Source organism: Clavelina lepadiformis, chromosome 4, assembly GCF_947623445.1.
Source record: "Clavelina lepadiformis chromosome 4, kaClaLepa1.1, whole genome shotgun sequence".
In the NCBI taxonomy this organism is placed as follows: Eukaryota; Metazoa; Chordata; class Ascidiacea; order Aplousobranchia; family Clavelinidae; genus Clavelina; species Clavelina lepadiformis.
In genome coordinates, this window is record NC_135243.1 from 22,903,228 (window position 1) to 22,957,726 (window position 54,499).

At 34.3% G+C, this 54,499-nt stretch overlaps 3 protein-coding genes across 6 annotated transcripts; 2 read left to right on the plus strand and 1 right to left on the minus strand.

Moving 5' to 3' along the window:
• Positions 1-896: 896 nt before the first annotated feature.
• Positions 897-32,033, minus strand: LOC143451850 (uncharacterized). 4 transcript variants are annotated; one of them, XM_076952600.1, is made up of 22 exons: positions 27,814-29,220; positions 26,317-26,787; positions 25,075-25,316; positions 24,741-24,929; positions 20,729-20,833; positions 19,071-19,172; positions 18,822-18,938; positions 18,277-18,329; positions 13,790-13,883; positions 13,469-13,584; positions 12,989-13,061; positions 10,595-10,677; positions 10,354-10,465; positions 9,793-9,851; positions 9,583-9,658; positions 6,592-6,650; positions 6,006-6,105; positions 5,597-5,775; positions 5,271-5,430; positions 4,311-4,489; positions 4,042-4,198; positions 897-2,011 (listed from the first exon to the last, which is right to left on the minus strand). In XM_076952600.1, the coding sequence occupies exons 1-22, from the start codon at positions 27,996-27,998 to the stop codon at positions 1,995-1,997; spliced, it is 2,928 nt and encodes a 975-aa protein (XP_076808715.1). In that variant the 5' UTR covers positions 27,999-29,220; the 3' UTR covers positions 897-1,994. The 4 variants fall into 4 exon arrangements, with proteins under 4 accessions (XP_076808715.1, XP_076808714.1, XP_076808713.1 ...); XM_076952599.1 differs by lacking the exon at positions 897-2,011 and having other exon boundaries at positions 2,063-4,198; positions 6,598-6,650; positions 27,814-32,020; XM_076952598.1 differs by lacking the exon at positions 897-2,011 and having other exon boundaries at positions 2,063-4,198; positions 27,814-32,020.
• A 3,001-nt stretch (positions 32,034-35,034) lies between these two features.
• LOC143451513 (calcium-activated chloride channel regulator 3A-1-like) lies at positions 35,035-42,865 on the plus strand. The gene is made up of 19 exons (XM_076952131.1): positions 35,035-35,057; positions 35,268-35,433; positions 36,265-36,402; positions 36,588-36,738; positions 36,945-37,059; positions 37,236-37,413; positions 37,642-37,890; positions 38,575-38,796; positions 38,900-39,013; positions 39,490-39,669; positions 39,857-40,120; positions 40,342-40,509; positions 40,618-40,720; positions 40,898-40,977; positions 41,060-41,150; positions 41,295-41,412; positions 41,505-41,647; positions 41,742-41,925; positions 42,388-42,865. Exons 1-19 carry the CDS (start codon positions 35,050-35,052, stop codon positions 42,560-42,562), a joined length of 2,847 nt encoding a protein of 948 aa, XP_076808246.1. The 5' UTR covers positions 35,035-35,049; the 3' UTR covers positions 42,563-42,865.
• Positions 42,866-44,519: 1,654 nt separating this feature from the next.
• Positions 44,520-53,360, plus strand: LOC143451515 (calcium-activated chloride channel regulator 3A-1-like). Its single transcript, XM_076952133.1, has 18 exons — positions 44,520-44,907; positions 46,208-46,345; positions 46,559-46,709; positions 47,013-47,127; positions 47,269-47,449; positions 47,718-47,966; positions 48,156-48,377; positions 48,569-48,682; positions 49,740-49,919; positions 50,037-50,300; positions 50,754-50,921; positions 51,083-51,185; positions 51,276-51,355; positions 51,457-51,547; positions 51,721-51,835; positions 52,173-52,315; positions 52,443-52,626; positions 52,875-53,360. The coding sequence occupies exons 1-18, from the start codon at positions 44,743-44,745 to the stop codon at positions 53,050-53,052; spliced, it is 2,841 nt and encodes a 946-aa protein (XP_076808248.1). The 5' UTR covers positions 44,520-44,742; the 3' UTR covers positions 53,053-53,360.
• The last annotated feature ends 1,139 nt before the right edge of the window (positions 53,361-54,499 follow it).

Consider the following 54,499-nt stretch of genomic DNA (forward strand, 5'->3'; position numbering starts at 1 on the left):
GAAGAGGTTTGCAAAAAATTGCCAAGAATCTGTGGTGTCTTGTACAAAATTCGACAATTTACCATTAATAAAGTTTTAATGGTGATGTACTATAGTCTAGTTTGTAATGCTTTACAATATGGTATATTGGCTTTAAGATCTGCATCAAATTGTGTTTTAAAACCATTAAATATAATTCACAATAAAATAGTAAGACTAATTGCCAATAGTAACAAATATACCAAGCTAACTACAATTTATAGCGCGAACGATATTCTAAATACATTTTAAATCTATCAATTACAGACAGGAAAATTCAAGCATAATTATTACTCAAATCTTCTTTCCCAAACGCTTAATGACTATTTCAGCGAAATCCAAACAGTACACTAATACATCATCACAAGACAACTTATTCTTGCCACGAACCAAAACAGTAAAAGAGAGTTAACATTTCGAGGATCTAATTTTTGAAATAAACTAGCAGAAAATATAAAAAAATTATGTTTCATAAATGTTTCTCTTGAAATTGAGAAGTGAATTTGTGCATGGGAAGTGCTGTCCGGGTAATTTTGAATAAAGCAATAAATGAATGATTATTGATTTCTTTTGCATCAAACTATAGTTAATTTTGGATTTGGTTATTTTTTTTTAAGTTACTTAGTGCTGTAGTGTGTCTCTGTTTTGTTTTATAGTATTATTTTAATTAATTGGGTTTCAGTTTTCTATTCGTTTCAGTTGTTTTTTGCAACTGTCTGCAGTCTGGTGCAGCTGACCTAGACAACCGTGAGGTCTTTTTGCTGCCCCACACCAATCGGTTATGTTGAAATTATATTATGATCCTTTTTCAGTTTTACTTTAATTGGTGAAAATATATTCTATCTCTCTCTCTCTGAAATAGTATCAGGCTAGCCTAATTCACAAGCAAAACTTCAGGGAGTTTCATTTAAATTTCAACAAAAACTCACTTGGAAGAAATACTGCATAACAAATGCCAACTAAATCACAAAACATGTTGCAGCGTACAGTGGCAATTCAAGTGTATACAGGTGTAACATAGAATGTAGGCAGTTTGGGTAAAACATGATTGAAGAAGGAAAAGACGAATAACAATGTAAACACAACACATGATAGTGTTATTAAAGTATTCAAAATAATCATGATAAAAAATTAGATTTTGATCTTATTTGATAATCACATATATTTTGCAAGCTAAATTATTAAAGCCAACTGCAATAAACTATATAAAATGATACTTGCTAGTGATAAAAAATATAACTGTTTCTTTCACACGATTCATCAACACGATTCAATTACTTGAGTTACAAAGTCATCAGCAAAAGCTACTATTATATTGAAATACTTTCATACACCATAAATATCTTAAGATTAAAATACTGCACTTTAAACATGATTTTCCATTATATCATACAAAGCACGTTACTGTTTAAGATAAGTTTAAGTTGTGTTTAAGATTTTGATACAGCTGACATATTGCAAAAAACTTTACTTCAACAGGCATATAATTAATCAGCAATCAGCTATAGTGGCTACTTTTCTCACTAATTGGCAATCCAGTATCGGAAGATTACACGGTAAAAGTTATAAAAATCGGTTTTGCAGGCTATTAACAATCCATTCTTACAACAAAGAAAATATAAACGTGATATGCCGCCAAAACACATTACAATTTACAAATAACATTTATTAATAATTGTGATATGCATGATAAGTGAATCATTTGCCCTGATAATCACAGGAAAAAACTGTCCTTTGCGTGTAATTAACCTCCAAATGATCCTCATAAGCCAATTAATGAGCGATTTACCAACTTCTTTATTTCATCAAAGTCTAATAATTACAATGTACAGAAAAAAACTAGTTTGAATTAATATCATGCTATGACAATTTTCAGCAAACATAGAGCAAAAAACAAAAGGCATGCTCAAGATGACTTCGGTGTTCCATGATGCCATAGTTATTAGTGACGTTATTTCCATCTCAGTTTGGCCCCTTCATGATGTCCTTGGATCTAGTGCAGTAAAATATGTAATCGCATCAAATTAGAATGTAGCTTTTCAAATAATTATATATCACCACAAAATCATATCATCTAATTCTAATGAATAATAAAGATTGCATTGATATACCTAAGATCATATACATTATAATAACTGTCAGTTGCTAGACATTGTGTAACACACTTGCTACTTTCTCTTCCTATAACCCTGCTGAGATGTGGAGTGACCAGTGGAAAAAATGATACATACTAGTTATTATAAAACAATAAGTTAATGTCAAGCAAATCTTTAGTAATTTATTCTGTTTCCATTGCTTACTTGACTGAAATATATGCCTGGCATAAATATTTCACCAACAGGGGTTAATGTATATGCTGATAAAATTTAAAAAAAACATATGTACATAAATTCTTATGGGTTAAAATTCACAAGCAAGGCAAAGCGGCAAACCAACTGACTGTTGAATTGCTTCAACTTTAGCATCATCGACTGTGAAATTATAATTTAACACAACGTTTTTAGCTACACACAACATTCCACCAAGATCTGTAGAATTGTGTGAGCTGATTTCAGGAAATAAATAATATGATGAACAGTCAGGAGAAAACATTACCAAAACTGTCCATTGAGTTGGAGTACAAGCAATATGAAACTTATTTCTTTGATGAACATATTAACGCAATGGCAAATTTAATGTGGTGTGATGATATTCCGTTAATGATACTGCGTCCCCACAGGTTGAAACAATATCAGTTGAAGCATTCTGCATTTAAAAAATTCCAGCATAATACAGCTAAAGCCTACATACTAATATATACAACATACCATGTAATTAATACTATGGCTGTGTTAAGAGGAATATTAATTGTGGTCATGCAAAGGAGATTGGGGGTTGACACAAATGAATTCTCTATTTGTATCAGCAACAAATTTTATTACTAATTAATTGCCCATGTTGATTTATAACTTGATGCAAACGCTAAACAATATGCTTTGTTTTAAAAATAAAAATAATAAACAGTTAAAATAAACATCAATATAGAACCTAAATTTGTTTCATGAATGGCCTTTATTGTAAGAAATGTAGTTCCCTAGCCAAGCCACTAAACTAAATCATCATCTTTCATCAAATTTAGTAAGTTCATAAGCTATAATGTGTTTGAGGTTGCCAATGTTGGTATGTGTGTATGTATGTTCAAGTCTTCCATTCATGTGATATTTGGCAAATCTATTCGAATGAGTCCAACTCTTAATAACAACAAACATTAGCATAAAGACTAATATTAGTACTCCAGTACTATTTTATCTGTGATCCCTAAAGCATTGAAGATCTGATATAGGGAAATATTGTATAACAAAACAACTACAAGAAAACTCTATTTACAGTATTTCATTAATAAATTTCTGTTATTGCTTGTAATAACTTTATGTCTACATAAAATTATTCATACATAATTAGATATATTTGGAAATCAGACTGATACATAGATAAAATGCAAGAACCAAACTTAGCATATGTTACCGTATCATTAATTAGGAAATACAGAAATAATTTGAAAAAATATAAGTAATATGATGGAAAAGTACTATAGTCTGAAAATGGTGCAAAACATAAACGTACATATGATTGGGCAACACATATGACAAATAATAATTTTAGCAGAAAAACACTGCCTCTACACGTGAAGGATTTTCACAAACACAAGTACCCAATCATACAAAAAGGTTAGAAGAAGTAACGCTAAGCAAGTAAGTGTAAGAACTTGTTACTCCTCAAAAGGTTAGTATAATTTTATACCTAAACAATCAAAATACTGGGAACTACAAACATGGTAAAATGTGAAATATTAGATCCACTTAAATTTTAAGGAAAATATTTGGTATTTTAAACTCAAAAACCCAGTAGTTTAGGTAGTTTGTAATTGTTAAATCATTTTGAGGAAAAAACGTTAAGTTAAACAAGCCAATGGGGCAGAAGCTTATGCTATTTTTTAAAGCTAGGAATGTGCCTATCCCATACCAGTAACATTAACATACTTACTTTGTTTGTATTCTGCCCAAAAACCTTTGCTTGCGACTTTGAGATTAGAGTTTGTGTAGTCAGAAATATAGACTAGTTTCAGAGATTGCCCAGTAGACTTCACATTTTGATGATCTTTGCCATCGAGAGTCTTTAAAAGTATTTCTCCATCATAGACCTGTTAACATTTTATTGTTTGTTGCTCTCTAAGGTAAAACACACCATCTACTACATATCATACTTTACACTACTACTTCACTTATGCCACATTGGCCTGTGATTGTCTTTACCTCAATACTTGCACAGCATGGCTCAGTATCAACTTCCATTGTTAGTTCAACTATGTGATGAAGCTGTGCATGAAATGTGTATGTGCACTGAAAGTTATACTTTTTGTTGTTGGGATAGTTGGGTGAGGTCAAGACACTGGTTGTCCGGTTAGTTATTTCATAATGTCCACCACATGAAACTGTAATTTAAAGATTATTAGCTTTACTAATCATTTAACAGCTTTTTTATTTAACAATTGATTTCATTTTCTGATTTACTAAACCATTTAGCCAATCATGCAAAAATTAGAAAAATACTCAGAGTGCATACCTCTCAAACTTTTTATTTTATCTTTTCTGTATGCTGTATGGTAATGAACATAAGGGACATATAATAAGAACAATGCAAAATGTTAAGTTTGATGAATAGGAGAAATGCTGGAAAATATTCTAAAATTTTGCTTATTGTAATTAGATTACAATAACATGAATGGACTGGTAGAATACTAGGACTATTCCCACAACAAAATAGGTTTTAATTGTTGCATTTGACCAAAACTACCTAGCGTAATCAAAAAATGTACAACAAACAACATGTAACATTTATGTCATCTTGTTGCTCTCGCACCAAATATTATGTAGAAATGGCCTGGGATAATTTTTTTTAGTACAGTGTAGTCCCTAGTGATAGTTTATCAATCAAGCATTTAACCACTTAGCCTCATTATATCTGAGCAATCTTTAAACTTTGCCCAAAATTAGATGACAGGTTTTTGTGTGCAGAAAAAAAGCTGTTGTAAGAACATAACCTACTTGGCAAAAGTGCAACAACAACTATCATTATTATTACTATTACGCAGACACCAAATGTAATATACTAAAACTATAGTAGTGTGTATGACAAGTGGCAAGTGCATATTAAGCTATTCATATGCTCTATCTGTATGGACGCTCTGATAGATGGAGTATTGTTTTGCTTACATTGTCTGTATCTTGCCCAAAATCCTTTGCTTGCAACTCTGTGATCAACGTTTGCATAGTCTATAATGTAAAGAAGCTTCAGAAATTGTTCATTGGACAGCACATCTGTATGTGGAATCTTGCCAGTAAGGTTCATAACGAATTTTTCCCCATCGTAGATCTATAAAACAGTTTTAATAGCTTATTCATGGTTGTAAACTCTTCACGTCAATGTATACAAAACAGGTTTTGGTCATTCTTTTCAATTTACATCCACAGTAATGCAATATTTCACATTGTCCGCTTAGCAACATGTTCTGATCAGTATAAGTTTCTTTGCTACTAACATCAAGTCTTGCGCAACATGGTTCAACATCAACTTCGAATATCAGTTCAACTGTATATCCTGGCTGTGCGTGGAATATGTACGTGCATTCCAAGTTATAATCGGTGTTGTTAGTAAAGCCAGGGGAGGCCACCAAGCTGGTTTTATTATTAGTTATGTTATAGGTTCCACTGCAAACAGCTGCAAAACAAAAGTTTTGAGTTTGTGTGTAAACAATGTATAACATTTCATAAACAATGTTTTACTCTGTACCATGTTTATATAATTCAAAGGCATAATAGTACACAATAGCATAGTCATAGCATTGTCTGTTCGGGGGCAGTTGCTACATATACCAACAGATGTAGGTCTTTTATAACAAGCTTATAGAAATAAAACTGGCATTACTCATCACATTAAAAATGCCTTACCATTACCCATTACCACGTAGATCAATAACGGTACGCCGACAACTATAAAAAAGATGATGGCGACAGCACACATGACGAGAGGAGTGAGACAAAAGCACCCCTTAAAATTGTAAATATAAAAAATAGTCATTATAATGTGATATTAATAACTAACTAATATGTGTAATCAGAATCTCATTAAATCAAAAAAAAATCGTTTGTTCTAGTTATTCAATAAGAACGTATATTATTCATTGGAGAACGTGCTTTTTCTTGTTAGTAACACTTTTTACAAGGTAAAAGAATTATTGGGGCTTCTGATGGGTTAGAATGTAACTAAACAATAAAATTAATTTTTTGCAACAAACTGAAAAACTAACAAAGCTTTCTAAACCTGCATAAAAGCAATAGCAATGTTTATTGTAACTTGTGAGAATAGTATGTTACTATTGCTTTACACTTTTTGATCTAAATATTTAGATTCATGTAGTGAGTAACAACAACAGCAAAACATTTAATTAAGTTTGAAAATTGATAATGCAAATACATAAACATTCTCAGTTTAACGTTACTGAAAAACATGTCAAAAATGTAAATAGAGACTAATCGTTACTTTTAAAAATCCACAGGTTTGAATGATGTTTTTGACTCCCATTTTTATTCGCCCTATACATAAAGTAGTCATGTATAAGTGAAAAACATTTTTACATACACAACAAAGTAATTGCTAATGTCACCATTAGAATGAACTTAAAATGAAAACTTAAAAATTCTATCAAATAAGTGTTTTAACATATCCATTGTATAGTTAACTTAATACGCTGTTGGTCTTATTTCATTGGATGTGAAAGTATTCAAGCAGAAAAATTGCCAAAATGGAATTGTTACAAATGAATATCGATAATGAGTGTGTGGTATTATGATCGTCACAATTACTATCATAAACGAAACATCAACAAGCAGACAAAATTACTATGAGATGCTATATTTGTCAATTACTGAATGTTTCTGAACTGACATTACTTAACACCCCATTACATCAAAATTGTCTTCAATACGGCTTTTAAAATGTATTGAACAGTAAACAAACTGCCCATACCATGCACAAACAGACATACACATGGTTCCACGACAATTAACCGTGGGAAATTGACCGCGAACAAACTCACCGGGGACAACTGACCGGGGGACAACTGACCGTGACGTAAATTTACCTAGAACCAACTGACCTTAAATCATATTATCACTTAAATCATATAATTTGAATAAACAACAATGCTAATTTGCGTAAAAAATAAAAATAAAATGCGTAGCGGTTGATTTGTGTCGCCGGCCAATTTGTTGCCGGTCAGTTGACCACGACCAATTGTCGCCGGTGAATTTGTTCACGGTCAATTGACGTGATCCCCATACACATACTGACTGAAAATATTCATGATATTGAGCATTGTATTGCACAGTACGCAATCTTGGCCTTTGATGGAATGCTATTCAAAACCACCAATGGAAGCCATTACTTGGATAACATGATTGTACTAGAGGCAATTATAAAGTGAATCGGTTGAATTTCCATTATTCAGCAAAGACTACAGCTCGAGACTTGATTTTCGAAAATAGGGTGAAGTTTATTAAGAAACTAGTTTGGCATAAACGATAGCCTTAGAGCGATTTAAAAAGTTACGTAGAACAAATACAAGAAGAAAACAGTAGAAAACGTTTTTCAATGTACTACAGAACCAACGATACCAAGGTTTATAACGCCTCACTAATAAAATGCTTTCTACTGTTTTGTCTCTTGTATTAGTTCTATGTACAACTTAAAGTTTATGTTTTATGATAAACATGCTTATTTCTTATGTTTGTTTGTGTGTATCAAAAAGGTTTTGGTAGTATTTAAAATCATAATGGTTTAATAATTAAATTTCCTGATTTTGCAAAGTTTTTGTTTCCCAATTGGTGAAAAATATTTGGACACAATGTTTTATTCAAAGCCTATTTTATTACACAACAATTTGAGTTTCCATTTAGCTTACTGATGGAAAACACTAAACTTGCAAATCTAGATCAGATGACTGGAGGGGGGGGGGGGTTGGTTACCAAAAAATACCGTACTATAGGACCCGCTGGGTCCAAACTGGAACTGTGATAAAATTGTCAGCATAAATTCACCAACAGTAAATGCCAATGGTGGAGCCAGGATTTGAAGGTTGGGAAGACAATTATGTCATCGCTAGCTAATTATGGGCAATTCCAATTTTTACGCCAAAGAAGTTAAAACAAAACATACTTTCAATTTTTGGAAGCCTTTTATTCTTCATACGTGGTATTATTATGAAGCATTTTTACATGGCATCTTTAAACAAGTTTATCTCGCTTCACTAACATGCTTATCCCTCATTTAGAAAATTAAAAAAGGGAAATCGAGTTTACGTGTCTGTCTGGTCACGCCAACTCGACACACCAACGCCAAAAGTGTTATCATCAATTTCGTTTTAATAAGTTTTGATACAGGCTAGAATAGAAAATTTAAAATTTTTTGAGAAAACTTTTACTTGTAATTTTCTAAAATAATTAAAATTTTTAAATTTTCTATTCTAGGCTATGTCAAAACTTATAAAAACCAAATCGATGACAACACCTTTAAAACCAATCAATTTAAAATCAGAATTAAATGAAATGAAATGAGTTGTTTTGCCAACCTAGGCCATATATATTCGCTATTTTTGCACTAAAAATCTTAACAAAAAAGATTAATTTAAGATTTCCAGCCTTTACCATTTACGCAGTATGCATTGTTTGAGCAGGAGATATCAAAATATACTACCCGCACTTGGTGGTCTATGAGATTTGAATAACATGAGTTGCATATTTTTTGAAAGGTGTTTTTCTACTGTTTTATGATGTCATACAGTTATGTTATGTCGTTTTTTGACGAATAATAAGAAGTGTTTCATAAGAAGAGGATTGCAGTTTTAAACTTTTATATGTTAATCCAGTTAAAATACAAGTTACCATGAACCCTTTATCTATTTACGATAAACTACTTAAACACTATATTACAACCAACTTAGAAAAAGTAAGCCGTGCACAATGAGAAGAATCATGCTTCAAACGTGGCGTGTGATGATATGTTGCACCAAAGTGGAAATACTGTATAAGCAAGAATTACCGTGAAGACATTGGTTCCTTTGTCCCCCCAGGTTCAGGTTCAGCCACTGCTGTAAGTTAGTTTAACGCTTAACTATCGCAAAATACTCTTGTCATGCACTAAAGCATGTAAAAACTATACTTAGTTCTTAACTCTTATGAGAAGTTATAATCATACTTACATAAAACACCAGAACCATGCGCATGAATTTCACATTTAAATCTCATAATTGCCATCACGTATGTCATAATTAGCACCAAATTTGATTTTTGTGCGACACATTTTTGGCATTAATTGCTTAACCACTGTATGTTAATAAAATTCTTTCTCCGGTATACTTTATAAAAACTTTTCTTTGATTCAACTTGCTTTAGCAATTGCCTCTCACTTTAAGTTAGGAAAAACTTCTACACGATTCAGTAAGTAAGTAAGTAGTAAGTAAGCACTTACCTATTGAGACCCATTTCAAAAGCAGATAAATACTAAATGCAATACCAGTCACTGAAGCAATAACCAAAAGAACTCCCTACAAAAAAATTATTTATAAAATTAATGGTAAGTGCATAAAAATCAATGATGTAACAGAAACAAAACAAACTAAATTAATATATTGGAATGAATCTTGCGGCTAAATTAAACTTAACAACTAAAATGGCTGACCACTATTGTTAAAGTTGTGTTGTCATTGATGGTGTTTGTATTTGAGGATATCCCTCGTTCTAAGGTTAAAAAAAAACATTGTCATGAATACTATAATAAGAAAACAAAATATCTTGTATACTTTCGATGTAAACACTTTGCAAACATGTGTTTTTCTTCTAATTAACTACATATTTAAAAACCATTAAAGTCAGAAAACCAATTTTAAAGATTTATCAAATTGTTTTCATATATATGAACTATAAGTTAACTGTTACCATAAACATCATAATCTACTTAGCATACCGTTTGGTTACATTGTCACCTTTTTCAAGCAAAACTCATCAACATTACAAAGATAAAGAATAGAAGCTTACTATAGTAGATATATGTATTACATATATTAAATTATTATATATGCTACCCATGGACAATGGTATAGTACTTTTGCCACTTATGCTGCTTTTCAAAAAATTCTTGTACTTAATGCAACAACTAACTTTAACCCATATTTTTTCAAACAAAAATTATGCAAAACAAATTTCAGCAATAAAGTATTTACTGATCAGTTTATTTACTTACCAACAGAAATGGCAATAAAAAAGACTCCACTCAGAGATATAATCAAACATGCCACAAGCATAAGATACATAAGAAAACTTTGTTTCTGAGAAAGTCCTGCCACAAAAACTCTCTGCAAGACATTGACAGTTGCTAACACTTTCTAACTAAACAAGCATTTTACTAGCAATGAAGAAAAACATTTATTATTTTACTCCAACACTATCCAGATATAAGTGAAACAGTGCAAGTAGTGACTAACCAATCGTTGAGGTCTACACTTCTGCAAAAAATTGATGATTCCGGCCTGACCAGAACGTTTCTTTTGTAAATAAGGTGTTAAAGCTACAAAGTAAAATATTATAATTGAAAGAAAATTGAACTTTATTCTAAATGTTTTAATCATAAATAATTCCATGTGCATTGCAAGTTTAACATTTAAAACAGACAAAAAATTGACTGGAAACTAAACATGTACGTGTTGTAACTTTTAATCCTTCAAATTTGTAACAATCTAAAACGTTAACTCTATAAAGAACAAAACATATGAGGCGTGTATGAAAAGTAATGAGCCAAACAAAGAAAATGTACAGACAAAACATTTTATCGAATTTTTTTTCACATTCTACAACCTCTTATGAATATTTTTACTATTTAACTCTTTAAAATTTAAAACTCTTTAAAATATTTAACTCTTCAAAGCTAAAAAGCCTTTTTGTTGTTGTTTTGCAGAATGTTTAATTTAAAGAGTGTTGATATTTTCTTAACAATGCAAATAAATTGAGTGTCGCGCTGTAATCAAATATCTTCATTTGAAAGAGAAAACGGCCCAAATCCGCGAAGATTTAAAGGATACTTTAGCAGATGATGTCCCTTCATATGCTACAGTAAAATGCTGGGTGGCTGAATTTAAGCGAGGCAGACAAAGTGTTAAAGATGAGCAGAGGCCAGGGAGACCATCAACTGTCATCACCGATGAAAACATTGACTTCGTTTTTGATATGGTAATGGAAGATCGCCGATTGTCATGTCGTCAAGTAGCAGACAGGGTCTTCTGAAGGGTCTGAGAGAAAATATCCGTCAAAAAAGGCGAGGAATATTACCAAGGGTGTCCTCTTCCACCATGAAAATGCTCCTGCTCACACCTTGACGGTTGCCATGGCAACAATTTATGATTGTGGGTTTAATATTATTCCCCATCCACCTTATTCACCCGATCTTGTTTCTTCGACTTTCACCTATTTCCAAACCTGAAGAAAGCCCTGGCTGGCCAACGTTTTGCTAGTGATAAGGAAGTCATGAGAGCAGTGAAAGAGTTTCTGAACTCCCAAATTGGGGAGTTCTTTTCAAGTGGGATAAAAGCACTCCAGCAAGAGCAAGCATCGCACAGCACACAGCTGGAGCAAGTGTATATCTCTATTCGGAGATTATGTTGAAAAATAAAAGCGCCCAAAGTTGTTTGTGTTGTATACTTTCTTGGAGGCTCATTAGTTTTCATACACTGTTCGTAGGTCGGCCGCCAAACTCTATGTTGCACAGCACTAAAACTAATAACAAAACCTAAATAAATACTAATAACAATGCCAACTCTTATCCTGAAACAAGACCACATGTGTGCCTCTGACACCTTCAGATGCAAAATACACATGGCCAAAAAAACTTTGACATGAATGGTAAAACTGTGTTTGCTTTAGTTAAAGTGGAAAAAATTTGAAGAATAAGTAGGCATTTTATCTGTCCACTTGATATGGACATCACTTGTCTAGGCAAGACAGAACAACATTTTGATTCCAGAGTTGCAAAACATACACGTGAATTCAAAATATTAGCTAGCAAATCTCATATACAAACACAGAAGGGATTTTGGATATAAACTGATGACAATGATATTAAAATAGATTACTTCAAAATCTTTTGAGAATGTAGGAATGACTAACGAATGTAAAATACAAAAAGCAGTATTAATCAAACTGCTTAGCCCACCAGCAAACAAAGATACATTTACTAGCAACGCAACGTAACACCTTTTAAAGATTTATTATTTATAACAATCAAAATAAAGTAATACATATTGTTAAATAAGCCAGTCACCAATTATTTTAAAACAATGAATATGACAGGATTCTATTTTCTGGTTGTACCTTTGTTTAAAATCCTTTTATTTATTTAATTTATTTTATTTTAATGACAAAAATTTCACAAAAAGTGCGGATAAATCTTCATTACTAAATAACACTGTGTGAAGGCAATGCTGCCTAAAATTTGACTGTGACTAAACCACGTGTCAAACTTTAACCAAATTTAACGACCCGTAATGACCTACGTCTGTGCATGCTACGTTCACCTTGAGTATTTACAATTAGTTTTTATAGTTTAAATTAATTGTCTATATATAGATGACAAAAACCTATGCCGACTAAAATATTAAGAAATCCTTTAGATGAAATACCAGGTGTGAGAACAGGAAATATATTTTTAAACTTGTATTTGACATTACAATAATAGACACATTTTACAAATTTAGAATTTAACCTTCTGTTCTGTTTATGTTTCATGCTATGCTTGCTAGTTTAAGCATGAAAGATGGGAATTATGAAAATAAATATAAAGTACAGCAAACAAGTAATATTAAGTTAAGTAATAAAACAATTCTTACATTCTGAGAAGAGATGTCGTCCGATCTTCAGATAAGCGCAATTAAAAAAAGAGAATATAGTCAAAAAAAATCCCTGTAAAAATTAAAAATACAAGCGTTCACAAGCCTATATTTCCACCAATGATACTTTCCTTATAAGCAAACAATTTTTGATATTCTTATCATTAGCAAACGTTTGATGAGGGTTTTAAAGAGCTTCAAAAACTTAGCAAAATTATTTTATTACATTATTATTTTTTTTCTGTAAGTTACAAGTTGCCAGTGATGACAAAATAAAGATGTGCGAAAATAAACCTTGCACTGACTGTGCAGGACCAAAGCTATTACTATTAGCTTAACCTTTTGTTTTTAACTTTCTCAATAACTGAAACTAACTAATAACATTGTAAATAACTAATAACATTGTAAATTGAATTGAAAAAGAATAATACCATATCATCATGAAAAGGTTAAACAGAACATTAAGACCTAGTGACCAACCACAACTCCTAACAGAATCCTACTGTCAAAGGTAAGTATAACTGAGGGTACGATGCTAGAGCTTTCATTTGTGTAATGTTCAGTTGAATTTTTTCCACCAGAAGAAATTTTTTCATCTGTAAAACAAAATAATGTAACCAAAAATAAGTTGCTAAGGAAAAAGGCATGGATAGAAAAAATATTTGGTACAATCTCAACGCACAAAGTCAACTTTTTCTTGCAAAAAAAAACAATATATGCAAAAATCAACAACTTACTAAGTCTCATATCGAAACCTAACGGGTGATTGCAGAATAATGCAGTTATAGAAGCAGGATTTACCTGGTGGAATTTTTAAAATTAAGACTCCATAATAGCCAGTAACCAGGTATAACAGAACAAAACATATACAAATAAGTTCTTCAAGAAAATCCACCTAATAAAAAATAGACATTACTACACACAGCATTGTCTTAAAAATTCAAACAATGCCTGATAATGACAAAAGCAGCGCCAATAATTTAAGCTTTAGAAAGGTTTCCAGTTAGATATTTGCATGCTGTTATTAAACCAAGTAAAAAGGTTTCTATTGCCTAAAAAAAAATTTATGTTATTCCTTGATAAGTAATTGCACTGATAGTAGCATGCACTTTGGGCATGAAAAATAACTGTTTTGAAGACTCAACTGTGACCAAAATTAATAATACATGTCAAAAAAGTTAGAAAATTGGTCAATGACTGCACCTAAAACAAACATTGATGTGTAACAAATATGAAAAATTGACGTATAAATATGTAACATTTGTAGCAATCCGGACTAGCAGATGTTTGCTATTGATTTGGCAAATCCGTTTCTAAATTCTTGTGGTAGAGTCAGAGGTTTTTCAATTAAAGGTATAAAAGGGTATAAAGGGTGTTTGAATTAAAAATGTAAAATACGTGGAAAGAAATTTGTTTCTAGCGGTTTCATATCGAATAGCGGGGATTACAGTTTTTTGGAGTTCGGAAAAACAAGGTATGACTTTCTGTTATAATCGGTGTATTTGTATCAGTCGATCGATCGTCAATCGATAAAAACCAGGTAGACTGTCCACCATTATCATTAGGTACTGTTTCACTATAAGCTATGTTTGATGTGTTTGCATCATAGACACCTTAAATAGAAGGACTAGTAACTCGCACTCTCGGGTTACGGAACTTGGGTCCCAATCATAGATACTAGTGTGCCGCCACAGATTCTCAGGTGTGCCGCGAATCTTTTGAATTTTGGAAAAGAACTGTATAAATATTTAAAATAAGGCATGCAGACAAGCATATGTGACTTTAAAGCTTTCTAACTGCTTCAATAGCTGATAAATAAGCACATGTGACGATGAAACCAATTATAGGCTATGGCAATGCCGATAGAGTAGGGTAATTTTTTAAAGTAACTTTTCTTTTTTTCTATTGCATAATCGGAACAAAGTTTTTTCAGGGGTCTCTGTTAATAACACACAATGCCTAAGAAATGTAATGTATATGGTTGTCGAGGCAATTACAGGGAGGAACCGTACTCCAAAGTGGTATCATTTCCAACTGATGAAGTAGAACGAAACCGCTGGATTAATGCCATGCCAAATGAGCGTTCTAGTTTGCTACAGCTTAAGCAGATCTATGCTTGTGCTAATCATTTTGACTGTGAATGGATTTCAGTTAAAGGTGGAAAAAGACCAAGCCAACCACCGTCCATTTTCCCTGGAGTTTTAAAGTCATGCTTAAAGCAGGTCTCCTCAGCACCCAGAACTAGGCCTAGAACTGCTTCAGCAGAGGCGAGAGCTGAAAAGGAACGATTCCGTACTGAAGGCCTGGATAAGATAGCTGACTTTTCTTCTTTTTGTAATGACATCAAGCAGCATTTCCCAAAGGATCATCTTTTTTTTTGTGATAGTGATGACATTTACATTTCTAAAACTGATGCAAAAGGACGTTCTGTTATTCAATTTCTTCATTTTCAACGCGTGCAATCGTCATTTGGATTTTTGCATCTTAAATGTGTTGAGAAAAATGGAAAGGACATACCTAAAACATATTTTTCCAAAGCTGGTTGTCTGCAAAAGAATAGCCTTCTCAGTAAATGGTCACAGTTAGACAAAATTCTGTCATGCATTACTGAGTATGAGTTCAAACAAAGTTCAAAATGAGTTCAAAGTAGGAGTGGAACTGTTGAAAAAACTACTCTCCTGTAGTTTCCATGATGAAAACTTAGAGCAACTTTTCCAAAAGCTTCAACCTCAGCAGTGTCTCGTCAACATTCTTTTTGATGAAGTGAAGCTCACAGAAACACTTAGGTACTCAGGTGGTCGTGTTGTTGGTTATGCGCAAAATGGTTCTGGTGATACCGAAGTTCTTGCAACACATGCTTTGGTGATTGAAGTTGTCTGCCATTTTGGTGGCCCTAGATATATACTACGCATTTACCCTGTTGCAAAACTTAATTCAGATCAACTCAAGCAAATTCTATTGGAAGCTCTAGTAGCGGTAAAAAATGCTGGTGGTAGTATAATTTCTTGTGTAGGTGATAATTGCAATACAAATGTTGCAGTTTATGGTAAATTACATGGCCCTGGTAAAGTCTTCATTGATGCTATAAATTCTTATGCTTTCCTTGTTTTTGACTACGTTCATTCTTTTAAAAATATAAGAAATAACTGGATAACGGTGCATGATAAGGAACTTTCTTTCACAAAAGATGGAAAGACATAAATTGCACGATGGAAGGACATAGAAGCACTGTACAATGAAGACCGGAAAAACAGCATTCGTCTTACCAAGATCACATACACAGCTGTGTACCCAAAATCTTTGCAGAGACAAAGCGTGCCTTTTGTATGCCAGATCTTCAATGACAAGACAGTTGCTGCTCTTTCAACTCTAAAGGATAAACTTGGCATTAACGAGGGCACCATCATTTTTGTCAAACTCATCACTGATTGGTTTCACATGATGAATGTGAAAGATCGATATTCCGGTATTAACATGCGTGATGAGTGTCGTCAACCATGGACCAAGAACTGCACTAGTTTCAAGAAACTTAATGAAACTTGTGACATTATATCCTCTTGTGCATGGTCAGGTGGTCGAGGTCGGACGCAGAAGCTTACTAATCAAACTGCAGAAGCATTTGTAGTGTCTACAAGAGCCAACATCGAAGCCGCAGAGTTGCTACTGACTCAGCACAACTTCATCTACGTTCTACCTGGTGTGTTTGCTGATGAGGCCCTTGAAAAGTTCTTTGGTCAAGCCAGACAACGCAGTGGAGGTAATTTCTATATTGACATTGTAGATATCAAGGCAGCTGCAAAAACCAAAAATCTCCATGCACTTTTAAAATATGAGTCAACTCCGTGCGAGTCTCATGATGTGCCTTGCACCTCTAACATTTGCATTGATGATGATCAATTTGACATCACCATTGCTGACACTGAAGACCTAGTGCAATCTAATGACAGTGTCAAGCATAAATGTATTTTTCTAGCTGGATATTTGGAACACAAATATCCAGCTAATATCTTGCGTATCGAAACTGAAAATGATGACGACCATCGGATTAATTCGGAGTTTCTCACAAACTTAAATAGAGGTGGACTAACTGTACCTCTACTCTCAACAGTACATTTTGTACACTCAGCCTATAAACTGTTTGGTAAGTGCAACTTGCATTGCTGCCGAGCTCATCTCAGCCATGCTTTGCGTCGTATCGATAGTCCAATGGTTGTAATTCAAGGAGCATGTCTTACTTTATCAAACATTCTTTTGAAAGCATTTGTGCTTGACAACAGTGACAAAGAAAGACAACTCGGCTGTTTGAGAAGAAAAGAAAAACTCTCTACTAAAAACTGAACAAGTATCTTTAGTATGCCAACAAGTATTTTGATTACTCATTTCTACAAATTTCATTGTTGTTTGTTGTTGTTTTTCATTGTTGTTTCACAAATTTCATTGTTTGTGTTGAAATATTCAGGTTAAACTGTCCATGAATACATTTTAATTCAGTCACAGGGGAACATACTGTGTGTTTCAGTTGTTTAAGTGAGAAAATATGCAATATTTTGAGTGATTTTGGACTATTTTTTCGTGATTTGACCTTTAGATGACCTGCAGATGACCTTGTAGAAGGTTAAAAGTATGAAAAAGTAATTCCTCACCCTTCAAAACCCCCCAAGAGACACCAGAATGAAGGTTTTACCATGTATTTGACACAAATTATGATGGGACCCAAGTTCCAACTTGGGACCCAAGTTCCAGATACCGAGCATAGAAGTTACCAGTCCTTCTATTTAAGGTGTCTATGGTTTGCATCAACTAAACGACTAAACAATTTTTCTATCTATATCAAGGCGTATGAAACATTCATTAATAACCCAACTTTTCCGGAGTACATAACACTTAAGTTTGTAGACTTAGTGTTGGTAAAGCATGACCAATTTATTTACATTTAATTAGCAACAGTATTTGGAAATTGAAAATATTTGCAATTTTGATGATTGCTTAACGTGTTGATAAGAAAATACAAGCAACCTATGATAGAAAAAACAACTGCAAAAACTTGCAATTTATTATTTGTTTTTTAATGTATAATAGCGACTAAACAATGGGGGCAAGATGAGCCAGAGTACAAGTCTGCGGCATATTTCCAACACTTGTATCCCGTCAAGTATTCTCTAATATTCTGCATCACGCATAGTGCTATCCTGAATGTTTTGCTATCAAAGTATAAAACCAATTGTACAGATAAATAACAATAATTTTCCACCATCATTACACATTAACAGTATGAAAAAATGAGTAACCTTTGCCTTGTTATCTTCTTCAGGTTCTTCTCCATTGATGGAAGTTGGTGGAACTGTATAAGAAACAGGATATAGTTTGGCACTCTTAAGGTTAATTTTATATTTTTCAACACGAGCTTTCGCAAGCGTAAGCTTGCTTTTTCAGGCGTACTGTGAAATGGTAAAATGTAAAATGGTAGGTATTAAACTACTTAATGCTTCATTATATGGATTTAAATTGAGGTTTTTGGACTAAAACATTTGACTTTTGAGGTAAAAATGATATGTTAGATGTCAATCAGATTAGATAAAGATATCAATAACGTTTATGGCAAAAAAAAGGGGTGAAACTTGAAATGGTTTAAAAGGACATGAGCATGTGATTGAAAACAACTTTAATGGTTTAAATAATATTTTTCACCAACTGAGCCATAAGCTTATTAATAAAGCTAAAGATTGAAGGTATAAGCCAAAACCTGGTTAACTGACGCACAGTAAAACTTTAGAAGTATATTCCATTATTTGCTTTCCTTTACACAAAACATAAAACATTGAAATAAAACTACCAATTAAAATCTTGTTCGATTTCTCCTCTTCGGAATTTCCCTTAATTTCTTGGCATACATCAGCAGCAATTACAGTTTCAGCAGTGGCTGGCTCAACCACAAGTGATACTGCTTCCTCTGTGTATTTCATGGTAATCAATGCACAATAAAAGTTACAAAATTATGTCATGTGCATTAAATTAATCATAAGATATTCAAAAAGAGGTACGTTTAAACTAATTGCAAAGCAAAGAAAAAATAATTAGATACCTGTTATATTCATCAGCTGGCTATCAGTAACAAACAGAGGATAAAATTTTTTGTCATCTTTGACTGTGGTATTGCTTTGTATTTTATTGCCAATTCTTAAAGCTGTAACAAAAAATATTGTAACCAACGCTAAATAGTAACAAATTCTTTCGTTTTTAAATGAAAAAACACTCAAATGAATATTCCCAAGTGTTGACTACCAAAATATTACTTTTTGTACACTTGTGAAACAAAAAATTGCAAAATTCAGCCATTTCAAGAAAAGCAAACAAACCAAGCATACAAACATTAGACCAACAACTGCATGAAAGCTATATATATTACTTTAGTCTGGTTACAACACAGATCATTAAGATTTTGTTGCTTGTATAACCTAAAACTTAATTTGAAATACTGATGTTAACCACAGACATTTTTTTTAAAAAGATGTTAAATGCTACGTGCAACTAAAAAAATTGTAGATATGAAAAGTTTTGATGCTCTAGGCTGATGGTATGTTATTGAATACCGGTAGTTTTCGATATAAATAAAGTCTCCAGTTGAATTAATTTCTTCTGTACCTGTTAATAAACACAGTTAAGGCAGAACAATACGCTGAACTGACTTTTTAAAATCTAATCTTGTTTCTTTGCCAACTACTGCTGAAAATAAATAAACAATCGCTTTTGATGGCAGGTGCTTCGCATTAACGCTGATACCATTTTGCGCAGCTTGCAGGTTCAACAAGGAATAAATGCACCTTTACACAAGTATACAACCTATGTCAATCAATTGCAGTCAGCAAGCCCAGATTCGCAGGTTAATTAAATTATGCCGGCACATATAATGTTTAAGAACCAGGATGAAGATGGTAACCATTAGCAAGGAGTCGTGTGCAAAAAATACGACATATAGATTTACTTTGCTTTTGATGTCATAGCAAATTGAGCACAGTTGCAAATCTTTCTGCTACACAGTTTTGTCGCCTAAGACTAATGGATTTCTTTGTGCCAATGTAGCAGGCATGTAAGCCTCCCATTATCATTAGTCTTCATCTTTTACTGAAAAGCTGGGGCTTAAGTGAAATGAGGATGCATCACCTTGTAGGAAACCTAAGCCACTGACACGATTCCAAAAAACATTTCAATTACATAGAGGTGGATGACATTCAAGCAAACAGAATTATGGTAGTTTCACCCTGTACGAGTACGGTCAGACCACTTTACTTTTTTTACGAACACACGACCAAAAAATAGATTTAGTTTAGAAGCGACTTAATTTATTGGCTGGAAAGATGCATGGCCATGTGGCTAAAATTTTTGTCATACACCTAAAAACACAAGCACCACCACATGTGAAAAGCGCCGCTAAACGCAATGCAATGATGTGGTTGAAAAGCTGAATCACACTGTGTCAAGCAACCCTTAAATACCTAATTCACGTATAAATTTACTCAATTTTGTTACTTCAAGAATAATGACTTGTGCACTGTTTAACGGCCTCTTTGACTTTGTCACGTTTTCCCATTCATTAGCGCATGCAACTGGCTCAATTTTTCCCCCTCAGATTATGCGTTATTGTCCTCATATTGCATTATGTGCTTTTGAAGAAAAAAGAAAAAATTATTTATTGATGAGACACAAAATGTTTTGGCCAGATTTCAGAGTAGTTTTTATTACCTTTTGTCTCTATCATTTGATGGGTGTTGACACGCAAACTCAATTCTTCAACTCTGTCTGGCGCCCTGCTTGTGCTTGGCAGGTCAGTGGATATTGGTGATTCGTCTATTAAAAATAGTGATTCATATTATGATCATGAACAGATAAGTCTAAAATTGCATTTCATATGGTAGTAACATCATCCGCAAAGCAGACTTTACAAGGGCAAAGTATACACAACACAAAGTGCAACTAAACATATTGTTAATATGGGTAGTTTCAGGCAAAAAGATATTGCTTTGCAATAAGCACAACGAATTCAGAAATAGGCATCTTTATTTAATATGAAAAACTGTCTAACATGTTTTGGAATAACTTCAATTCCTCATCAGAGTGAATAGAATAGAATAGGATTGATATTTACAACAAGGTGATGGTAAAAAAGGGAACTTCATTTAAGAACAACAATGGGTTTCAAGCCTGAATATTAATGGGTGGTAATAATTGATAGACAAAACAAAAAAAACAGGGTGTAGTATCTAAAGTTTAGCATGTTAACAAACTCAGGAAGCGCAGTACTATATGCACATTAGGTCACGAGATAAACAATTTGAGTAACAGTTATTAAGTCAATGGAGAAATGTAAAAATTTTTAATAAAAAGAAATACCATTTTCAAATGCTTTTTTATTGAGACTGAGGTTATTCTGTTTGATTAATAGGGCCTTGTTGATTTTACTCTCATAAATATTTTTGCACATTTTCAGTATTTAAAAATTGCTAATCGTTTTGTTGAAGAATTTGCAACCATTGCACTGGTTAATGTGGAGTTTTATGGCTGATTTAATATAGTGTTTAATTGTATATGTTCGACTACTCTAGCCAAAAATGGCGTGTAGTTTTACCTATTAATTACACTACATAACACAATTTTTGTTTGGCTACTTTTTTTAATGTCCCTTTATGTATTTTTGGGTGCTGAGTTCAAAAATCCAGTTAGTTTTTTCGTACCATCGTTACTTTTTGAGATATTCAAATTTTGATATAGCTGTAAGTACAGCAAATCGTGTTCTACTCTTGCAGTAGATTTTAGCTCCACATCAAGGTTCTGTTTGGTTTATTAAACGCAAAAACCAGTTTAAAAACGTTAATAAGGAAGGCTTGAAGATAAATGTAACATAGTTTTGTCAAACAGTAAGAGTCGTTCAAAAATGTACTTTTGAGCGAGTTTTTCTTTTATGACTACTCCTGTCTTGCCTTACTAAAGACCAAATGTAGTTTCCCATCATTACACTATCCCAGCGGCCTTTATATCGTTTTTCCATTGGCTCAATATCCTGATGAAGTCTCTCACCATGCTCCTCACTGAAGTCACCTAGATTTTCTTGAAAAAAATCTAGATGCGAACATAAAAAATGAAGTTTGACAGACATGCGACAACCCATGTTTTGGTAACTTTTGATCAGTTTCTCCACCAACTCTTTGTAATTTCTGTCCCTTTTATTTCCCAAAAATCCATCAACCACACCTCGAAATGCTTGCCACACTTCTTTTTCTGTTTCATTCATTTTTTCTTCCAAGCTTTTACACTTTAACATTGTGTTTATCTGAGGACCAACAAATATTCCTCCTTTTATTTTGGCAAGTGATGGTCTGGGAAACATTGAACGGATTTCTTGAAAAACTTGTCCTTGAAAATCCAAAGCTTTGACAAACTGTTTTACCAGACCTAATTGGATATGAAGTGGAGGCAGTAAAACTATTTCCCGGCTTACAAGAGGTTCCCTAATAACGTTGTACATTCCTGGGGTTAGTTTTACCCGTGCCGGCCAATGAATTTTATCATAGTGCTCACCGTCAACTCTACTATTCCACAAGCACAGAAACAAGAGTATTGTATGTAACCACCCTGCAGACCAAGCAAAATTCCCAACATTTTAAAGTCACCACAAACATACCACTTAAACTGAGTGTAATTGATTTTAATGAGCAGTTGCTAGACGTTTTCATACTCTTCTTTCATCTGTAAGGAATAAGCAAGTGGAATTGATGGGTATATGTTGCCATTGTGAAGTAACACTGCTTTAAGACTTTTGGTAGAACTGTCAATGAAACGCCGCCACTGAGTAGGATCATGAATTATTCCAACAGCACAAAACAGGCCTTCTACATCTTTGTAATAGCAAAGGTCTTCAAAAACGTCAAAGTAGACAGAAAACTCCAAGTGCCTATTCCTGTGGGGTAGGCAGTACTCTTACTTAAATTTTTGCCCTGTCTACTAGACATTTTGATTTCTACTATTTGAAAGATGAACTGAATCTAAGATTTACACAAGACTTAACTCTACAGAATGTAATCCTATGGCATACTTCTCTCTGTAAACATTAAACATGACTTTCTAATGAGACAATATTGAACTTAACAGGCTGAGATAAAATGAAAACTGAGATAAGAAACAAAAGCACATTCGTCTGCATTTCAAACTCCCACTCCCATTCACTTTCTCAAGTAAATAGGACGCCAATTTACAACATGATAGTGCTGACAGACACAGATCATAACCGCATAAAATACCTACAGTTAATGGAAAATCACAAAAAACGGAAATTTTTGTATTTTGAAAACGATTGATGATGTAAAAAAACTGATAGCATTTTTGAAATCAGCGCTTGAAAATCATACAGATACACTTAATAAATGTAGCCAAACAAAAATTGTTTTGAATTTTGTTACGTAGTGTTATTTATCAAACGAGCAGGTGAAATGGCCAAATTTGAATGTGAAGCAGTGAGCACCCGAGACGTATTGTTGAAGTAATTGGATATCACAAAAAAGGTGCATTGTGCAATCTCGACCCACTATATCTTTACCTCTATATCCATTCACAAGTTTCAAATACTGAAAATGTGCAAAAATATTTATGAGAGTAAAATCAACAAGGCTCTATTATAATCAAACAGAAATGTTTTTTCATTGGTGTTTTGCTTTGCATTATTCAAACTGTAATAAGGTAGTTTAATCGATTGTACTTCATTACTATGGGTATGCCAGCAGTTTTATTTAGTTTATTATGAGGTGGTATAAAAAGGAAAAGCTTTTCATTGTGAAGGGAAATGCACATAAAGAAGACAAACAAAAACATGCCTTACAACGATGGAAGAAAAACTAAACCCTACCAAAGCAATCAAAACTCAGAAAAGTTCGCATTAAGTAATGTCAAGTTAACCAGCTTTTACTGCACGTGCTTGTATATAGAGGAACCAGGCAGTTTGAGAAACTGTGTAGAACCAAAATAATAAGCAACAACAACGTAAACAAAGGCAAAACGTTCTAACTAAAAACTTATCATGTATATATAATCATAGAAAACTTGTATACAGTGAGACCTCGTTAATCCGGACCCCGATGAACCGGAATCCCCGCTATCCGACACAAAACTGCCGGGAACGGATTTCTTCCTATGCATTTTACCCCTTTAATCCGGAAACCCCGCTGTCCGACTCCGACACAAAAGTTTTGGAACAAATGTGCTAAATCAATAGCAATAAAATCCGATAAACCGGATTATTAAGAGTTAAGCGAAAATGATTCACGATTGTCCTAATACAGTATGTAGTTAGTTGACGAAACAATAGCCGATTATCTACGCATAATAACGTTGCGGTCTTTATTGATTCAAAAGTACAGTACTGTACAGCATTGCGCTTGTTCGCAGCATTGCGCTTGGCCGCATGTTCGTCACTTTTGGCTTAGAGCATTCGTCTTTAATACGGTGGTTCTGGAGTTCGACACTGGGTCGGATCATACAAAAAATATAATTTTATTTTAGTTGCTGTCCAGCCAGAAACTCGGTACTTAGAATTGGAGTAAGGTGCATATTGCGTTTTGAACACGGTGCTGCATTTGCAAGATTGATTGATTTTTTTACTTTCCGATAATCCGGATAACCCCGCTAAACCAACATTTTTTGACGAAACGAAGTGGTCCGGATTAACGAGGTCTCACTGTATATTTGATGTTTTATGTAAAGATACCTTCCGATGCAGCAACTTCTGCTGGCAAAACTTTACAGCCTTGTCGAAATGGTTGTGAAAACTCACTCAGTTTAATTTTTGTACTTGTTCTACTTGCTTGAGTATTCCCTGATGCTTTGAGATCATCGAGATGGTAAACAATATTTGTGTCATTATAATCAGACATTTGTTTGCTGATTTTTTCAAGAACTAAATTTGAAAAAATACACAATTAATAAAGATAATAGGATTGCTATTGCTGTTTTTGAAATTGTGGACTTATAATCGAAACAAACTCGAAAAAAGGCACAACTTTTGTTCATTAAAATGTTCTTTTCATGTTTATGTTCATTACCTTCTTGCATGTTAGGGCGTTTTTCCGGATTTTTGTCCCAGCACTGAGTCACAATAGATTTCATACACTTAAAAATATGAAAATCTTCTTGATTGTTCAGTAGTTTTGATTCAGCCAGATCAAGCAGTTTTTGATCTGGTCTTAGACCAAGACTTCTTATTAAGTTGGGAACAATACCAGGACTCTTGGCACCATGATACACCCGCTTTCTGGTAATGATTTCATATCCAATCATCCCAAAGCTAAACAAACTTGTTAAACTAAACATAGAAGAATTGTATATGTTAGCAGAATAGCTGGAGTAAGTAAATATAACATTTGATTCTAGTTCAGTTTATGGTACTGTATGATTGACTGCTGTTGGATTCTTTTTATTGACAATAATATCGAAAAAAAATTTTCCTAATGCCTTTATTTTCCTTTACTATTGACAAAAATTAACGCCGTTTACTCCCACCTTGTCACATTCCCTATTTGACAATGAAGACCACTGCAAGTAGTACCCAAAATTTGAGTTGTACATGGTTGTGGTAATTGTACTGTGTAGCCTTCAAATGAGTGTGACCTTATATTCAAAATATGCATTACTCGATATACTCAATTTCTGCAATGTCCTTTGCAGAACCTCGCTAAGTCCCCACTCTGAAACTGGGACTCGCCATCTTAAATAATTTTTCAAGTTAGGTGGCATGTGCCAAATGATGTTGTTTTACATTTTACAAAAACTTAAAAGTGCCACAGTGTTTTTTAAACTGGTGTCAACAAAAATATTGCAAATAAAGGCCTTTTTCCTTTGGCTAAAAATGATGTTTAGCAAATCTGGTTACGTTACAAAAGAATAGAAAATTTTTCAAAAGGTTTCATTGGTATGAACAAATTGCCAATCAAAGACCGAAGCCTAATGTTGGCTTATAGGGTTGCATATGCAAGGCCAATCATGGTTGTATGTCATGTGACAGAACATCAATGTTTTAATAACTGTTCAATTGTTTTAATGTGCCGGTAGTTATTCCATAAATCTTTTAGTTTTACTGGTTAGCAAATTTGTATGTTGTAAGATTAATTTTGTATTCATACAAAGTTTCTATGCTAAAAGTGGACATGCATTTCCAACACAGGTCGTTTTAGACACTGATGCATCTTTGTCGATATATATGTAGTATATAGGCAACAGCTTGCACTTCTGATTACACTTAAACATTAAAGAATCTCTAATAAAACTTATAACAATGTAAGTCTCACCTATATACATCCATTGAAGGTTTTCTCTCTAAGCTGGAATCAGAGTAGTTCTTAAGTAGTTCTGGGGCTGTATAAAGCTCTGAATGTTGGGTACTTGGTGCAACATTAAGAGATAGTGTTGCCGCTCCTGTGCGTTTGGTGATATTGACCCCTCCAAAATCTGCAATTTTTACTGTCAAATCCGACGTTAGGAGAACATTTTGTGATTTTAAATCACAATGAATAAATGATTTCTGTGTATCTCCGTAGTGCATATACCATACACCATCTGCTGTTTCGAAGTAAATTCGAAATCGTAGTAACCAGGGTATTTCCTTCACATCATTGAAGCCATACAATAAATCTTCTAGATTGCCACCATCTATATATTCCATGATTACTGCCGTATAATTGTTCCATTTGGTTACCCCAAAATACTTGACGATGTTTTTATGTTGCATACGACAGTGTATGTTCAACTCACGATGAACACTAAAATATATCGCATACAAATGTAACTATCACATATCTTATAAACTTGTTTGTAAGCCACTTACTTTGAAACACAAATTCAGGCTTTAAACTGAGTGAGTAACTGAGAAATTCAGAAGCGGAAAGTTTGACCAAGAACAGTTGACAAAAGAGTGGTAAACAAAAACTGCTAAAAAACTTTGCTGTTACATAACAGAATCACCAATGCCTTGCAAGAGAGATAATAGCAAGGCTGTGGAGTCACCACTAAAAACTTTCGACTCTTTTTTTGGTGTCATGACTCCGACTTCTCTACATCACTTCAGATTTTTACCATTTTTAATGAACATGCTGAATAAATGCGATAAGCTGTTATAATCAATTACTATCACATCAGTTAAACAAGTCTTCAATAAACGCTTGTTTTAATACAACAGTTAAAAATTCATTATATCTAATGAGCGCAACTCTTTCCTTAATTGAAAATACTTTAAACTTTGCCTTATGTGACACATTGTTGTATTGTGTTGTCTTTCAGTACTACTGGAAATGTTGAGAAGGAAGTTGCTACAGTAGCTTTGTTTACATTATGTATATGCCATGCACTAACTTGTATGTGCGCATCGTGCATTTGCAATCAGTTACATGTGATCTTCCAATTGCTACCTAAACCTTTTGTAAATTTTCATGTAATAAGGATTTGTGGTTATGTTAGGCATGGTTCAGTTAGTCGTTTTGTGCCGGTCAGCACAATCGTGGTCTGGATACCAGAGTAGTCATTGTTAGTGAAACAAAATGCTATGCATGGCAATAAGAAGAAATTTCTGACCACGTTTAAGTTGTTACAATCAGCTGGAGTTCGAGTCAGGACAATTTCACTGATTCCAACTCTGACTAAACTGGCCCAAAATTAGGCTACTTCGAATCTGCAGCCATGATTAATACTGTAGCGCCATCAAGCATCAAATGTAGATTTGCTAACTGCTTACTTGCAATGCTCCAACCATTGCAGTACAAGGACAAGCAATAAACTAAAAATATACTTACTCTTCATTGTATTTTTTTTGTTTGGCTTCAGATCCTGTTACAAAAAGGCATTTGGCAGCAACTTCTCCCAACTCATCATGGATGCATCTTCTAACCGTAGAAAAACTTCCACTGCCCAATACATCGTCTTCATTCCAACTTGTTTTAAAACTGGATGCTTCATAAGAAGTCAGTTTCAAGGACATTACTTACTTAATTTCGCAAAACACTGAGTCTGTGGTAATGGCGTCCAATTCTTATTTATTACTAGGGCCCACAAAAGTCAATAAAGTCAAAAATTTTTAAGGACCTCGTCTGACCACGAATCAAAGAATAAAGTTGTTTTCAGCACCTAGGGGATTGTTTCTAACAAGTTTATAGGTCAAAATAAAGTCAAAATTTTCAATAAAGTCAAAATTTGTCAAAATATGGCTTTTTACAAAGTTTTTGTGTTTCTTGAGAGTAATTCTTGTAAAAATCCTCGTGGAAGCATTGTAAATCAGGAACTGCGACACAATTAAACCATATTAACCCATAAAAGCAGGAAATAAGTCACAATGCCCACTTGGATCAGCAGTAACTTTTATCGCAAATTGTCCATTGTTTATTCATTGTTACGTATTTAAATAATTCTTATAAAACACTTCCTCTTCATAAACGTAGTATTTTCGAAGATCAACAGTTTGGATTTTAGGAATACCCTACTGACATTCTGTAATACAAAAATGCCTAAGCAAGCTAAATCGTCTTCAGCAAAAGTTAGACAGATTTGTCGAGATTTTTCTGATGAATTTAATGCAACTCCCGGGGGTGATTTAAGGTGCAATTTTTGCGAGGTTATAGTGAAGTGCGATAAAAAGTATTTTGTTGAAAGCCACAGGAAAAGTAAACGCCATCAAGCTGGATTGGAGCAACAACAAGCATTCCCTGTTTAATTTGCTGTTTATTAGAATTTACCATGCGGAGAAAATCGAGGCAAAGTGCCCTTTTCACAAGATAACACAAGCTACCTAAATCTATCGCCAAAAAATACGAGACACTTTTTATAATCCATAAAACACCTTGACTTTTCGACAAAATATTACGTTTGGGTCTGAAATCGACAAAATATTATGTTTGGGTAACTGGAGGAAGAACTGTGGCCTCTATAAATAAGCAATTTCGTTAGGTCAAAATAAAGTCAAAATTTGATAAAAATAAAGTCAAAAAAAGTTTTTTTTAGGTCAAAATAAAAATGGCCCTATATATTACAAATCATTTTTCCTGACAGAGGTGTTTCATAACCCTGTTATAACACTCAAAACACTTTAACAGTTCCTAAAAAAACAAATTTGCATTACTCAGTGTAACAGCTGGAGATGAGTCAGATTCACTCGAAATAAGTAACAATAGTTTATATTATATGCCTATATTTCATATTTCATACCTACCATACTGTATTTTCTTGAATAGAAACCGTGGCTACTATTTTTTTTATTTTTGAACGTTTTGTGCGGCTTCTATTTTTATTACATGAAGTACCGGTAGTGTTGATTAGGCAACAATAAAATTCTGCGCTCACTTTTGACAAAAAGGTTTTATTCTATTACTATCCGACCATTACTGTAACGTGACAACTGCTGTTTTTCACATGTGCAAGCTCTCAATGACAGTCTTTCTATTACACCGAGCTCAACACTCTATTGGAAGACGCTGTTTCCATTGTCTTCCAAGTTGTGTCGTTATAATTATATTTCTGCTATTTATCGCGCTATTACATAACGTCATACTTGTCATAAGTTCAATCTCATTTCACGGTATAATTGCAGACTTATCGAAGAATAATTGATTGACAATCAGTTCCGTAAACATGCTATCTACTTTGCACTTTTGAACTTATTGTACTAAGATAACCTCCTACTTGTCATCTTATTTTGTAAACATGTTATTTACATTGCATTATGAACTTGCCGAATTCGAAATAACTCCTATGTGATTGACAACTTAATTAGTAAAAATAATTATCTGCACGATTGACCTCGTATTAACAGCATTGTTTTTCTAAAAATAGACAAAGTTGATTGACATTGTCTTCTGCGGCTTCTATGCGAGGGCGGCTTCTATTGTTTATTTTTAATCAAATCGTGCGGTTTCTATTCAAGGGCGGCTTCTATTCAAGAAAATACGGTACATGGAGAGAGTCGCAATTGCACAGTTATAATAATTTATGCACCAGAAATATAACGAAATATATATGTATAAAAATCTAAAGCCAATCAGTTTTCAAACGAACAAACATGAAACGGCAGTGTTTTGAAAATGAAGAAAATAGTAAGGATGAGCCGATACAAACCCAATTTATAGATTTGTTGAATATCGCCTTAATGGAAAATTTACATGAACTTGAAAAATAACACAGGCAAGCCCAAATGCTTTATTACTATAAATTCGTCAACTTTAGTAAAAATTCTGATATAGTTTGGTGACTTTGTTCAAGTAGGGACAACAGTTTTTACAATATAAGTTAATCAACAGACAACTTAACGTTTACAATTGCAATTTAAAATATTTTCTGGAAACAGAAGAAATTCATTAGCGATTGCGTGATATTGTAAGCCAAATTAGACAACATATTGAAGAAACTTATTGACTTGGTGTAGATACGAATGAATTCAGAATTTGTTCATGTTGATTTTCATGATATTTGTGTTATGCGAACGTTGCAATTTTAACTGAAAACTTCAACTCTTACCAAAATTGCATTTAGGTATATATTGGTTTAATGTTAACAAAGCATTTCAGATTGCAGATATATTTTAATTTCAGAAACAATTGAATTCAAAATGCTGGTATAACATTTTCATAAAAATATAAAATTTCAATTTTCTTTTGTCAATAATGTTTTTCTGTAGGATAAACTATTTTCATGCTAGTGGATATATCAAAGACTATGCAATATACATAGAAAAGTTTTGACTGGGGGTTATTTTCCCTTATTTTACACAAAATGTTTGCTATATATATAATAAAGCTTCTATAGTCAAGTCGGGTATATTAGGCGCATTTTTTGAAAACTTTTCAATTACATGCTTGCCTTTATACCTACTGGCCAATAGTTATACTTGTATGATATCTTATGTCAACTTTATTTATCTATAGTAAGGTTTTCAAAAAGTAACCACTAACTACTCTGTAATTAAAACAATATCGTGCACCGATTTCTCTCATGAAAACTATCGCAAAGACGCAAAACAAGAGTTGGTGCAGCGTGAATCGCTCTTAATTATGATGACTAAGCCGACGCGCTTCGCTAAGCATGTACTATTTGAGTTAATAAAGATTGAACATAGCACCATACAACAACACTGATAAATGACAGAACTTTCATGCGTGTTGTTAGAAATGGTTACATATATTCTATTCACAAAGCAGAAAATCCAAAAAATCAAATGTAACTATTCACAATCAGAAAAAGATGAATAGAAATAAAAAAAAACAAACAGTAATGTTGACTAGGGCCGAAACATGCACGAATATTTGTACAAGCACAAAACAAGACTTGTAAGAAAAAAAATCTTAAAACAAAACCGTTTTTGTACAAACAATTTCAACCTATCGGCAAAATTTATCACACACCAGATGGAAAATTACAACCAATTCTCTAGATATGCGGTTTAATATACTATCACGCAAAGTGGCTTAAGCTCATTTAGACGTACTGATACTGGCTAACGAATACCTAACTTTACCGAAATGGAAAAAATATTATCTACTGTATTCTAATCTGTTGGTGAACAAGCACAGTGAACAAGTTTAAACAAAAGTTTAAATATTAAAGAACGATTTCGTAACTTATTAGCTTTCATAATTGCCAATCATGCTTAACACGCGCACAACAACACATGCCAGACTATTCTATGCGACCCTGCGTAAAGTTAACCTCTTAACATCTAGTCATGTGTGCATCGAAGGCTCGGGCTGCTGCTTTGCACTACGCAAGAATTTTGGGAATTTTTTTCATTTGACCTAAGGTTAAGGCTTCCTTTGGGTATGTAACATCATAACTCAAATGGTCGTGTGAGCGTATTGAGAACGATACCAAAGTTCAACCAGCTGTCCCAAAGCTTGTTATTGAGCAAAATTTAGTGACATGGACATATATGGCGAAGACATATATAGTGACATGGACATATATTCTCTCAGAAGGTGAGAGCACACAAAGTTAGTCTATCGTTATAAAATACGTAGAAGAATAGTAGGGCAATAAATTGGCATGGATAAAACTTGAAATTTTTTTATTTCTTTATTATAATTAGCAGTGCGCCTTCTTTTCCCTCAAACTCAAAAGCGCCCACTATACTCGACTTGACCATAAGTGTTAGTCACAATGATCGTAAAAATAGTATAAATAGTTTAGTACGACACACAATAATGATACCATTTATTTTTGTTTAAATTAATCGGTGTCTGCCCTAGTTACATTAGGTCATGCCTGACTTCTTCAAAGCTATTTATGGTCCAAAGTTGTCTTGTCGTTTACTTTCTAAAGTTGTCTCGAAAACTGCCATACTTTCCAGTATTCATGGGTAAGCCTTAAACTAAAATGTATGTTTGTAACTTGGTCACTCACATAGAATGCAGTCTGGATGCTCAGTATCTGAGCCTGGGTGGTTGCAGACCTGAGCTGGTAATAATACGGCCCGTGTTCGATACCCAGTGGCACTATCATTGTATTGCCCCTGGTCAAGGCATTAACAACGCTTGTTCCTGTTCTGTTAACGACACAGTTTTAAATTCTGGTAATCTCGTGTAAGAAAGCAAAAACACAAATAAAATTGTGGGTCAATCGGAACTCGCACAAAGGCTAGCTAGGTCACAGGGGCTCGAGCGATGAAAAATCATCACTGGGTTTAAGTCGTGCAAAAACTTTTCTCCGTTTGAAGATAAAGATTGACATAAATAGCCTACCATACCATGCTTCTGACCAGACAGCACTTTTTAGCCCTTTTCACAAGATCTTGAGTACACAAAAGATCTAAGAGTGCAATTCATGTGCGCAGGCTCAGGCTGTCAGATGAGGGTTTTGGGAGTCTAGTACACAAGTGAACAAACAGATGACGTCACAATTTCAGTAACTGGGGACCAGACTGTAGAATATGGCAGCAATGAAAATGCATAGAATTGCAGAACTAGGTCCACAACAGACTCTTTTTGATTTACGGCCACTATCTTGTTTAGGGTGGTAAGATTTTTTCAATCGTCTACACTTAATAATAGAAAATGTTATACCTCTTTGTTTCTTTTTTAAACTGCAAGCATTCTGGGCATTGGCTTGCAAAGGTTTCGCTCAGGTGGGTATAAATTTATAAATTTGAAATTTGTGAAAGCTTCCGTGGTATCTGTGGCGTGATACACATGATAACATGTATTTTTGCTATGCATTTCAAGCAAACTTTAGAAAATAGCCTAGGCTAGCAGTAAATACAAAACTGAATTACTTTAATTACACGCGCCTCAATAACAGAATAAAGCTTGTGATACAACACTTTCCACACGCTGCCGGAAAGATAGAATAAACCTACGCACACCAGTGAAACACTAAAAAACTGAACTGAAAAGTAAAACAGCTTTGCATAGCAAATCATTACAAAGTAGGGGAATCCCAAGATGGTTATTGTGATTGAAGAGCCTTTTGTCACTCATTGAAATGAGAAAGAGTGGGTCTCTTTTTTCAAATTGTGAAAAACATTTCATCAAGCTCGCCGGCCTACAGGTTTGAAATCACTCGAGCATAACCAGTTCTGTTAGATGGACATCATTTTCTGTTACATCAAAGCAAAAATTAAAGGTGAGTTTTACCAGTATGTTAATTACTAAGCGTGAAGTTCGAAACCTCAACTCACGCGAATTTAATTTGAGTTGAGTCTCAAGCGTTACCTCACTAGGTCGCCGCCAGCTCGCAAGCTTGAGAGCGGATCAAACCAAACTCAATGCTCACTCAGATGAGTGGCGGTTTTGGTTAGTCGAGCATTTGGCGCCCACTTATACATTCAAATTGGCCTCCCTTGAATTATAGTAATCGAAAAAAGTTATTTTAAGTTATTAAAGTTATTATTATTATTTTAGTTTATTTTTATATTTATATATTAAAATATATGTTTATATTTAGTTATTATTAAAGTTATTAAAGTATTTAAAAGTTATTAAAAGTTATTGCCATAGCAACTTTATACTATAAAATAGTGCAATAATAAATTAAGTAAAACTTACTGGCAATAATAATCACAATAATAAGTTATAGCAGACTGGACGCACAAATTGATTTACGCAAAAGATTATGATTCTTAAAGATTCGAGGTAGACGTATTGGCGATAACGACGTAACAATACTTCGCATCAAAAGATCTTATAACAACTCTCAACTTTTAAACTACAGCGTTTGCTGTTGAAAGTTGAAACTGTATGCAACGTAGAAATACACGCCAAATTGAAATTCGATGGTTATGAACAGATCAAAAAAGTTATGTTATAGATCTACTGGTCTAGGCTATTATTACGTCATAATCGAATCCATCAAATCAGTGTCTAGTAAATTATTGTAGTATTTATTTGCTTTCTTCAAACATACATGGTATGAACCACTAATGTGCGCTCACCATATTTGTATACCTATGGCACAAACAATACATCTGCGTAAATGGTAAAAGGTATAAGCAATCTTGAATTAATCTTTTTAGTTTTTTGTTATATATAGCGAATATTATAATATAAATAATACTACATAATAGCGAATATATATGGACTACGTTAGCAAAACAATTCATTTTGTTTAATTTTGATTTTAAATTAATTGGTTTTAAACGGTGTTGTCATCGATTTGGTTTTTATAAGTTTTGAAGTGGCCTAGAATAGAAAATTTAAAAACCGTGGTAATTTTGAGAAAAACTTTACTTGGATATTTCTAAAATTGTTAAATTTTTACATTTGTCATTCTAAGCTATGTCGCTTCTTTACTAAACGCTCTTATAACTTTTGACCCAGTTGCGTCACTTAGCGGAGATTTATCTATCAGTTTCGTCCAGCAAGGTGAAGCAGTGTACATTCTGGAAAAAAGAACCCTGTTTATCCGAAACTAATGTTTGCAGTCAAGAGCGCAAACACATTCCATTTAATCAGTCATTAAATATGTGAAATATATACTACGGGATAACGGAAAGCCAGGGACGTGCGACCCACGGGGTTTGGAATTAATTGCTACAAATTTGGAAAACCTTTAAAATGGCGAGGTGGACCATCTGCGGGAATCAGACAAATAGTTGAAATACAAAAGATACAGTTATTTAAAGTATTAGTATTGCAATTATTAACGCAAAGAAAAGGTGACATCTTTTTTGTAGCATTTTAGTGTTTAGTATCTTGAAGCATCTATGCTTGTTTGTGGAAAGATTCTTGTTTTACTGTACAGTGCAGCATTAACATTTTGGTAACTCGGATAGAATGAACTTCGCGAGTCTTCTTCTCACTCTGTCTGTTTTGACTTCCTTTGATGATGTCATTGTGTCGTCATCAATATTGACTATTTCCAACAATGGTTACAGTGGACTGTTGATTGCCATCAATCCTGAAGTTCCGGAAAGTTCCCAGCTGATTGATGCAATCAAGGTAAAAATTTATGCTTCACCCACTTTTGCCCGTGTTCAAAAGCATAAATCGGTAGGAGTTATGACGTAATAAACACTCAATGCTGTTTTTTGATATAAGCGGGGATAAGTAAACTAGACGCTTTGCTTTGGGATAACACAGTTCTTACACCACAACGAAAGTTATTAAACGTAACTAAAGGATGTTTTACGTTTGGATTAAATTTAGTTCTAGTTTTATCACTTAGTGTTTGTTGTATTTGCAATTACCTTATCACAATATTACTGTTTATATGGTACTTTGCTATAACCAAGTTTATAATCTCATGTAGAGAGTGCTTGCCTTGTCAATAAACCATTACAGTTTTGGTACAGCGTAATGGTATTGTTTTTTTTAATCAGTAAACTGTGTTTTTGATCTCAAGTTGTCCATCAAATTAGGTGTGTTGTATCAGTTTCTATAGCAAACAATGGTGAAGTAATTTTGTTCAGGGAAATGAAAGGCAACATAACATTTTTGTGTGCTTTCCTTGTTTGTCTGTGAAACGCTCGAGTTGAAATTATTGAACGTATCTAGTCACACACAAATTGGGACCGGTCTTTTGTTAAATACTTTTTCAATTAAGCTTGAATAATTCCACTCCAATTTGTGGTATTTTTGTTAACTATACCAATTATATCCTAGTGTTATGACGTTTTTGAAAAAGTCTTTTTGTGTTTACAATACCAATTTCAACAATGCAAAATCGTTCGTCGTCAAAAGTGTTTTTATTTTTTTGTCAATTTTATATCTATTTTGCTTGAATGATTTAGTTAAATATATCCATTTCAAAATAACCTATTTGGTTTCCAGGAAGTATGGACTGATGCATCCAAAGCATTATACACTGCAACCAAACAAAGAGCTTACTTAGACCAAATCACAATCTTGGTGCCTAAATTTTGGAACGAGGGAACTTACCAAACAGCAGGAAGAGAAACCTACGACGCGGTAAGTAAACATAAAGATATTTCATAGCAAAAATCATAAACGAAATTTGACCAAATATTGGCCATTTTTGACATTTGACTGACCAATGTAGCCTTCTATAAAACAGAAAGTAAACAACTGTAAACTTTATTACTGCATTTCTCGGAAAGGACGAAGTAATTTTTAATACTTTAACGCTCACTCAGGCCGATGTACTTGTGGCCTATCCCAACCCAGTGTATCAAGACCAGCCATATACTTTACAGTACGGAGGTTGCGGCGAACCCGGTACCTACATTCACCTCACACCTTCCTATCTTGTCAATGATTCTTTCGTGAACATCTTTGGACCTAAAGGTATAACGCAACAATTGCAAACATTCACAGAAAAATAACATGTAATCTATATATTGTACTAAAAATTTGGCGATGATTGAACAATGTTGAAACGTTATTTTCATAATTATAATCATTATAACAATCTCTGATGTTCACAGAAATACACTAAATTCGGCGCCAAAAGTAATTTCCACTTACAAGGCTAAAAACAATTTTGCTTGTAGGAAAAGCAATGGCGCACGAATGGGGTCACTACAGGTGGGGTGTGTTTGACGAAACCCCTACATACGGATACGACCCTTTTTACTACACAAGCATGGGACAGATTGAAGCAACGAGGTGGGAAAACGTAATAATAACCAGAGTAATCATAGCATAACACAATGTTACTTATTTTATTACTTCCGCATGGTTAAATTTAAAAATGTGCCCGGCTGGCTGTGCTTCTCTGAATAATGTTCTCCTAATTTGAATTGTGTTTCATGTTTGTTAGTAAAACATTTAACTTGCCACAGATGTCCAGTCAACCTTAATGGAGAGTTTAAAGTGATTGATTACTCAACCGGAACGGTACGTGACTGCCAGAGAAACGTGCAAGACGGTCTGCCTGAAGACGGTTGTCTTTTCCTTCCTTACGAAGAGCAACTGTCAAATCTAACCACATCAATCATGTCCAACCAATATATCAAACAGGTACAAGATTTCTTTGTGAATAACAATTTTTAAACTATCACAATCCTGATAATGCTGGGAATCAAGATTTTTTGATGAAAAATGTCAGTGTTCATCAAAGTCTGTTATTAACTACGTTTCGGTTTCAGTCTTTTTAACGGAAGTTTTTGAACTACGCTTTCTTTCAATCTTAAAAACCGTTTTGGCGTTAACTTGGATTTTCATCGATTAAAAGTCATTGCTTTTCAGGTTGAATTATTTTGTCACAATGACGAAAACGATCCTTACAACATCCACAACAAGGAGGCTCCAAACGAGCAGAACAGGATGTGCAACCTCCGGAGCACCTGGGAGGTCATTCTCAACTCCAGCGATTTCTCGAACGCGAATCTTCCAAACGACCCTGGACTTGATACAACACCGACGTTTCGCGTCGTCAAGCCTTTGTTTACACAAAGATACGTCCTCGTGTTGGATACGTCTGGAAGCATGGCTGGGGTAAAAAAGTTACGAAATAAATTCCGTCCAGCTTTTACAGGTGTCATAACCAGACTACTTGCAAGCACGGTTAGGACGTAGACTACTATTATAAATGTTAATTACTTCACTTACATCACAATTTTATGCATGAACAGCTAACTTATTACTTCATATCAAATTCTGCTAGTCCTTTTCCATTTACGGCTAGTCGGGTTGTATATAAAATAGTTTAATTGGATACTTTCAACAAATTAAAAACACTTCATGTATCCACCGCGAGACTACAGCATTCACAAAATCGCAGCCATCTCTTTGTAGCGCTCCGTGTAGGCCCAAAATACTTATGATTTAGTTCTTAAAAAACGAGTAGCGTTTCGTCCTTCAGGTAGAGATGTTTCAAAAAGCGTACACATCAAAATTACTGCGATAATGGCGTGAGACAAAGGATAAAAACATTACACTAAAGTACGTGGCAAACATACAATTCAACATACGTGATGAATTAAGCACAACCGGGCGTATCGTGATCGATAAATGCAGCATCACAAATATACATGTTTAAAAATGCAAAACCAACGACTCATATCGTGCAAAAAGATGATTAAATGGTAAATGCATTAAAATATAATAAAACATACGTAAAACTATTAAAAACGCACATTTCGTCACGTTTACAGCGTATAACGTAAGTGTTTTTTATAGACAAGACTGGATCAGATGCGACAAGTCGTGAGCATTTTCATCGACCTATTTGTGGCCACAGGAGACAGAGTTGCTTTAGTTCAATTTGCAACGAAGGCTGTGAAGTTAACAAGCCTTTACACAATAACAAACCAGGCTGATAGAGATTATCTTCTCGGAAAAATCCCAACAGCTGCATCTGGAAGCACATGTATAGGAGGCGGGATTCAAATTGCTTTACAAGTACTGTAAACGAGTTGGCAAAAACATCAACTAAAATGATTTTTGAAGCACACCTGTCAAAACCTGTAATTAGATTTGAAACGCATTGAACCTGTCGCTGTAGATTCTGCAAGAAAATGGAGAAAACCCAGCTGGAGGCAACATCGTTGTTTTCTCAGATGGAGAAGAGAATGAATATCCGTATGTCAAAGATGTTGCTGATCAAGTCTTGCAGGGAGTAAGAGCACGAAAGTTTGTTTCATTAAAAACAAAAAAAATCCCCGCTTTTTCGTCTACTACATAAACTCAGCTATCGTCAGTAATTATTTACGTATTTCACGTGTCGCTTCAATTTTAATTAAAACTTAGAAGTTTCCGCTAATTTTTCGTTTTTAATTTGAAATGAAATGAAATCGAAATATAACTAAAATGTAATACTCTTAAAACAAATAGCAAAAAGCATTAAAATATATACAGTTTTGTTACTGAAAACCGATTTTGAACGACGCTTAAAGGAATTGTGTAAAAAGTTTTACTGGGCGCAACTGGAGTTTCGCCTCTAACCACGTCATCAACCACGACAAACCCTCATAAATTAAACAGCTTTTCTCATTTCGGTAAACCCGCTTGTGTTTGATTAAAGATATTTGTTCGCTCATGTCTAAACACTCGGAATTCCATAGTGTATCACGCTATCGATATAACTGTTTGCAGGGAGCGGTTGTTAACGCCATTTTCTTCAACACAAACGCAAACAACGACCTGGAGACTTTAGTTGTGGATTCCCGTGGGATTTGGTTCTACGGAAGTGACGTAAATATCAACAATATTTTGGGAGCTTTTGAAACCCTAGCGTCATCCAACGACGGAGATGTTTACAGCGAAATATTTCAAGTAAGTTTGAGTTTGAAAGATTTAAGAAAACGGCCTTCAGCATGATTCCATCTACTTTATCACTATAGTACTATTGCCACCAGCCCTATAATCATTGTCATAATCATGCCACGAGCATTATTGTCTTATCACTAACTCAATCACTACAAAACGTACTACTAGAGGTCTTTAATGCAATCATTTAAAGGTACACAGCTCAATATTCGATGTAGACAAATACGGCACTTACAGTGGATACGTTGATATTGACACTACAATCGGCAACAGCACTGTGTTTGCTTTCGCTTGGGATCAATACGATATTCAGGTTGAAGTAGTGCTTGAACATCCATCGGGATGCACGTATTCGACAAACTACGTCATTACCCCTTACAGTTGTCCTGATCACCCATTGTATAACGTTGACCTCACTTATAACGTTGTATCTTTTCCGCTGCCTGGGACAGCTGAGGTGTGTTCGCCAGTATATTTGCCATTGATTATTATATGTAGGCTATAGCATGTTATTCTCACTCTCCGTAAATGTAGAACGCATCGTAAAAATCTGAACAAGCAAAGTGGTTTAACTCTATGTTGACGTTTAACTTGCGTACATAATGTAACGTTTTTAATGTACCTGCTAACATTAGCATTTATATCTATAATTTATTTTCCCATTTGTTCCACTTTTAGACCGGTAGATGGCGATATTACGTGTCTACTGCGGCTGATCGCTCACAAACAGTGGTAGCTAGCGTGACGTCACAAGCGTCGGATCTATCAAAGCAACCGATTGTTGTCCGATCTGGATTGGACAAAACAGATGTTGGCACTGGTGAAGCTATTGTAGTGTATGCCCAGGTATAAAAGCGTGAGAAATTTGAAGTAATTTTACCAACTGTTGACGTCAGTATATTACAGTCATTTCAGATCAAAGAGGTGTGATTAAAAGATGTCTATGTTATATAGGTTTCGCAAGGTTTCGCTCCAGTCCTTGATGCAAATGTGCTGGCATTGATACAACAACCAGATGGAACTGTACAAGAACTAGAACTTTATGACGCAGGAGGAGGTATGGAAACAACTAACTTCAAAGCTATTGTAATCACTGGCGAAATGCACATCTAATAAATGTTCGAAATTTAGAAAAGTTACGCTCATAGTACAAAAATTTACCTTGTAGTAAGACCGACAACTAGTTTCTTTTTTAATATTTATGACATATCACCCAATATAAATTTCCTTACAGCACCCGATGTTAGGTTGGACGATGGGGTCTACTCTCGTTATTTTACGGGATACAGCTCGCCAGGAAGTTACGGAGTCCAAGTAATTCAAATGAAAATTTTATCCAAGTTATGAAGTTATCCATAATGTTGACTTCTCAAAACAACTCGATTTTACATTTCAGGTTACTGTAAGTAAAATGGGCAACGGTACCAACGCAACACATGCTGTAGGTTCCAGGGCACCCGTCAATTTTGGAACAATAAAACCGGACGGTAATATTTTAATGACTTTTCGTTAATACCGCGTCAAGTGAGTGTTTTATTGAATCAGTCAAGCGAGGACGAATACCACTGTACGTACTGTAACAACGAACAAATTGTTATCTGTCAAACAGACATTTTTTGACATTTTAACAGGTTCAGTCAATATCAATCCGGCTGTCATGAATTATGTAAGCAGCGCCGATGTTAGTCCTTCAGTTGAAACAGGAAACTTTTCACGTGTGGTCACGAACAAAGGTTTTCAATACACAGGGTACGAACATATTCAAATAATTAAAAATTTTGTACAGAAATCTCAGCATTACGTCATTACCCGGTAATAACGTCATCGTTAAATATAAACAGGGACCCAATAGATGGCACCTATGACTATTATCCGCCGAGCAAAATAACGGACTTGATCGCGGAACAAATCGACGTATATGACCCTAACAGTGGAATCTCTTTGTCTTTCACGGCCCCAGGAGATGACTACGACCAGGGATCGGGTAATTGCAATTCGGCAATTAACTGTAACAAAATATTGGACCAAAAATGCTGCACTTTGTCTTTACTTAATTTTCATTTCTTTTCATTGCTCAGCTTTGTATTACGAAATACGTTACGTCATCAACAACGTCACACAGCTTGTGGATGCGTTTGAAACTTGCGCGTTTGTAGGAAACGCTGTTGTCATTAAAAGCAACCTGTCCCAACCGAAAGCAGCTGGGTCAAAAGAAACCTTCCTGATTTCCAATGAAATCGCAGTGACGTCAGACCAGATTACGTAAGTAAATATCTTATTATTTCATCAATGATACCGAGTGGTCGAAAAGCATGAAAACTTTGTTTAATCGGCAGTAAAAAATAAACATAAAATCTTGTTAAAAAAAGCTACAAAACAGAAGTCAAAAAGTCTGTTTCTGATAATAATAAAACTAAGGTCCTTTTATTTGTTTCTGCGCTTCTTTGGTTGGAGTTTATTCTAACCTAAGTATGCTTCCATGAGTTACAAAAACCAGAAATATAAATGTTACCTTATAAACCAGTCTATGTTGAAGCCAATTCCATTAGTACGGGGCGACTATACGTATGTAGTTATATGTATGCATCACTGTATGACGACTATACACCACTGCCATTCTACTATACTCAGCGTATTACTACTATACCATCTAACACACTACAACCATATACTGTATGCACAACAATACAATGTAAACAGCTTCTGTAATGATTATATGTGCAGATTGGGCTTTGCATTATTGGCAATCGATGATAGTGGTCAAAGAGGTAATCCGTCCAACGTTGCCCCCGTTGTTTACTTTTACTCCTCCCCAGGTGGAGCCGCCCCCCGAGCCATTGCTGCAGTGACGTCGGTGTCGTTTACAGCTGCACTGATACTTTATTACGTAACTCTTTAATGACACGACAGTATAAGATTGAAAACTTCAGTGCCTTTGTACTTTCAGGAGTGTATAAACTTATAATCAAGATCACTTGTTGTAAATTACCCATAGCAACAATCAGAAGCAATTGTGTATTGCCATTTTTTGTAAACATTTTCAAGGAGCAGCAGAAACGAAGACACTATATTGTTCAGGATTAGTTGTGTTCAACTAATGCACTATAAAAGTGTGACAGTATAACTCTTTTTGCACATTTATGTTGTAAGGTTGCTGTATTTGTTAATTGCGGTGTATTTTTAGGGGTAATACCCAAAAAAGCTGCTTAATTGAAATCAAAGAAAACTTTTAGCAGCAAAAAACTTGTCAATTTATGATAAAAAATCCAACACAGTTTCATTTTCAAAAACATGTTGTGGTTTAAAATGTTCTTAACTTCATCTGCATAATACGCATCTATTCAAAGCTAGTGTTTAATTTCTCAGTTTTAAAAAAACCTGGAAATTTATAGTTAAGTTTAGAGTGGACTTAACAGATGAGGTAGTATAAAGCAGACGTTCTTTAAACTTTTTTGAACAAGAATTATTTTGAGTCGTGGAAGTCTTAGGAATGAAAATTTATAAAATCCAACCGTCGAAGAGCAAGGCTTGCTTCAATACTTATTAAAAAATTTCTCTAAACATTGCAAAGCGGTTGAGCCTTCCACGTCGGTGGCAAGATGTCCGAACCTCAACAACCAAGTTCATAATTTCGAGCGCAGTTTTTATACCGAGACATAGACGGTTGCTATAGTTGCGCGTTTTGACTCAACCAAATCGATGGATAACGTTTGACATAAAACTGATGAGCGTTCGGCTATAGCAGAAGTCTGATACTAGCCGTATCCAGAGGAAAATTTTTACCGAGCCAAATATGTCAAGTACGTCTCGGGTTGAATATGTTGTTAAATGTAGTTGAGCACTAAAAATATTTTGTGTCAAAATTCGAGAAAATTTACGGAGGCAAGCGCCTCGTTTGTATTAACGTAGCTGCGGCTTATTTGTAATTTTGCATGCACATTGGCGTGGACAGGAATTAATGGAAATAATATCGACTCACACAGGGCATCTTTATCTCATCTTTACTTTTATCTCACACAGAGCAACCTAATCTTACAAGCACTAATGTAAAATGACATCGATGTGTTGAGAAAGAGAGGAAAACATAAGATTAAAAAGAAAATTTTTCAACACCACTTAAAACCATTCAGGTGTAGACTATAAAACTAACATGGATTCCTTTGGCCGTTAGGTGGTGGTGTTAAAGTAGTGAAGCGGGTGCATACGAATATCAGCAGGTTAGTTTTAAGTCATAACGGTTACCAGGACAGCTACAACAAACAATTTAAACAACTTTATCACAGAAGCAGCAGCAAAGCGTTTTGCTCTCGATTTTGTTTGTCAAATGAAAAACAGCATTCAAATTATTACATTGAGCCCATACGTCTCAGATCAACGTATGTGGTATGGTAGCAAGCAATGTGTGAGTAGGTTGAATCTAAATCTAAAGAGTCTAAAGATTTGATTGGTGAATGAGTAAAGATATATTTGCGGCAGTAGTTAGGCAGGGCAACGCATTGATTGTCAGTATAAAGTCAAAAGAAATATTCATCTCATGACGAATAAGTGGTCACGATCAAAGGCAAAAAAGAAGCAAGCGAAAGCTATCATTACGAATATATGTGTATGACCTTGAGATTGCATAGGAATAAGAAGAAATTTGCCTGCATTTTTAACATTTGGTTGTAGCTTGTTTGTATTGTTTGGAGCACATGTTTTATGTTTCAGTATTTAGGTATTTCATAAAGATTCTAACTTGTTTTAAATTATTAAATTTTAAATAATTAAATTTTTATGGACAGATCTGGTAGATTCGTATCTCGGACAAGGTCAGGGCATTTGGGTAAAAAATTGAGAAATCTTTCAATTGAAGCTTGTAAAACAAAATGGAGTAGATATTCTGGTTTGAATAATACAGAAGAACGGAGAGGACCAAAAATTGAAAAACCGTTTTTTGAAATATTATTTTTGACAAATACAGCAACAAAAAGCAATTGGTAGAATTTTAATTTACTACTTGTTAATAAAGTTTTAAGTTTTAGGACAAAGTTTTGTTGTAAGTTGCAACATTAGCTTTTTTGTTAAGTGAAAGTCGAATAAATGATTTTAGTAAATCTTTCGTTTAGTTTGTGCGTTTTGGCTTGCTTTAAAGGCGCCATAGTGTCGTCATCAATAGTGACTATTTCCAACAATGGTTACAGTGGACTGTTGATTGCCATCAATCCTGAAGTTCCTGAAAGTTCTGAGCTAATTGATGCCATCAAGGTACAAATTTGATTTGGGATCTCTTATAAACGCCAAATAAAGGTAAAAGGTTGACATATAGGTGAACTAAGGCCCAAAGTTCTGGGTAAGAGGTAGTCATGGCAACATAACAAAATAAACTTTAACTCTGTTGGCATCGTTTACTCACATGACATGTTTGATTACTCAAAGCTGATTAATTTATCCGCTTTAGTTGAGGGAGATATCACTGTCTGTTTAAGTAGTTTCAGGATAAATTCCTTATGTGGTTTGTATGATCTTGTGTTTGCCTACCCAATCCTAAAAATATTTTTGCAATATTGAATTATGCAATTTGTCAAATTAAAATGCCAAAACGAAATTAATTAGGCTGAGCAGAAATTGCTGATTTCTGACAAATTGTGTCAGATGCGTCGCAAGCAAATTTTTTATGCGGAAGACAAGGACCACAAATGGGCCAATAAAGCGGCTATCAAATAAACTAGAATGATTTAATTAACAAAGAAACCAACATAGGGTAAGCACTTGTTTTAACATTATCAGATAACAATTTTATGTCTCAGAATTTCTAAGATCGACCGTTTTAACCCTTCTACAATTGTAGTTAAGGGGCAATTAATGCGTGTAGTTGGTCGCAAAACTGCTTGCCTTGCGAAGTTTGTCCACCCATATCAGTTTGGATTAAATTTAGTTCTACTTTTATCACTTAGTGATTGGTATATTTGCAATTACCTTATCACAATATTACTGTTTACATAGTGCATTTCTATAAAAAAGTTCACAATCTTATGTAGAGAGCGGTTGCCTTGTCAATAAATCAATACGCTTTTGGTACAGCATAATGGTATTGTTTTTTTTTATCAGTAAACTGTGTTTTTGATCTCAAGTTGTCCGTCAAATTAAGTGTGTTGTATCAGTTTCTATAGCAAACAAGGATGAAGTAATTTTAATCAGAAAAATAAAAGGCAACATTTCTGTGTGCTTTCCTTGTTTGTCTGTGAAACGCTAAAGTTGAAGTTATTGATATAGCAACAAAGGGTGTTGCAGACAATATTGCAACTGGCCTTTTGTTAAATACTTTTCAATTAAGCTTGATACTCCAATTTGTGGTATTGTTGTTAACTATACCAATTATAACCTATTGTTATGACGTTATTCCAGATATTGAAAAAGTATTTTTCTATTAAAAATACCAAGATTAACAAAGCAAAATTATCGATCGTCGTCAACATTATTTTATTTTTTTGTCATTTTGACATCTATTTTGCTTGAATAATTTAGTTAGATATATCTATTTCCAAATAACCTATTTGTTTTGCAGGAAGTATGGACTGATGCATCCAAAGCATTATACACTGCAACCAAACAAAGAGCTTACTTTGACCAAATCACAATCTTGGTGCCTAAATTTTGGAATGAAGGAACTTACCAACCAGCAGGAAAAGAAACTTACGACGCGGTGCGTGTTTGTAAATTTTATAACATGTTTTACAGCAAAAAAGGAATTTATGCATTGCAAAAAATATTGCTTAAATTGCTGGTCTGTTATTTTTTTTAAATATAACAAATATAGAAATATTTTCTATTTTTATTAACAGTATTTTCTATTTTGTTGCATCAGCTCTTTAAGGGAAAGAATGGCTCTATTTTAAATGTTTTAATTTTCACTCAGGCGGATGTTTTAGTGGCCTATCCCAACCCAGTGTATCAAGACCAGCCATACACTCTACAGTACGGAGGTTGCGGCGAGCCTGGTACCTACATCCACCTCACACCTTCCTATCTTGTCAATGATTCTTTCGTGGACATCTTTGGACCTAAAGGTAATCATGTTTTAACGAACTGTACAGTATAAGCCACAAAGCAAACGAGTACTGCACGAATTTTTATGCATATACAGTCCCAAACTTCTTTGGGTTTGAATGTTATTGAAAAATCAAAGTTTGTGAGCCCTTTAGTCACGAGAAAATCAAATAAAAACTTAATTCACCCACCTATGTAATGATTCCCAAACAGGTTAGTATAATGTACATCCGATTGAGGTCATAGTTCTACCATAACAACACTACTTCGTAGCCCTATAACATTTTTCTGACATAAACTTGAAAAATGATTTTTGCTTGTAGGCAAAGCAATGGCACACGAATGGGGTCACTACAGGTGGGGTGTGTTTGACGAATCCCCTACATACGGATACGACCCTTTTTACTACAACAGCATGGGACAGATTGAAGCAACGAGGTAGGTAAAACGTAGCCATATAGCCACTGTAATTATTGCATAACAATAACTTTATACTTGAAAATCCTTCTCTTCTTTGCATTTAAAAGCTTGACCATCCTTTGTGACCGTTGTTTATTTAAAGACATCTAATCTTGACAGATGTCCAGTCAACCTTAAGGGCGAGTTTAAAGTGATTGATTATTCAACCACCGGAACGGCACGTGACTGCCAGCGAAATGTGCAAGATGGTCTACCTGAGGACAATTGCGTGTTCTTTCCTTACGAAGAGCAATCGTCATATCTAACTTCATCTTTTATGTCCAACCAATACATAAAACAGGTTCAAGAATAATTTGTGACTATCAAGTGACGAATACGAGACGTTCATGATGCTGGTGCCAGTTGGAGAAGAAAATTCCCTTTTGAAAAATGACGGATGTTGTCATATCTCCTTCTCCTGGCTTAAAATTCATTCTTTTTGCTTAAAACACTTTTGCAAAATGTCTCTTTCTTTCAATTCGACAAAACCTTAAAAAACTTTTTGGTTTGTGTTTAAGTCACTCTGGTGTGGATTAAATTTTCGTTTGAAACTCATCATAAATTTTCAGGTTGAATTATTTTGTCACAATGATGAAAGCGATCCTTACAACATCCACAACAAAGAAGCTCCAAACGAGCAGAACAGGATGTGCAACCTCCGGAGCACCTGGGAAGTCATCCTTGATTCCAGCGATTTCGCGAACGCAAATTCTCCGAATGTTGCACTTTTTGACACATCACCGACGTTTAACATCATCAAGCCTACGTCATCTAAACGATACGTTCTCGTTTTAGATACGTCTGGAAGCATGATTGGGGTAATGACATCATATATTTATCCTATCACTTTACCGTTTTGCGAAGGATAACTTTATTTATTTTAAATAAACATGCTGCAAGCGGGCAGCACAACATGCGGCAGTTTTTGTATTTTGCTTCACGACAAAGTATCGAACTTGATTAATTTAAAACTGATTTGGTTAACTGATTAAAACATTTTGTTTTAGACAAAGCTGGAACAGATGCGACAGGTCGTGAGCATTTTTATTGATCAATTTGTGCCAACGGGAGACCAAGTTGCTTTGGTGGAATTTGCTTCGAGTGCTTCAAAGCTGTCAAGCCTTCGCACGTTAACAGACCAAAGCGATAGGGACTTTCTTCTTACCAAATTACCAAAAGATGCATCTGGCGGCACCTGCATAGGCTGTGGCCTTCTGAGTGCCTTAGAGGTAAAGCCTAACACGCTAATATTTTTTTGAATTAAGACTTAAAAGTGGGATTCATAACCAAAGCTTGAAGCTGAAAACTGGAGCTTAACTTAACATGAAGTTAATTCTCTGATTTGAGCCATTACCACTCCGACAATATGTTCAACAACAGCATATCTAAAAAAATTTTAACGTCATAATTGTTTATTTAGATTTTAGAAGAAAATGGAAAAAACCCAGTAGGAGGCAACATCGTGGTTTTCACAGATGGAGAAGAAAATGAAAAACCGTATGTTAAAGACGTCTCCGATCAAGTTTTGCAAGCAGTAAGGGTTGTAGCTTATACTGTAGTTGTAAGAACCACGAAATTTTGTTCACATAGGCCTACTTACTAACTTGTAGTGACTTTATCAATGTACAACAAAAAACACCACTTTGAAAACAATAGCAAAAACCATTTGGTGGTATAAACGTTATATTTATTGGATGTATGTGTGCCAAACTTATTGAAATTTTCGATTCATGTTTTTTAACAAAATCTGTGTTCGCCATAATTTCAAATAACGTAATATTACGATAAAAACCTATAGCCTTTGTATTAATCAAAATATAATGTTATAGCGTTATATTGATCAATATGTATTGTCATACACGATGTTTTTAACGTACACCTGAACCTCGGTAGCAGTCGAAGCCACTTGAGTTTTGTGTTTAAGTTGCTTGTAGAACCGTACAAACATTCTTGCTTTTAGCTTCTGTAAATATGCTGCTGATACGAGCTTTGTTTGGCCAACAATGTTGGTATTTGTTTGACCAACAATCTTGCGTTCAAACTGACGCTCGACATTTCTCTTAAAGATAAAAGTAAAAGCAAAGTTTGTTTTCTGTGCGCGGAATATAAAAATATTTTGAAAGCAATAAAATATTATCATTCGTGAATATTGCCTATCTCACGCGTTATGGTTTTAATTTCAAGCAAACTTTTAATTGTTGTTAAAGCATTAAATTTTTAACTTTATCAGTTCTTTTAGGTAAAAAAAAACTTTTCTTTAGAAGTAAATAAAATCAAAAAACTTAAAGTCAAAAACGATTGAAAAAATACAATTCCGTTGAAATGTATTTCTAATACTTAAAAATAGTTCGTAAATATTTTTGCCGAAATCGCGTTTGACAGTAGGTTGGTTGTAAGTCTAAGAGTAGTACAGTTTGCATCATTCGCAATTTGATTTTCGTGAGTAGATCAAACAAACACTCTTAAATTAAACAGCTTTTAATTATTAGTTAAACCAGTTTCTGTTTGACCACCAACCGTCAATGCGTTTATAGGAGGCATTTGAATCAGGAAGTTTTTGATTTAGGATTTCACGAAAAAACTATTTGCAGGGAGGGGTCGTTCACGCCATTTTCTTCAGCACAAACGCAAAAAATGACCTGGCGACTTTAGTTGTCGATTCCGGCGGGATCTGGTTCTTTGGAAGTGAAGTCAACATCAACAGCATTTTGGGAGCGTTCCAAAGTCTTGCGTCACCTAACGACGGTGATGTTTACAGCGAAATATTTCAAGTAAATTTTAGATTACGAGTCTTTTCAAAACTAAAATTATTATCACAAAATACGTCACAGGAATGACAAAGCTACGAATATAACCCTTTAAAATTGCTGCGATCAATTGCAACACAGGTACACAGCTCGACTTTCGATGTAGACAAACACAGCACCTACAATGGATACGTTGATATTGACTCAACAGTCGGCAACAACACTGTGTTCACTTTCACTTGGGATCAATACGATATTCAGATTGAAGTGGTGCTTGAACATCCATCTGGGTGTATTTATTCAACCAACCACCTTGCAAATGCTAACGATTGTACGGGTCAACCTTTGGACAAAGTTGATGTTACGTTTAAAGTCGTTTCCTTTCCCCTGCCTGGCACTGCTGACGTAAGTTGAATTTATTATCATACAACAAAGTATTGAAATTACATCTCACCTTCAGTATAACATTGAAGACTGACGCAGACACTGACGCTATAACATTGACAAACTTAAACAACATCATATATTTTAGTTTACTTTGTACAATTAGTCCTTTACGTAAAGAAAAGTTAACATATTGGAAACTGCCTTTACCGGATATACAGTCTATGTGAAAATATCTAGTTCAAGAGTTGATAAACCTTAGAAATATTTCCCGTTTTAAAGTTGATATTTCTTTCGCATTGCAAAGAATTTCAATGCAAAAAAGCATCAAAGTTTTCAGGCTTGTCCAAAGTTTTGTAGTTAGTTAATTTACTGTCATTCTCTTCACTGATAACGCCTGAGTCTGCATTAAACACCGTGAAGTTATTTTTTAACTTTGCTTTAACTTCAAATTAAACTTGTTTCACACCCTAGCCCGGTAGGTGGCGGTATTACGTGTCTACCGCAGCCGATCGTTCGCAAAAAGTGATCACCAGTGTGACGTCACAAGCATCAGATAGATCGAAGCAACCGATTGTCGTCAGTTCTGGATTGGATAAAACTGATGTTGGCACTGGAGATGCTATCGTTGTGTATGCCCAGGTAAAAAAATATCACGAAAACTAAAAGTTAGTTCAAAATTTATCAAGATAGCTCTATTTGGTACGATATTTTTCAAAATACCACATTGCAGAAAAATAAATATTGAAAGTTGCAGCAATAATCGAATCTCAATGTTTAAATAGAAGATTTTTTTATTGCAGGTTTCGCAAGGTTTCGCTCCTGTCCTTGATGCAAATGTGCTTGCATTGGTACAACAACCAGATGGAACTGTAAAAGAACTAGAACTATATGACGCAGGGGCGGGTAAGAAAGTTCTGTTAACCAAGTTCCTCTGTTAACCATTTTTTGTAATTTTTTTCTTAACCTATTACTTATTTTAATGGTATCACACAGCACCTGATGTTAGGGCAGACGACGGTGTGTACTCGCGTTTTTTCACAAGCTACAGCAAACCTGGAAGCTATGGAGTTCAGGTAAGCAAGTACACAGTAATATTCACGCGTGAACGTTTGCGATGCGCTCTTTAAAGCGATGAACTTGCCTAAATCGCATACAAACGTTTTTGTACGTTCAGGTTACGGTAAGCCAAACAGTCAACAGCTACAAAGCAACACGAGTAGCAGGATCTAGAGCACCTGTCAACTTCGGAACAATAAAAGCGGATGGTAAATCAGCCATGTTTTTCTTTTTGATATATATTACTGAACACATCTTACAGTGGGTATCATGTTAAGTATTTTGGAAACAGACAAGAAAACATCTCAATCAAATTATGAAAACAATTGGAAGGTTTCTTGAAAATCAAACAGTTTTTTAGCTATAGTTGTTATTTAACCAGGCTCAGTCAACATCAATCCAGATGGAATGTATTACGTCGGCACTAACGACGTCACTCCAGTTGAAACAGGAAATTTTTCTCGAGTGGTCACAAATGAAGGTTTTCAATACACAGGGTATATAATAAATGTACAATGAAATACAAAATACAACAGGTATACAGAGTACAATAAATTATTATCTGACAACAAACGTTTACAAAAATGATGGTGCAGCCCTTTATCAACAAAATCAGCATCACTGTAGATAAATCTTAAATACAGAAATAAAATCATCACCAGTTATAATAAGACCAACATCGCGTAAAATTAACAAAGTGAAAATATTTCAAACATTTCTTTTCTCGGAATTGTTTACAGTAATCCAGTTTAGTCTTTCCTCTGTTATGTTATCAGTTTGTTAGTGATATGCAAACCCACCCTTTAAAGCTACATTAAAGTGTTTAAATTACAGAATAGCTGTAAGTGGAGCAGTTGATTTTTTCCCTCCCAACGCAATATCAGATTTAAAAGCGGAACAAATGGACGTAAATGATCCTAACAGCGGAGTCACTTTGTCCTTCACAGCCCCTGGAAATGACTATGACCAAGGCACAGGTACCCACAGCACAGCATAGCTTAGCATAGCATACCCAACAATGAACAAAACGACGACATTTATAAGTTTTCTTGTACTGTATATTTCAGAATATTTAAGCCTTTACCGTTGTTTTTTCTTATGCAGCGTTTCGTTACGAGTTACGTTACGTAATTAACAACGTCACACAACTTGTTGATGCGTTTGAAAGTTGCACATTGGTGAAAAAGAGTGACGTCATTAAAGGGAACCTCACCCAACCGAAAGTAGCTGGATCAAAAGAAACTTTCTTGATTTCCACTGACATCGCAGTTACGTCAGATCAGATTACGTACGTCAATATCGTTTTTTTACAGCAATATATTTGGGTAGGTTTTTCGAAGTAGTTCAAAGACATAAAAGCAACATATAGACAACCAGCAATAAAAAGCTGGCATTTCTACGATCAAACTTCATCAGCTACATTGCAAAGAGTAAAAGAATAGAAAAATCATCGTTGGAATTTGCAAACCTATATGCTACCTCTTTCTTGAACTATAACCAGCATTGTTTAGTAATAATGGTTTCATATATGCGTAGGTTGGGTTTTGCATTATTGGCAATCGATGAAAGCGGTAAAAAAGCTGATCCGTCCAACGTTGCCCCCGTTGTTTACTTTTACTCCTCCCCAACGGGCGGCGACGCCTCCCGTGTTGTCGCTGCAATGACGTCAGTATTTTTTGCGGTCGCATTGATGCTCTTCCGTTTGATGATATAATTGACCCAAAAAATTTGATAATGCATGTTTAGACACTTAAAATTTCATTATCATTAATTATATCATAATCTAATTTGCTTTGGTTTTATTTAACTGTAGATCAGTAGAAAGTGTCTGTATATCACAATTTTTCAAAAATATTAAAACGAAGTAGTTTAAAAACGTAATCGTTGTATTCGATCATTTTACTACATAAAAACATTGCTTTGAAAAGTAGACTTGTAACTTTTGTAACTTAATTTAAGATTGTAACCATTAGCGGAAATATTCACACTATACTTTGCTTAATAAAATTCACAGAAAATTTTTCAGTTTCAGTGCATTTGGCATCTTAATAGAGAAACGTAACACAGTAAAATTTGCTTTACAAGCACATTTTACTTGTGCAAAATATTTTGATAAGATATAATCACGATCAATTTGAAACATGCTTATGGAAAAACAAAACAAAACAATTTACCAAAAAAACTTTCAGTCGTGAAAGTGCTTCTGTTAACTACAATGTACAGTGTATTTCACTCTAACTTTAATAAATGACTGCCCTTAAAAATCGTTTTTTAAAACGTCCTTAAAATAATAATTTGTTTTATTTATCTACTTCTGACGGCAAAACAGACAAAAAAGAAGTTGGGCACGATTCTTACAAAATTGGTAAAAGAAGATATCGGTACCCATGTATACAGTACAGTATACGTCTCACTTTAGTTCTTATGACTGCTCTTTAAAGATCTTAAGGACAATAAAGATCGCAATGATGTTCATCACAGCACTGTAATCAGCGGAAAATATAGAATATCTTAGAAAACCGATTAAAATAATGTTGATCGTTATAAGTTAGCCAAATTAAATACGTCATTGCGGCCGTGTTGCGATTGTAAAAAAAACTCCCACGAAATAAATAATATCTGTTATAGCTTTGCTATGTCTTTATATATGAGTGCAAAGTACGCCCAAAGACATTTTAACAACGTATTATGGAATTAATTATAAATAATGACTTAATTGTCAAGGCAACTTAGTCAAATATGCCACTAAGAAGTGCCAACCAATAAAAATAACACTGTAAGTTGAAAATGTATTGTTGAAATGCCACCTTTAAAATAAAGCTTATATTTTTCCCAAACAACATTATTATAATTTTGATAAGAGTGATGTATAGAAAACGTTTGAAACGACATAACAATAACATGGTGGGGCTCTAAGTTACAAACATTGTTTACAAAATACTCTACAGAAATAACATTGCAACCAAAATGAAATCAAGACTACTACTCTGTTGCGCTATTCAACGGATGTTCTTTTAGTAATTCGAGTTCGACTGAATGCAACGGCAAAAGATGCTGATTACACATTTATTGTTTACTCGCCGTAAATGTTTATAAAAAGAAAAACTGAATATCCTTGATACATGACGTTATAATATTCGTAGCGTAACCATTTTCACATC

Bases quoted from the DNA above. Each gene is read 5' to 3' on its own strand.
- LOC143451850 (XM_076952598.1), bottom strand. From the start codon at position 27,998: ATGTCCTTGAAACTGACTTCTTATGAAGCATCCAGTTTTAAAACAAGT. The intron at 19,173-20,728 runs GTAATAAAAACT...TTTTTGTTACAG, and splicing joins TCAAATGATAGAGACAAAAG to CTTTAAGAATTGGCAATAAA. The intron at 13,062-13,468 runs GTTGGTCACTAG...TAATTTTTACAG, and splicing joins GGATTCTGTTAGGAGTTGTG to GGATTTTTTTTGACTATATT.
- LOC143451513 (XM_076952131.1), top strand. The intron at 40,721-40,897 runs GTATGGAAACAA...ATTTCCTTACAG, and splicing joins ACTTTATGACGCAGGAGGAG to CACCCGATGTTAGGTTGGAC. The intron at 41,926-42,387 runs GTAAGTAAATAT...TTATATGTGCAG, and splicing joins GTGACGTCAGACCAGATTAC to ATTGGGCTTTGCATTATTGG.
- LOC143451515 (XM_076952133.1), top strand. From the start codon at position 44,743: ATGATTTTAGTAAATCTTTCGTTTAGTTTGTGCGTTTTGGCTTGCTTT. The intron at 46,710-47,012 runs GTAATCATGTTT...TTTTGCTTGTAG, and splicing joins GGACATCTTTGGACCTAAAG to GCAAAGCAATGGCACACGAA. The intron at 51,548-51,720 runs GTAAATCAGCCA...TTATTTAACCAG, and splicing joins CGGAACAATAAAAGCGGATG to GCTCAGTCAACATCAATCCA.